The following is a 72089-nucleotide window of genomic DNA, read 5'->3' on the forward strand; positions in this document are numbered from 1 at the left end:
ATTACATCAGTAGTGCCCTCAGAAATATATTTCAAGTGCTGCCATTACAGGGAACCTGATTATTGGTGATCAAGGGAAAACTCCACACACATAAAATATATACTCACATATAACAGAAGACTCCACCAGGGTGTGTAGGGAGGGGGAAGAAGGCAAAACAGGGAAGGATAAGGAATTTCCAAGGGTATGAACCAAACAACAGTCGCTAATAAACTCCTCCAGCTCTCCTTCTCCCACGCCAATGTGATGCAGCAAGAGCTAACTCTGACAAGAACTTGGTAATCAAGCAAAGATTTTATAGGGAGAAAGTATTGGCTAACCGAGCACAGCTGAATGTAGGAGTTTCCAATATGGTGGATTAATCCCTGTTATCATTATATTAATAATGTAGCGGTGGCAAGTGGGGTTCATATTTGTGGGGTTGATGTCACCTTTAGCTAACAGAAAAATTAAAAAAAACAACAACATGAAGAGCAAACTCACCAAAGAGAGTAGGACTCGCAAGTTTATGAGGACCCTTGACGTTGGGTTGCGGGCTTATCCATTTTGGCCAAAATTGTATCTAATACCTCATCTAATGTGTTAAATGCATTATTTAATTTTTCATCTTTTTTGCACTTTTTATCATCTTTTTGCAGGGTGCAGCAGGGCCCCTTTGTGTTGCCCGCCTGCTAATACTATGGGTGTGATCAATAGGTTGTCCAGACACTGTGCCTCACATTTATCTGTGTGAATAGTGTCTTATGCAGCCTTACCTATGGGCATTATTGCTACTAGGCAGCCAACCCCTCTGATGTTTGGGCGAGTGGGTTATTGCTCTCATCAGTAGCTTGCACCTGTGCTGCTGTAGCATGTATTATCGGGGGCCTGAGCCACCCTGCGAGTGAATTTGTCATCTGAGAAGGTTGTGGTGAGTCTGCTCTTCATGTTGTGTTTTGTTGATGTCACCTTTGTATTGTCAGGTCACCTCAACCCCACAAATATGAACCCCACTTTCCACAGCTACAAGGCAAGTGGGAAGAGCCGAGCAAAATCAGAGCGTCTAATAGATGCGCCTTATCTGGGCTGCGGTTTTTAGGCTGGGGGGGTATATACATGGCCCCTTACCAGCCGGAGCTTACCCCCCCCCCCAAGCTGTCTGCTTTAGCTAGGCTGGTTGTCACAAATAAGGGGGACGTTATGCTGGTTTTTTTTCAGTATTTATTTAAATACCTACAAAGTACAGCGCGGGGACCCCTCAATCCTGGACGACCAGCCCTGCAGGAGCCGACAGCTGAGGGTTTTTTCCTGACTGGTTATTATTATTATTTATTATTATAGGGCCTTTTATTCCATGGCGCTTTACATGTGTGGAGGGGTATACATAATAAAAACAGGTACAATTATCTTGAACAATACAAGTCACAACTGGTACAGGAGGAGAGAGGACCCTGCCCGCGAGGGCTCACAATCTACAAGGGATGGGTGAGGATACAGGAGGAGAGAGGACCCTGCCCGCGAGGGCTCACAATCTACAAGGGATGGGTGAGGATACAGGAGAGAGCGAACCCTGCCCGCGAGGGCTCACAATCTACAAGGCATGGGTGAGGATACAGGAGAGAGAGAACCGTGCCCGCGAGGGCTCACAATCTACAAGGGATGGGTGAGGATACAGGGGAGAGAGGACCCTGCCCGTGAGGGCTCACAATCTACAAGGGATGGGTGAGGATACAGGAGAGAGAGAACCCTGCCCGCGAGGGCTCACAATCTACAAGGGATGGGTGAGGATACAGGAGAGAGAGGACCCTGCCCACGAGGGCTCACAATCTACAAGGCATGGGTGAGGATACAGGAGAGAGAGGACCCTGCCCGCGTGGGTTCACAGTCTACAAGGGAGGGCGAGGATACAGGAGGAGAGAGGACCCTGCCCGCGAGGGCTCACAATCTACAAGGGATGGGTGAGGATACAGGGGAGAGCGAACCCTGCCCGCGAGGGCTCACAATCTACAAGGCATGGGTGAGGATACAGGAGAGAGAGAACCCTGCCCGCGAGGGCTCACAATCTACAAGGCATGGGTGAGGATACAGGAGAGAGAGAACCCTGCCCGCGAGGGCTCACAATCTACAAGGGATGGGTGAGGATACAGGAGGAGAGAGGACCCTGCCCGCGAGGGCTCACAATCTACAAGGGATGGGTGAGGATACAGGAGGAGAGAGGACCCTGCCCGCGAGGGCTCACAATCTACAAGGGATGGGTGAGGATACAGGAGAGAGGACCCTGCCCGCGTGGGCTCACAATCTACAAGGGATGGGTGAGGATACAGGAGGAGAGAGGACCCTGTCCGCGAGGGCTCACAATCTACAAGGGATGGGTGAGGATACAGGAGAGAGGACCCTGCCCGCGAGGGCTCACAGTCTACAAGGGATGGGTGAGGATACAGGAGGAGAGAGGACCCTGCCCGCGAGGGCTCACAATCTACAAGGGATGGGTGAGGATACAGGAGAGAGGACCCTGCCCGCGTGGGCTCACAATCTACAAGGGATGGGTGAGGATACAGGAGGAGAGGGGACCCTGCCCGCGAGGGCTCACAGTCTACAAGGGATGGGTGAGGATACAGGAGGAGAGAGGACCCTGCCCGCGAGGGCTCACAATCTACAAGGGATGGGTGAGGATACAGGAGGAGAGAGGACCCTGCCCGCGAGGGCTCACAATCTACAAGGGATGGGTGAGGATACAGGAGGAGAGAGGACCCTGCCCGCGAGGGCTCACAATCTACAAGGGATGGGTGAGGATACAGGAGGAGAGAGGACCCTGCCCGCGAGGGTTCACAGTCTACAAGGGATGGGTGAGGATACAGGAGGAGAGAGGACCCTGCCCGCGAGGGCTCACAATCTACAAGGGATGGGTGAGGATACAGGAGGAGAGAGGACCCTGCCCGCGAGGGCTCACAATCTACAAGGGATGGGTGAGGATACAGGAGGAGAGAGGACCCTGCCCGCGAGGGCTCACAATCTACAAGGGATGGGTGAGGATACAGGAGGAGAGAGGACCCTGCCCGCGAGGGTTCACAGTCTACAAGGGATGGGTGAGGATACAGGAGGAGAGAGGACCCTGCCCGTGAGGGCTCACAATATACAAGGGATGGGTGAGGATACAGGAGGAGAGAGGACCCTGCCCGCGAGGGCTCACAATCTACAAGGGATGGGTGAGGATACAGGAGGTGAGGGTAGAGCTGGTCGTGCAGCGGTTTGGTGGATCGGTGGTTACTGCAGGCTGTAGGCTTGTCGGAAGAGGTGGGTCTTCAGGCTCTTTTTGAAGGTACAGTGAATTATACTATTATTTACAGCACAGACGTCAGCTGATGAGTCTCCCATCCTCCGCTCCCCGTTATTAGCGGCAGCAGGCGTCCCTCCATCTGACCGGTGACCGGAGGTGATCTGTACACCTCCATCCCAGTGGCCGGCTCTTCAGTGTGTGATCCGCGGCGCTCTGACCGGCGGGAGGATCTCACCAGTGATCAGCAGCAGCGGTGTTTGCTGCACTGTGATGTATATGACAAACCCCTGGTGTTGGGAGGGTCCGAACCCGAACAATAACTAACCCCGCCCACCTCTAAGGAACCACCAATCACCGTATGTCTCGCCGGCAGATTCGGATATCACATGGTGCATGACGTCATTATAGTTCAACCCACTACATCTGCATCGCGCCTATCACAGCAGACCCCGCCTATGGGAACCCTTTAGCCCCTCCCACTAGGCCTCTCCCCGCCTTTTCTCGTCGTACCTCCCTATTAGGCTATCACTTTTCCGGCTCCGCCCCGTCTCCTCAGTGGTAGTGGTTGGCTCCTCCCACAGTCAGTCACCTATCACCTTGCAGTGTTGCCGGAGGTGCGCTCTGACGTCAGCCGGGTGCGCCTCTCTGATTGGTGGGAGCGGTTGCAGGGCTTGATTGCACGGCCGCCATCTTTGTTGATGTGTCAGTCAGAGGAACCGAGGATGGTGCAGAGCTGAGGAGAAGCGCGGAACCGGCGGTGAGAGAGTGCGGGGACACCGGGGGACGGGGATACCGAGGGACCGGGACACCCGGGGGACGGAGATACCGAGGGACTGGGACACCGGGGACGGGGATACCGAGGGACTGGGACACCGGGGGACGGAGATACCGAGAGACTGGGACACCGGGGGACGGAGATACCGAGGGATCGGGACACCCGGGGGACGGAGATATCGAGGGACTGGGACACCGGGGGACGGAGATACCGAGGGACTGGGACACCGGGGGACGGAGATACCGAGAGACTGGGACACCGGGGGACGGAGATACCGAGGGACCGGGACACCGGGGGACTGGGACACCGGGGGACGGAGATACCGAGGGACCGGGACACCCGGGGGACGGAGATACCGAGGGACTGGGACACCCGGGGGACGGAGATACCGAGGGACTGGGACACCGGGGGACGGAGATACCGAGAGACTGGGACACCGGGGGACGGAGATACCGAGGGACTGGGACACCCGGGGGACGGAGATACCGAGGGACCGGGACACCCGGGGGACGGAGATACCGAGGGACTGGGACACCCGGGGGACGGAGATACCGAGGGACTGGGACACCCGGGGGACGGAGATACCGAGGGACCGGGACACCGGGGGACGGAGATACCGAGGGACTGGGACACTCGGGAGACGGAGATACCGAGGGACTGGGACACCCGGGGGACGGAGATACCGAGGGACCGGGACACCGGGGGACGGAGATACCGAGGGACTGGGACACCGGGGGACGGGGATACCGAGGGCCTGGGACACCCGGGGGACGGAGATACCGAGGGACCGGGACACCTGGGGGACAGAGATACCGAGGGACCGGGACACCCGGGGGACGGGGATACCGAGGGCCTGGGACACCCGGGGGACGGAGATACCGAGGGACTGGGACACTCAGGAGACGGAGATACCGAGGGACTGGGACACCCGGGGGACGGAGATACCGAGGGACTGGGACACCCGGGGGACGGAGATACCGAGGGACTGGGACACCCGGGGGACGGAGATACCGAGGGACTGGGACACCCGGGGGACGGAGATACCGAGGGACTGGGACACCCGGGGGACGGAGATACCGAGTGACCGGTACACCCGGGGGACGGAGATACCGAGGGACCGGGACACCCGGGGGACGGAGATACCGAGGGACCGGGACACCGGGGGACTGGGACACCGGGGGACGGAGATACCGAGGGACCGGGACACCCGGGAGACGGAGATACCGAGGGACCGGGACACCCGGGGGACGGAGATACCGAGGGACCGGGGGACCGGGACACCCGGGGGACGGAGATACCGAGGGACCGGGACACCCGGGGGACGGAGATACCGAGGGACCGGGACACCTGGGGGACGGAGATACCGAGGGACCGGGGGATGGGGATACCGAGGGACCGGGACACCTGGGGGACAGAGATACCGAGGGACCGGGACACCGGGGGACGGGGATACCGAGGGCCTGGGACACCCGGGGGACGGAGATACCGAGGGACTGGGACACTCAGGAGACGGAGATACCGAGGGACTGGGACACCCGGGGGACGGAGATACCGAGGGACTGGGACACCCGGGGGACGGAGATACCGAGGGACTGGGACACCCGGGGGACGGAGATACCGAGGGACTGGGACACCCGGGGGACGGAGATACCGAGTGACCGGTACACCCAGGGGACGGAGATACCGAGGGACCGGGACACCCGGGGGACGGAGATACCGAGGGACCGGGACACCGGGGGACTGGGACACCGGGGGACGGAGATACCGAGGGACCGGGACACCCGGGAGACGGAGATACCGAGGGACCGGGACACCCGGGGGACGGAGATACCGAGGGACCGGGACACCCGGGGGACGGAGATACCGAGGGACCGGGACACCCGGGGGACGGAGATACCGAGGGACCGGGACACCCGGGGGACGGAGATACCGAGGGACCGGGACACCCGGGGGACGGAGATACCGAGGGACCGGGACACCCAGGGGACGGAGATATCGAGGGACCGGGACACCTGGGGGACGGAGATACCGAGGGACCGGGGGACGGGGATACCGAGGGACCGGGACACCCGGGGGACGGAGACACCTGGGGGACGGAGATACCGAGGGACCGGGACACCTGGGGGACGGAGATACCGAGGGACCGGGGGACGGGGATACCGAGGGACCGGGACACCCGGGGGACGGAGACACCCGGGAGACGGAGATACCGAGGGACCGGGACACCCGGGGGACGGAGACACCTGGGGGACGGAGATACCGAGGGACTGGGACACCCGGGAGACGGAGATACCGAGGGACCGGGACACCCGGGGGACAGAGATACCGAGGGACCGGGACACCCGGGGGACGGAGATACCGAGGGACCGGGACACCTGGGGGACGGAGATACCGAGGGACCGGGACACCTGGGGGACGGAGATACCGAGGGACCGGGACACCTGGGGGACAGAGATACCGAGGGACCGGGACACCTGGGGGACAGAGATACCGAGGGACCGGGACACCTGGGGGACAGAGATACCGAGGGACCGGGACACCTGGGGGACAGAGATACCGAGGGACCGGGACACCCGGGGGACGGGGATACCGAGGGACCGGGACACCCGGGGGACGGAGATACAGAGGGACCGGGACACCTGGGGGACAGAGATACCGAGGGACCGGGACACCCGGGGGACGGGGATACCGAGGGCCTGGGACACCGGGGGACGGGGATACCGAGGGCCTGAGACACCGGGGGACGGAGATACCGAGGGCCTGGGACACCGGGGGACGGGGATACCGGGGGACTGGGACACTGGGGGACGGAGATACCGAGGGACTGGGACACTGGGGGACGGAGATACCGAGGGCCTGGGACACCCGGGGGACGGAGATACCGAGGGACGGAGATACCGAGGGACCGGGACACCTGGGGGACAGAGATACCGAGGGACCGGGACACCCGGGGGACGGGGATACCGAGGGACCGGGACACCCGGGGGACGGGGATACCGAGGGACCGGGACACCCGGGGGACGGGGATACCGAGGGACCGGGACACCCGGGGGACAGAGATACCGAGGGACCGGGACACCTGGGGGACAGAGATACCGAGGGACCGGGACACCCGGGGGACGGGGATACCGAGGGACCGGGACACCCGGGGGACGGAGATACCGAGGGACCGGGACACCTGGGGGACAGAGATACCGAGGGACCGGGACACCCGGGGGACGGGGATACCGAGGGCCTGGGACACCGGGGGACGGGGATACCGAGGGCCTGGGACACCGGGGGATGGAGATATCGAGGGCCTGGGACACCGGGGGACGGGGATATCGGGGGACTGGGACACTGGGGGACGGGGATATCGGGGGACTGGGACACTGGGGGACGGAGATACCGAGGGACTGGGACACTGGGGGACGGAGATACCGAGGGCCTGGGACACCGGGGGACGGGGATACCGAGGGCCTGGGACACCGGGGGACGGAGATACCGAGGGCCTGGGACACCGGGGGACGGGGATATCGGGGGACTGGGACACTGGGGGACGGAGATACCGAGGGACTGGGACACTGGGGGACGGAGATACCGAGGGCCTGGGACACCGGGGGACGGGGATACCGAGGGCCTGGGACACCGGGGGATGGAGATATCGAGGGCCTGGGACACCGGGGGACGGGGATATCGGGGGACTGGGACACTGGGGGACGGGGATATCGGGGGACTGGGACACTGGGGGACGGAGATACCGAGGGACTGGGACACTGGGGGACGGAGATACCGAGGGCCTGGGACACCGGGGGACGGGGATACCGAGGGCCTGGGACACCGGGGGACGGAGATACCGAGGGCCTGGGACACCGGGGGACGGGGATATCGGGGGACTGGGACACTGGGGGACGGAGATACCGAGGGACTGGGACACTGGGGGACGGAGATACCGAGGGCCTGGGACACCGGGGGACGGAGGTACCGAGGGACTAGGGGACGGAGATACCGAGGGCCTGGGACACCGGGGGACGGAGATACCGAGGGACGGGGATACCGGGGGACTGGGACACCGGGGGACAAGACCGGGACACCCGGGGGACGGAGATACCGGGGGACGGAGATACCAAGGGACCGGGACACCCGGGGGACGGAGATACCAAGTGACCGGGACACCCGGGGGACGGAGGTTCCAAGGGACCGGGACACCCGGGGGACGGCGATACCGAGGGACCGGGACACCCGGGGGGACGGAGATACCGAGGGACCGGGACACCCGGGGGGACGGAGATACCGAGGGACCGGGACACCCGGGGGGACGGAGATACCGAGGGACCGGGACACCCGGGGGGACGGAGATACCGGGGGACGGAGATACCGAGGGACCGGGACACCCGGGGGACGGAGATACCGAGGGACCGGGACACCCGGGGGACGGAGATACCGAGGGACCGGTCATCTCTGAGGAGACGGCTGCAGACTCGTGTCCCGGGAAAAGAGGACAACTGGTGGGGAAAGATAGTAGTTGGGAGGACGGAGGTGCCCGTCTCCTTACTGTAGGGGGGGGACGGAGGTGCCCGTCTCCTTACTGTAGGGAGGGAGGACGGAGGTGCCCGTCTCCTTATTGTGGGAGGGAGGACGGAGGTGCCCGTCTCCTTATTGTAGGAGGGAGGACGGAGGTGCCCGTCTCCTTATTGGAGGGAGGACGGAGGTGCCCGTCTCCTTATTGTAGGAGGGAGGACGGAGGTGCCCGTCTCCTTATTGGAGGGAGGACGGAGGTGCCCGTCTCCTTATTGTAGGAGGGAGGACGGAGGTGCCCGTCTCCTTATTGTAGGAGGGAGGACGGAGGTGCCCGTCGCCGTGTGGTAGGTGGGAGGACGGAGGTGCCAGTTTGCCATTTCTTGGGAGTCTGGGGCACTAGTTGGGGGCATGAGGGGCACTGGTCACTTCTGTGAGAAGTGCCGCTCCCTGGTTCTGTTTGGGGTCTTGGATTGCAGTGCGGAGGATGCAGAGTGGGGGGCGTTTGGTGGAGCGTTGTTGTTGTGGGGTACACATTGGCACAGCAGCTGTGAGCTGAATATGAGGGGTCTCTTATGTTCTTACATGGGGTCTGGCCTCATTCTCGCTGTACACAGTGTCTTGTCATTGGATTTGCCGGGATCTCTGCATTTTTGTGCTTCCCTGTGTCAGGTGTGGACCTTCACCCTCCCCCCACTCATCTGTAGCAGGTGATGATCTCGGCATTCAGACGGCCTCCTGATCTCACAGGACGGAGTCTGGTCTTCTCCGGGCCTTGCATATACTTGTCCTGTACCCAGCTGTATACTCTGCTCTCCTCTATACAGCGCCCGTTGGAATAGCAGAGCCGGATTGTGTGTGCCGCTCAGTCTACATATATAGCACAGATCCAGGACTGGCTCCGATCTCTGCAGATTATGTGCTGGAGAAATACACAGGCTGTAATAATGGAAGCCAGCGAGCTTACAGTCTAAGAGCCGGATCCCATGAGTCTGTGATGACACTGCCCGGAGGATCCCCGGAGCAGACACCGAACATGCAGGGAATGCTGAGAGATCTTGGCTGCAGAATGGTGACTTCAGCCCCAGAACGGCACAAGTAATGTGAGCGCCTGTTCCCGTCATGGCTCATGCAGAGCAGGTTCCCGTCCCAGATACTTTCCGGTCTCCACTTCTCATATGGAAATTCAGTGTTTTGTTTGTGGATGAGTTGCAATCCGGCAGCTGCTCTTTCTGCAATTGCTGGGGTCTGTGAGTGGCGTCGGACCCCTGCACGGGTTCTGTAGATTCTGTGCAGCCGGCGCGGCTTCTGGTTACTGCTTTATATGATTTGCTCATTGGGACTTTTAGTTCCCTTCTGGCTCCGCGGCCTCATGGAGCTGATTGTTCAGTTGTCCATCTGCCGCGTTCACCTGATAGTGGTCACAGGCGACCTCTGCACTCGTAATTTAAAGGGGCTGTCCTCTTTCAGAAAACTTTGGGCTATCAGTTGCAAGCAGAGATCTTGAAAATGATGAAGAAATTATTGCAAATTTGTAGTTTTTTATGCTTCATTGGCCAAAAATAAGATCTGAGAGGATAAATGTCCTGATGCGATGATGATCCGTCAGGGTATGTGCACACGATCAGGCTCATGTCTGCTGCATTCAAGGCACTGCCAGCTCTTCAACACAAGTGAATCCGCATGTGATGACTGAAGCGTGCAGATTCACCGTGTCCAATACATTGCACGGGTGAAATTTCTCTTGTGGAGACATGGTGCTGTCTGGAGAGACGCGCTGCATGTCGGTCTCCACGGGTGTGCTGCGGGCATCTTTGGAAATCTAGAAATCCCATCCACTATGCTGTAACATCTAGACGCTGCACATGTACGCAGCATCCAACCCACAGTTTTTACTGATCGTGTGCATAGACCCTCAGAATGCTCGTTGTCGCAGGCCTGTCCTGTATTCGTCACAGTGTGGCGGCTTTGCTGTGGCTCAGACACAAGTGCCCTGTTGTTTTGAGCCGCCGCTGGTTCTGCTGCTCAGATAATCGCTGTCGTCTTGGCGGCCACTTATTGTGCTGGGTCCACAATAGCCCAGTGTTCCCCGTGTCCCGACTGAAGACGCTGAGCGGCTCATACCTCGTCATGAAACATTTTGCAACTTTCTACTAGACTTGGCTTCAGTCTTGTGTAAGATCTCTGCTTGCTGTGACTGGTGCACTTCTTGTTATGGCTCAGAGCGCTCGCTGTTCATCTCCGCACACAGGGTCAGGGCAGACAAGGTCAATGGTCTTCAGCCTCTGGGCTTCAAAAATGAATTATTTCTGTTCTGTGCTCCCTTGTTTACATCCTCCGGCTAAACATGCTATCTGAGCCTAGTCCTGCTCACACAGCAGAGGGGCTTATCACACCGGTCCTTTACATATCTACCCCGAAATGCTGGTTTCCAGGGAACCTGCCTAGTGAAGAGGCGTTAGCGGAGCTGATGGCTGCGGCCTTAACCGTCCTGTCCAGCTTCTTCTCTAGTGCCCTTGTATTCAGTACAGACAGTAAATGGTATTCTTATCTGGCTTTAAAGGGTTACTCATATCCAAAGCAGAGGTAATAACTTGTGGAGTGGTGGGGGTGCGAGTCCTCCTCTGATCCTTTAAAGGACTGCAACCATGGTGCAGCGTTCAGCTGTCTCTGCCCCATATACATTCGGTGGAGCAGCGGCGTGCGGTCACGTCCTCCATTCCAATGGGGCACTTCAGAGCCTCGCTCAGTGGCTGAGCTTCTACCAATACCCAAGTAATCGCCAGTCCTTTGGAGTGTTTGGAATTGCCCATTAAAGGGGTCCTTATCAATTTTAGTCCCTTTAAATATGCAGTCTTTAGTGCAATCAGTCGATAACTGAGCATCTTAGTTTCCCTGGAAAGAAGCTGATTTTGCTGAGCAATGTCATAGTCAGCCATAAAGTAACCCTACTACAGCCGCATAAGGGGAAATGTTACCCACTTGGCCATCCATGTACTGAAAGGATTGCTCTGGTCCACTAGATCTGGGGCTGCTTGTAGAGGGGGTCCCGTCCATGATGGTTCTATGGCCAACAAGGCTTATGGACGGGTTATTTTCATGGGAAAGTCCATTTAAAGGGAATCTGTCACCAGTCTTGACCGATATAAGATGCGGCCATCACCTTTCAGAGCTGATGTATAGCATTCTATAATGCTGTATATCTGCACCCAACCCGACCTGTAAGGCTATTTTCACACTAGCGTCGTGCCGACGCAACGACGCTAGCGTTGAAAGCGCCGCACAATGGGGGCAGCGGATGCTGTTTTTCAACGCATCCGCTGCCCCATTGTGATGTGTGGGGAGGCGGGGGCGTAGTTCCGGCCGCGCATGCGCGGTCGGAAAAGACGGTATCGACGCACCAAAAAATTTACAAGCAACATTTTTTGGTAGCGACGGACCGACGCAACCGTCGCATGACGGTTGCGACGTGTGGCACTGCGTCGCTAATGCAAGTCAGTGGAGAAAAAACACATCCTGCAAGCACTTTTGCAGGATGCGTTTTTTCTACAAAACGACGCATAGCGACGCAGTGCACGACGCTAGTGTGAAAGTAGCCTTAGAAAAGAAAAATAACTCGCCTGCGGGGCGGTCCGGTCCGATGGGTGTCGCTCTTCTTGGTCCGGCGCCTCCCATCTCTTTGCGATGCCACCCTCCTGTTTGGTTCGTGCGGATGACGTGTTGCAGCATCATCCACACAGTCCCCTCGGCACCGCGCTCCTGCGCAGGCGTACTGATTTGCCCTTTTTAGGGCAGAGCAAAGTACTGCAGTGCGCAGGTGCCTGGGCTCTTTGACCTTTTCTGGTACCTGCACACTGCAGTAGTTTGCTCTGCCCTTAAAAGGGCAAATCAGTACGCCTGCACTGGAGCAAGAAGATGGGAGGCGCCGGACCGAGAAGAGGGACACCCATCGGACCAGACCGCCCCGCAGGTGAGAAGTTATTTTTCTTCTCTTACTTGCCAGGTTGGGGGCAGATACACAGCATTATAAAATACCATACAGTACAGGCCAAAAGTTTGGACACACCTTCTCATTTAAAGATTTTTCTGTATTTTCATGACTATGAAAATTGTACATTCACACTGAAGGCATCAAAACTATGAATTAACACATGTGGAATTATATACTTAACAAAAAAGTGTGAAACAACTGAAAATATGTCTTATATTCTAGGTTCTTCAAAGTAGCCACTTTTTGCTTTGATGACTGCTTTGCACACTCTTGGCATTCTCTTGATGAGCTTCAAGAGGTAGTCACCGGGAATTGTTTTCACTTCACACGTGTGCCCTGTCAGGTTTAATAAGTGGGATATCTATAAATGGGGTTGGGACCATCAGTTGTGTTGAGCAGAAGTCTGGTGGATACACAGCTGATAGTCCTACTGAATAGACTGTTATAACTTGTATTATGGCAAGAAAAAAGCAGCTAAGTAAAGAAAAACGAGTAGCCATCATTATTTTAAGAAATGAAGGTCAGTCAGTCCGAAAAATTGGGAAAACTTTGAAAGTTTCTCCAAGTGCAGTGGGAAAAACCATCAAGCGCTACAGAGAAACTGGCTCACATGAGGACCGCCCCAGGAAAGGAAGACCAAGAGTCACCTCTGCTTCTGAGGGTAAGTTTATCCGAGTCGCCAGCCTCAGAAATCACAGGTTAACAGCAGCTCAGATTAGAGACCAGGTCAATGCCACACAGAGTTCTAGCAGCAGACACATCTCTACAACAACTGTTAGGGCACACGTCCGTATCTCGCATGTGGAAACCAAGCTGTGGAGCCGGCACTCCAGAGCGGAGCGTGCGGCCGCATAGGAACACATGGAGCTGCACAGCTCCGCTCCAAAGTGCCGGTGCCAGAGCTTGGTTTCCACATGCGAGATACGGACGTGTGCCTCGCATGTGGAAATGAGCCCTTAAGAGGAGACTTTGTGCAGCAGGTCTTCATGGTAAAATAGCTGCTAGGAAACCACTGCTAAGGACAGGCAACAAGCAGAAGAGACTTGTTTGGGCTAAAGAACACAAGGAATGGACATTAGACCAGTGGAAATCTGTGCTTTGGTCTGATGAGTCCAAATTTGAGATCTTTGGTTCCAACCACCGTGTCTTTGTGCGACCCAGAGAAGGTGAACGGATGGACTCTACATGCCTGGTTCCCACCGTGAAGCATGGAGGAGGTGTGATGGTGTGGGGGGCTTTGCTGGTGACACTGTGGGGGATTTATTCAAAATTGGAGGCATACTGAACCAGCATGGCTACCACAGCATCTTGCAGCGGCATGCTATTCCATCCAGTTTGCGTTTAGTTGGACCATCATTTATTTTTCAACAGGACAATGACCCCAAACACCTCCAGGCTGTGTAAGGGCTATTTGACCAAGAAGGAGAGTGATGGGGAGCTACGCCAGATGACCTGATGGTTTGGGGAGAGCTGGACCGCAGAGTGAAGGCAAAAGGGCCAACAAGTGCTAAGCATCTCTGGGAACTCCTTCAAGATTGTTGGAAGACCATTCCCGGTGACTTTCTCTTGAAGCTCATCAAGAGAATGCCAAGAGTGTGCAAAGCAGTCATCAAAGCAAAAGGTGGCTACTGTGAAGAACCTAGAATATAAGACATAATTTCTTGTTGTGTCACACTTTTTTGTTAAGTATATAATTCCACATGTGTTAATTCATAGTTTTGATGCCTTAAGTGTAAATGTACAATTTTCATAGTCATGAAAATACAGAACAATCTTTAAATGAGGAGGTGTGTCCAAACTTTTGGTCTGTACTGTATATCAGCCCTGAAAGGTGATGGCCGTATCTCTTATCGACCAAACCTGGTGACAGGTTCCCTTTAACTTCAGAGTTTAATGTAACATTTTCTGCATAAAGCTGCTGTAAAATTCTTAAATCATGAATTGAATACAAAGAAGTGACGCATTCTAATTAACGCTCCTGTGTGCATATTAATGAGCAAATCCAGTGCAGTAATTCCTGAGTGAGGTATTGTTGGCATCTAGGATTTATAACTACGGTAGCTTTACTGGATGACAATGAACTGACAGGTTGTATCGCCGGCTTCTGGCACATTGGACTGACAGGTTGTATCTCCAGCTCCGGGCACATTGGACTGATACTTTGTATCGCCGGCTCCGGGCACAATGGACTGATACTTTGTATCACCGGCTCCAGGCACAATGGACTGATACTTTGTATCGCCGGCTCTGGGCACATTGGACTGACAGGTTGTATTGCTGGATCCGGGCACATTGGACTGACAGGTTGTATCGCCGGCTCCGGGCACATTGGACTGATACTTTGTATCGCCGGCTCCGGGCACATTGGACTGATACTTTGTATCGCCGGCTCCGGGCACATTGGACTGATACTTTGTATCGCCGGCTCCGGGCACATTGGACTGATACTTTGTATCGCCGGCTCAGGGCACAATGGACTGATACTTTGTATCGCCGGCTCCGGGCACAATGGACTGACAGGTTGTATTGCCGGATCCGGGCACATTGGACTGATACTTTGTATCGCCAGCTCCGGGCACAATGGACTGATACTTTGTATCGCCGGCTCCGGGCACAATGGACTGACAGGTTGTATTGCCGGATCCGGGCACATTGGACTGACAGGTTGTATTGCCGGCTTTGGGCACATTGGGCTGATACTTTGTATCGCCGGCTCCGGGCACAATGGACCGAAGAGTTGTATCGCCGGCTCTGGGCGCATTGGGCTGATACTTTGTATCACCGGCTTCGGGCACATTGTATTAATGTGTTGTATCACTGGGTCCTACAGAAGGAGCAGCAGATGTTGGCTGGAGTAGTGCTCCGTCTGTGGCCCTTGTTGCAGATCTGAGGTTTCAGCCTCCCTTCAGTCCCGAGATGATGCATTTACTTTATGACCCCCATGAATATTATACGTTTTGGACTTTGGCAAATGCTGAGCAGCGCAGAGATGAAGCGGAGCATGCACTTTGTACCTGACTGTAATAAGCCTTTCCGGGACCATTGTATTCTGAGATATCAGAGCTTTGATTGAATTTATTGGGGGAGGGGAGGTAAATCACAAGTCAGCCGCCACATTGGACACTATATAAGCTGCCCTGGAGCTTTCCGTGTGTACCTGATTGCTGGCGAGGGTCCCGGTAGTATCGCCCAAGCTCCCTCACCACGGTGGTCTGTATTGGGGGATGCGGGCGGTGCGGGAATTTTCTGACAGTTTTGTTCTTCCTCATCGTATTATCATTGTGGTTAATAATTGTGTATTAAATGACCGGACTAGAACCGTCACCATGCTCGCTGAATGCATCACTCCCATCATCATTGATTTTCAGATCCCTCTAGCTAAGCTTGCAGTTTCACACACAAGATATCACTCCCATCATCCTTGTGATCTAAGCCCCCCATCTCGCACACTGGGAGTGGTATGACATGTATTGACTGATCGCTGTGTTTTTGGGGGCACCCATGGGAGAAAAGGGAATTAATTCAAGGGATATTGAGCTGCGGCCCCCTGGTCTGGTCGGGGCCCAGTGTTGTGTAGGTATTTTTTGTATTTTGTGCTTTTCTTTCTGCACTTTATTCATTGCTGCTTTTTCTTACCTTTACAGCTGTACATATGACAGAGTGATGGAGGACCCCGATGGTCATTCTCTGGACAGGCCGCCCCCCACTGCAGATGAACAGCCGCCTCCCCAGGACTATGAAGGAAATAATGGTGAATCAGAAGTGCAGTCAGCAGTGGAGAGGACACTGGGAAATGAGGAGATGACACCGCCAGACATGGCGACCCCTCCGTCACCACAGGACACTTCTGACTGTGACCCCCAGCAGTTAATTCAGTCTGACCCTGACACCCCCGATTCTACAACTCCCCCAGAGCACGTAGCTTCTGTAACTCAAACCTCAGAAACAGATGAACCCCGAACTGTCTCCCCAGAAATCCCCCTCGAGACCCCGCATGTGAAGGACGATCTGGACGAAAACATGGAGACCGAGATCTCAGTAGACACAATCAGCACCAAAGATCTTCTGTCCAAAATTCACCTCCCAGCATCCCATGAAACGTTACTGGACGAGATCGAGACGGAACTGAGCAGCTCTGAGGGGGACTACAAGTTACACAATGGAAGAAACAAAGCCGGCTTAACCCTCAGTATGCTGGAACAGTGTGTCCATGAGAAGTATGTACAGCAGGAAAACGCCATGAAAAGGTAAAGATCGTCCACTTGTAGCTGCAGAGTGTGTGATCAATGGCTGCACATGGAGAACCAGGGGAGGACATGCTAATGTAATCCTGTCTTGTATGTCCCCGTAAATGCCGGCTAAGGCTGCGTTCCCACCATGAGCTTTTGGTGAGTTTTTGATCCTGTGTGTTTTACAGTTCTAGCAAAGCGGATGGGATTTACACAAGTCTCCTGCCCACTGTGCTTCTTTATTACTCTGCTAAACTCGCCTGTGATGCGTTTTTCACATCAGCCGCATGTCAATATTTTGCGGGTACGCTGAGCTTCCTGTGCGGAATTTCCCCATAGACCTGCATTAGGCGCGGAAATTCTGTAGGTAAAAAAACGCACATGTGGTCTTAGTGCATTTCTGTGGCAGAAACGCATCAAAGATGTAATTCCCACCTAAGTCAATAAAGTTTTGTCACAGCAAAAAGAAAACAGGAAGTATCAAAAACAAAGCAGCTTTATTTACAGCATGACCCCAAGCGGAGACAAAAAACACAGATTCAAACGATAAAAACGCATGTTAAAAATTACAACTAACACAATCTAAATAATAGATGCAGAAATTCTGCAACATAAAGCGCACGAAAAACTCACCATGGGAACATAGCATAAGAGTTAATATAATTTATTTTGAACTGATGCTGCTTTCTACCCCAGAGCTGCACTCACTATTCTGCTGTTGCACTTACTGTGTACATACATTACATTACTGATCCTGAGTTGCCTCCTGTATTATACTCCAGAGCTGCACTCACTATTCTGCTGGTGCAGTCACTGTGTACATACATTACTGATCCTGAGTTACATCCTGTATTATACTCCAGAGCTGCACTCACTATTCTGCTGGTGCAGTCACTGTGTACATACATTACATTACTGATCCTGAGTTACATCCTGTATTATACTCCAGAGCTGCACTCACTATTCTGCTGGTGCAGTCACTGTGTACATACATTACTGATCCTGAGCTACCTCCTGTATTATACTCCAGAGCTGCACTCACTATTCTGCTGGTGCAGTCACTATGTACATACATTACATTACTGATCCAGAGTTACATCCTGTATTACACTCCAGAGCTGCACTCACTATTCTGCTGGTGCAGTCACTGTGTACATACATTACATTACTGATCCTGAGTTACATCCTGTATTATACCCCAGAGCTGCACTCACTATTCTGCTGGTGCAGTCACTCTGTACATACATTACATTACTGATCCTGAGTTACCCCCTGTATTACACTCCAGAGCTGCACTCACTATTCTGCTGGTGCAGTCACTGTGTACATACATTACAATACTGATCCTGAGTTACATCCTGTATTATACTCCAGAGCTGCACTCACTATTCTGCTGGTGCAGTCACTGTGTACATACATTACATTACTGATCCTGAGTTACCTCCTGTATTACACTCCAGAGCTGCACTCACTATTCTGCTGGTGCAGTCACTGTGTACATACATTACATTACTGATCCTGAGTTACCTCCTGTATTACACTCCAGAGCTGCACTCACTATTCTGCTGGTGCAGTCACTCTGTACATACATTACATTACTGATCCTGAGTTACCTCCTGTATTACACTCCAGAGCTGCACTCACTATTCTGCTGGTGCAGTCACTGTGCACATACATTACATTACTGATCCTGAGTTACATCCTGTATTATACCCCAGAGCTGCACTCACTATTCTGCTGGTGCAGTCACTGTGCACATACATTACATTACTGATCCTGAGTTACATCCTGTATTATACTCCAGAGCTGCACTCACTATTCTGCTGGTGCAGTCACTGTGTACATACATTACATTACTGATCCTGAGTTACATCCTGTATTATACCCCAGAGCTGCACTCACTATTCTGCTGGTGCAGTCACTGTGCACATACATTACATTACTGATCCTGAGTTACATCCTGTATTATACTCCAGAGCTGCACTCACTATTCTGCTGGTGCAGTCACTGTGTACATACATTACATTACTGATCCTGAGTTACATCCTGTATTATACTCCAGAGCTGCACTCACTATTCTGCTGGTGCAGTCACTGTGTACATACATTACATTACTGATCCTGAGTTACATCCTGTATTATACCCCAGAGCTGCACTCACTATTCTGCTGGTGCAGTCACTGTGCACATACATTACATTACTGATCCTGAGTTACATCCTGTATTATACTCCAGAGCTGCACTCACTATTCTGCTGGTGCAGTCACTGTGTACATACATTACATTACTGATCCTGAGTTACATCCTGTATTATACTCCAGAGCTGCACTCACTATTCTGCTGGTGCAGTCACTGTGTACATATATTACATTACTGATCCTGAGTTACACCCTGTATTATGCCCCAGAGCTGCACTCACTATTCTGCTGGTGCAGTCACTGTGTACATATATTACATTACTGATCCTGAGTTACATCCTGTATTATACTCCAGAGCTGCACTCACTATTCTGCTGGTGCAGTCACTGTGTACATACATTACATTACTGATCCTGAGTTACCTCCTGTATTATACCCCAGAGCTGCACTCACTATTCTGCTGGTGCAGTCACTGTGTACATACATTACATTACTGATCCTGAGTTACACCCTGTATTATGCCCCAGAGCTGCACTCACTATTCTGCTGGTGCAGTCACTGTGTACATACATTACATTACTGATTCTGAGTTACCTCCTGTATTATACTCCAGAGCTGCACTCACTATTCTGCTGGTGCAGTCACTGTGTACATACATTACATTACTGATCCTGAGTTACATCCTGTATTATACTCCAGAGCTGCACTCACTATTCTGCTGGTGCAGTCACTGTGTACATACATTACATTACTGATCCTGAGTTACACCCTTATCCTCCTCTGTGATGGACCGGTTTGCTGATGTATGCCCCGGTTGTGGCGGTGTGCCTCCGGTTGCGTACAGCTGAGATCTGCTGCAATGTATCGGTGCGGGCAATCCCCTGAGTTATGTACAGCAGCAGCACAAATCGCTCTCCTGCTTAATACCGACACATTGTAACAGCTGTTCTGGGCAGGAGCGAACACTGCAGATATTTGTGTGAGTTTTCGGATTTTCTCCAAGCAGACTCGCTCCATTTCTCTATTTGCGCCTCTTTCCTCCTGTCACATAGACATGTCTGCCCTGCTACATTGTAACAGCCCCACCGCCCATTATCAGTGGGGTTTTTTTCAGACTCTACCTGTAAACTGTAATTCTTTGACAGCAAAAGATGACAAATGTAAATGCAAAGTGTATTTGAAATATGCAAAATGTTTTATTAAAGTCGTCTCAGATCAATAATGGGCTGAAAGGTCCTGGTAATAACGAGCAACTCTGCAGTTTATTTACCTCTTGTAAAATCCTTTCTGTTCAGAAGAATGAAGGATTTTTATTCTCATTGTTTGCTACTTGTTGTCCAGGTTGCCGTCCACCTCTGCGTCTTGTCAGCAGGCCGGTCTCCTGGGCAGAGAGTTCAGCTTGTAAGCTCCGCTCCGGAGGCTGGCCGATGGCTGGTGCAGCTCCTCTCCTCCGCTGCGGCATAGGCCAGGCTTCCTCCTATAACCGCAGCAGAGAGCGCAGGGTTTGGGCCGGCAGCGCCACTGTATCTCGGGTCCGAGCGATCAGTCAGGAGCCTCCTACCCCTTAGTAACTCGTCTTTTCTGACCCCTTAGTATGTGCTGCTCACGTGTAGGACGAGTACAGGTCAGACCTGTTCAGTATGAATGGCCGCCGTGTCATACTATATTACCGCTGCTGTGGCTACACATTGTCGTATGCAGCGGGATCGCCAGCAATCATCTGATCACATCACTGTAGGGTGTGTGCGGCGAGACAGTGGCCCCAAGTGCAGCCTTAATCTGCATTTCTGGGCTTTGTTTAGTATTTGATCGGATTATGAAGCTTTATGCAGCAGAAAATCCCCGACTGCTGCACTGTGCGGCCGGGAGACAGAGTGAAGGCAGCGACAAACGTCCTCGCACCAAGGATCAGGATATTACTGCACAGGAAGCTTTTGTTGAGACCTAAAGGGAGAGACCAATAGGGATGGACGGAGCCTACATCATGTTTGTATGATTTAGAACTACTTTCTATACTTCATTTTCCACATCGTATTTTTCATATAAAAATAACTGAAATCTTATCATTTTCACTGTTAATGCTAGAGCCATACTGCCTATCCTGGATTGAAGACCTTTCAGCGGTCTCATTATCACCACAGACAGGGTTATAGTGAGTGCGATTACCTCTAGATGCTGTGAATAGCAGAGTTTCTTCATTCACAGTCGGTGATGTCACAGCTCACCTCCTCCCCTCCTGTACAATGGTGTTTTGGCCTGAGGCGAGCGTGCTGGAAAGTAACCCGGCAGCTGGCTGCGTTATTGTAACTGCAGGGCTGTGGAGTCGGTAAGCCGAACCTCCGACTCCTCATTTTCCAGGACCCTGACTCCACCAAAATGGGCTCCGACTCCACAGCCCGGAGTGGAGCGTGCAGCTCCATGTATTGCTGTGCGGCTGCACGCTTTGCTCCAGAGTGCCGGCGCTAGAGCTGTGTTTTCACCTGCGAGACTCGGCCGTATCTCGCGTATGTGTGATCCCGGCCTAACTGTGTACATTTCGCTGTGGTAACGCCCCGGCAGCACAAATCAAAGACCTTTTCACTTAAAATACGTCAATACAGTTTAGTAGCATCGGAGCAGCCATCATCGTTACCGCTAATCGCTGCTGCTAACCCTCTTTATATGCTGCTGTCAATCACCAATCGAAGAACTGAAGCATCGCGATCCAGCCTGAGTGTTCATTCGAGATCCCATCGGCCTCCTCAGACGTGACTGCGGGGAGCGCATGGGTCAGAATGACAACCCGTCATGGGAACTCTCCTGTGCTGTCCGGCCTGTCCATCACCTTCACTGTATACAGCAATACTGGTGTATATAGGACTAGTGGTGAAACTATCGCAGGTTAAAGTTCCCTACGGGGACTAAATAGAAAAGTGAAAAAGAAAACAAAACATAATAATCCAAAACCACCACACACCCCTTATTTTTCTGATGTAAAAAAGAAGAGATATAAAATAACATAACTATTTGATGTTTAAGCATTTATAAAAGTCCGATTTATCAAAATATAAAATGAATTCACCCAATCAGTAGATGCTGTAAAGAGGAAAAATACATTGAAATGCCAAAATCGTGGATTATGTCGCCAAAAATGTTAAATACAGTAAGAAGCCATAAAAATGTCACATTTAACTTAAAAATAGTAGAAATTAAAACAATATAACTCACAACACAACAAGCAAGCCACCACTCAACTCCAATAATGTAAAAATAAAAACGAATATAACTACTATAATACTGCTCCTATGTACAAGAATATAACTACTATAATACTGCTCCTATGTACAAGAATATAACTACTAGAATACTGCCCCTATGTACAAGAATATAACTACTATAATACTGCCCCCTATGTACAAGAATATAACTACTAGAATACTGCCCCTATGTACAAGAATATAACTACTATAATACTGCCCCCTATGTACAAGAATATAACTACTATAATACTGCTCCTATGTACAAGAATATAACTACTATAATACTGCCCCCTATGTACAAGAATATAACTACTATAATACTGCTCCTATGTACAAGAATATAACTACTATAATACTGCCCCTATGTACAAGAATATAACTTCTATAATACTGCCCCCTATGTACAAGAATATAACTACTATAATACTGCCCCTATGTACAAGAATATAACTACTATAATACTGCCCCTATGTACAAGAATATAACTTCTATAATACTGCCCCCTATGTACAAGAATATAACTACTATAATACTGCTCCTATGTACAAGAATATAACTACTATAATACTGCTCCTATGTACAAGAATATAACTACTATAATACTGCTCCTATGTACAAGAATATAACTACTATAATACTGCTCCTATATACAAGAATATAACTACTATAATACTGCCCCTTTGTACAAGAATATAACTACTATAATACTGCCCCCTATGTACAAGAATATAACTACTATAATACTGCCCCTTTGTACAAGAATATAACTACTATAATACTGCTCCTATATACAAGAATATAACTACTATAATACTGCTCCTATATACAAGAATATAACTACTATAATACTGCCCCTTTGTACAAGAATATAACTACTATAATACTGCCCCCTATGTACAAGAATATAACTACTATAATACTGTCCCTTTGTACAAGAATATAACTACTATAATACTGCTCCTATGTACAAGAATATAACTACTATAATACTGCTCCTATGTACAAGAATATAACTACTATAATACTGCTCCTATGTACAAGAATATAACTACTATAATACTGCTCCATGTACAAGAATATAACTACTATAATACTGCTCCTATGTACAAGAATATAACTACTATAATACTGCCCCTATGTACAAGAATATAACTACTATAATACTGCCCCCTATGTACAAGAATATAACTACTATAATACTGCTCCTATATACAAGAATATAACTACTATAATACTGCCCCCTATGTACAAGAATATAACTACTATAATACTGCTCCTATATACAAGAATATAACTACTATAATACTGCTCCTATGTACAAGAATATAACTACTATAATACTGCCCCTTTGTACAAGAATATAACTACTATAATACTGCCCCCTATGTACAAGAATATAACTACTATAATACTGCCCCTATGTACAAGAATATAACTACTATAATACTGCTCCTATGTACAAGAATATAACTACTATAATACTGCCTCTATGTACAAGAATATAACTACAATAATACTGCTCCTATATACAAGAATATAACTACTATAACACTGCCCCTATGTACAAGAATATAACTATTATAATACTGCTATGTACAAGAATATCTTTAACCAGGAGGACACTGAGTCAATAAAGTATACCAACCATATTAAATAATTTTAACAATTATTTTATTAAGTAACATCAAATATATTAACTACTATAATACTGCTCCTATGTACAAGAATATAACTACTATAATACTGCTCCTATGTACAAGAATATAATTACTATAATACTGCCCCTATGTACAAGAATATAACTACTATAATACTGCTCCTATGTACAAGAATATAACTACTATAATACTGCCCCCTATGTACAAGAATATAACTACTATAATACTGCTCCTATGTACAAGAATATAACTACTATAATACTGCTCCTATGTACAAGAATATAACTACTATAATACTGCCCCATGTACAAGAATATAACTACTATGATACTGAAAGGAAAAAGCAACGAAGATCAGCTCACCTCTTAGTCCCAGCGCACGGATCATGCAGTGCTGCAAGTAGTGTGAAGGTGAAGCAGAAGTCCAGCGTGGGTGATGTCCATAAAAAATACCTTATATTCCATTTTCATTAAAAGCACATAAGTCCAGAATCCATCTTTATATCCGGAGACACAATCGGGTGATTCCTACCAGTGGCAGTCACAGGCTTACAGTGCATTTACAATCATACGCGGTCAGCGGTCGTGCCGCCTTAGTCATTGTGATGTTTTTGCTCCAGTTCTGGTCAGTGTAATGTACGGTTTTAATTTCCTTTGTTTTCCAGGTTAAAAGGTGAGAATAAGAAGCATCAGCAGCTGATCTTGGATATTTGTTCTGAGAAAGATCATCTAAGAGAAGAACTGAAGAAAAGAGGGGAGACCGAGGTCCTGCACCTCCAATCCATCAAAAAGGTAGAACTGTCCTGTTATAAACATCAGCATGAAGTAAAAATAAGAATTCCTCCAATGATCTGCAATGGAAACCCGCACTAAGTCTGGTTTCATATTTGCGGTTGTGTCTGCATGCGTCTTAATTTCTTATCTTTATCATTGTAGACGCAGGTGCATGCGTTCGCCCACGTTTGCTTATTCATGTGTTTTTTTGGTGATGTGCGGCTAAAGCACCATGTTAAAAAAATTTTGGCATCAAATTTCCGTCGCCATACGCATGCGGACGCTTGCAGAAGGAGTGCATCAAAACAACGCATTAAATTCTATGGGAACGCATAGGAACTCAAGGACATGCATTGATCTGCGTTCGCACAAGGCTCTATATACATAAATCCCATGCTTGTCAATGAAATTCTTGAAAAATGTTTTCATAACAAACGCATGCACATAAACAACTGGAATGCGTGCAAACGTTGCGTTTTTTTATCCGTCATGCATAAGTTGATGGTGATGAACGCAGCATTATCATGTGTTTGCATTCATTTTGCCATGCGTTTGCGGTTGTGTGCGAAACGCTGTGGACTGAACGGCAAAAGTGAACTTAGCCTAAGCTAGGATAGAAGCTAGTAGTATAATAGTTATTCTTGTCAGTATTATTATTGTACTTTTTTTGTACATAGGAGCAGTATTATAGTAGTTATATTCTTGTACATAGGGGCAGTATTATAGTAGTTATATTCTTGTACATAGGGGGCAGTATTATAGTAGTTATATTCTTGTACATAGGAGCAGTATTATAGTAGTTATATTCTTGTACATAGGGAGCAGTATTATAGTAGTTATATTCTTGTACATAGGGAGCAGTATTATAGTAGTTATATTCTTGTATATAGGAGCAGTATTATAGTAGTTATATTCTTGTACATAGGAGCAGTATTATAGTAGTTATATTCTTGTACATAGGAGCAGTATTATTGTAGTTATATTCTTGTACATAGGAGCAGTATTATAGTAGTTATATTCCTGTATATAGGGGCAGTATTATAGTAGTTATATTCTTGTACATAGGAGCAGTATTATAGTAGTTATATTCTTGTACATAGGGGCAGTATTATAGTAGTTATATTCCTGTACATAGGAGCAGTATTATAGTAGTTATATTCTTGTACAGAGGAGCAGTATTATAGTAGTTATATTCTTGTATATAGGAGCAGTATTATAGTAGTTATATTCTTGTACATAGGAGCAGTATTATAGTAGTTATATTCCTGTACATAGGGGCAGTATTATAGTAGTTATATTCCTGTATATAGGGGCAGTATTATAGTAGTTATATTCTTGTACATAGGAGCAGTATTATAGTAGTTATATTCTTGTACATAGGAGCAGTATTATAGTAGTTATATTCTTGTATATAGGAGCAGTATTATAGTAGTTATATTCTTGTACATAGGAGCAGTATTATAGTAGTTATATTCTTGTACATAGGAGCAGTATTATTGTAGTTATATTCTTGTACATAGGAGCAGTATTATAGTAGTTATATTCCTGTATATAGGGGCAGTATTATAGTAGTTATATTCTTGTACATAGGAGCAGTATTATAGTAGTTATATTCTTGTACATAGGGGCAGTATTATAGTAGTTATATTCCTGTACATAGGAGCAGTATTATAGTAGTTATATTCTTGTACAGAGGAGCAGTATTATAGTAGTTATATTCTTGTATATAGGAGCAGTATTATAGTAGTTATATTCTTGTACATAGGAGCATTATTATAGTAGTTATATTCTTGTATATAGGAGCAGTATTATAGTAGTTATATTCTTGTACATAGGAGCAGTATTATAGTAGTTATATTCTTGTACATAGGGGCAGTATTATAGTAGTTATATTCCTGTACATAGGAGCAGTATTATAGTAGTTATATTCTTGTACATAGGGGCAGTATTATAGTAGTTATATTCGTGTACATAGGGGGCAGTATTATAGTAGTTATATTCTTGTACAGAGGAGCATTATTATAGTAGTTATATTCTTGTACATAGGAGCAGTATTATAGTAGTTATATTCTTGTACATAGGGGCAGTATTATAGTAGTTATATTCCTGTACATAGGAGCAGTATTATAGTAGTTATATTCTTGTACAGAGGAGCAGTATTATAGTAGTTATATTCTTGTATATAGGAGCAGTATTATAGTAGTTATATTCTTGTACATAGGAGCAGTATTATAGTAGTTATATTCTTGTACAGAGGAGCAGTATTATAGTAGTTATATTCTTGTACATAGGGGCAGTATTATAGTAGTTATATTCTTGTACATAGGAGCAGTATTATAGTAGTTATATTCTTGTACATAGGAGCAGTATTATAGTAGTTATATTCTTGTACATAGGGGCAGTATCATAGTAGTTATATTCTTGTACATAGGAGCAGTATTATAGTAGTTATATTCTTGTACATAGGAGCAGTATTATAGTAGTTATATTCTTGTACAGAGGAGCAGTATTATAGTAGTTATATTCTTGTATATAGGAGCAGTATTATAGTAGTTATATTCTTGTACATAGGAGCAGTATTATAGTAGTTATATTCTTGTACATAGGAGCAGTATTATAGTAATTATATTCTTGTACATAGGAGCAGTATTATAGTAGTTATATTCTTGTACATAGGAGCAGTATTATAGTAGTTATATTCTTGTACATAGGGGCAGTATTATAGTAGTTATAGTCTTGTACATAGGAGCAGTATTATAGTAGTTATATTCTTGTACAGAGGAGCAGTATTATAGTAGTTATATTCTTGTATATAGGAGCAGTATTATAGTAGTTATATTCTTGTACATAGGAGCAGTATTATAGTAGTTATATTCTTGTATATAGGAGCAGTATTATAGTAGTTATATTCTTGTACATAGGAGCAGTATTATAGTAGTTATATTCTTGTACATAGGGGCAGTATTATAGTAGTTATATTCCTGTACATAGGATCAGTATTATAGTAGTTATATTCTTGTACATAGGAGCAGTATTATAGTAGTTATATTCTTGTACATAGGAGCAGTATTATAGTAGTTATATTCTTGTACATAGGAGCAGTATTATAGTAGTTATATTCTTGTATATAGGAGCAGTATTATAGTAGTTATATTCTTGTACATAGGAGCAGTATTATAGTAGTTATATTCTTGTACATAGGAGCAGTATTATAGTAGTTATATTCGTGTACATAGGGGGCAGTATTATAGTAGTTATATTCTTGTATATAGGAGCAGTATTATAGTAGTTATATTCGTGTACATAGGGGGCAGTATTATAGTAGTTATATTCTTGTACAGAGGAGCATTATTATAGTAGTTATATTCTTGTACATAGGAGCAGTATTATAGTAGTTATATTCTTGTACATAGGGGCAGTATTATAGTAGTTATATTCCTGTACATAGGAGCAGTATTATAGTAGTTATATTCTTGTACAGAGGAGCAGTATTATAGTAGTTATATTCTTGTATATAGGAGCAGTATTATAGTAGTTATATTCTTGTACATAGGAGCAGTATTATAGTAGTTATATTCTTGTACATAAGGGCAGTATTATAGTAGTTATATTCTTGTACATAGGGGCAGTATTATAGTAGTTATATTCTTGTATATAGGAGCAGTATTATAGTAGTTATATTCGTGTACATAGGGGGCAGTATTATAGTAGTTATATTCTTGTACATAGGAGCAGTATTATAGTAGTTATATTCTTGTACATAAGGGCAGTATTATAGTAGTTATATTCCTGTACATAGGAGCAGTATTATAGTAGTTATATTCTTGTACAGAGGAGCAGTATTATAGTAGTTATATTCTTGTACATAGGGGCAGTATAATAGTAGTTATATTCTTGTACATAGGGGCAGTGTTATAGTAGTTATATCCTTGTACATAGGGGCAGTGTTATAGTAGTTATATCCTTGTATATAGGAGCAGTATTGTAGTAGTTATATCCTTGTATATAGGAGCAGTATTGTAGTAGTTATATACTTGTACATAGGAGCAGTATTATAGTAGTTATATTCTTGTACATAGAGGCAGTATTATAGTAGTTATATTCTTGTACATAGGAGCAGTATTATAGTAGTTATATTCTTGTACATAGGGGCAGTATTATAGTAGTTATATTCTTGTACATAGGAGCAGTATTATAGTAGTTATATTCTTGTACATAGGGGCAGTATTATAGTAGTTATATTCTTGTATATAGGGGGCAGTATTATAGTAGTTATATTCTTGTACATAGGAGCAGTATTATAGTAGTTATATTCTTGTATATAGGAGCAGTATTATAGTAGTTATATCCTTGTACATAGGGGCAGTATTATAGTAGTTATATCCTTGTGCATAGGATCAGTATTATAGTAGTTATATCCTTGTACATAGGAGCAGTATTATAGTAGTTATATCCTTGTATATAGGAGCAGTATTGTAGTAGTTATATCCTTGTATATAGGGGCGGTATTATGGTGGTTGCACGTTTGTATTGTTAGCTGTTGTGTATTGTCGCTCCTCTGATATTTGGTGACTCCTCTCTTCCGGGGTCAGGCTCTTTGCTAGTTGCGGGCTGTGTTCGCCTGTTGGTTGGTGACGTCTCGCTCCGTGTGATTCACGGTGTAGTCGGATGTGTAGGAGATGCTTTTACGTTGTGTCATCGGCCTCACGTGTAGTAATGAGATTCGTCGCCCCCAGTTCACTCCTCTCACCTGCAGAGTCAGAGTTTTGCCTTATTAGAAAACTTGTTTGGCGACCTACTTCATGTCTTATAGTCTTGGAGCAGCGGTGTTGTTACAGTGTATCAGTGTCAGGGAGCTGATGACAGAAGACACTTTTTGCCTATAATTACCTATTGTGTACAATGTTGTATGAAAAGTCCAGAAGCTTTTTTTAGCCCAGACCTGAATGCTCATGAGGCGGCTCCTTACCAGGGGTGCAGGCCTCCCCTCCCTAATATCGATGAGGTGGGGCTTTACAATGAATTAACCCCGTAGTCACCAGCCGACTGCACTTCACAGTCCGCATAGTAAGACCTGTATATGGCTGCCGTCACGCCGCCAGACTCTGACTCCGCCGTCCGTGGTTTTTGCAGCATAAATTTATGACAGGTTCTTTTTAATGCTCAATTTGTTTATCTAGCAGTTACTTCCATTTTTTTTCTATCATTTTTGGATAAAAAAAAATCAGAAATAAGACGATTCCGTACAGAAAGGGAACAGAAATGTCATCAAATGTGTCCCTTTTTGCCTCTTTTTCGGCCACTTTTCATTTCTTAACAGGAAGAAAACAAATGTTTTCATCCAGCCAAGAAAGTGAAGAAGAAAGTGATCAATGTACAGTACAGACCAAAAGATTGTTCTGTATTTTCATGACTATGAACATTGTACATTCACACTGAAGGCATCAAAACTATGAAGTAACACATGTGGAATTATATACTTAACAAAAAAGTGTGAAACAACTGAAATTATGTCTTATATTCTAGGTTCTTCACAGTAGCCACCTTTTGCTTTGAAGACTGCTTTGCACACTCTTGGCATTCTCTTGATGACCTGGCCTCCACAGTCACCAGACCTGAACCCAATCGAGATGGTTTGGGGTGAGCTGGACCTCAGAGTGAAGGCAAAAGGGCCAACGAGTGCTAAGCATCTCTGGGAACTCCTTCAGGATTGTTGGAAAACTATTCCCGGTGACTACCTCTTGAAGCTCATCAAGAGAATGCCAAGAGTGTGCAAAGCAGTCATCAAAGCAAAAGGTGGCTACTGTGAAGAACCTAGAATATAAGACATATTTTCAGTTGTTTCACACTCTTTTGCTAAGTATATAATTCCACATGTGTTAATTCATAGTTTTGATGCCTTCAGTGTGAATGTACAATTTTCATAGTCATGAAAATACAGAAAAATCTTTAAATGAGAAGGTGTGTCCAGACTCAGGATCAGTAATGTATGTACACAGTGACTGCACCAGCAGAATAGTGAGTGCAGCTCTGGAGTATAATACAGGAGGTAACTCGGGATCAGTAATGTATGTACGCAGTGACTGCACCAGCAGAATAGTGAGTGCAGCTCTGGAGTATAATACAGGAGGTAACTCAGGATCAGTAATGTATGTACACAGTGACTGCAGCAGCAGAATAGTGAGTGCAGCTCTGGGGTATAATACAGGATGTAACTCAGGATCAGTAATGTAATGTATGTACACAGTGACTGCACCAGCAGAATAGTGAGTGCAGCTCTGGGGTATAATACAGGATGTAACTCAGGATCAGTAATGTAATGTATGTACACAGTGACTGCACCAGCAGAATAGTGAGTGCAGCTCTGGAGTATAATACAGGGTGTAACTCAGGATCAGTAATGTAATGTATGTACACAGTGACTGCACCAGCAGAATAGTGAGTGCAGCTCTGGTGTATAATACAGGATGTAACTCAGGATCAGTAATGTATGTACACAGTGACTGCACCAGCAGAATAGTGAGTGCAGCTCTGGAGTATAATACAGGAGGTAACTCAGGATCAGTAATGTATGTACACAGTGACTGCACCAGCAGAATAGTGAGTGCAGCTCTGGAGTATAATACAGGAGGTAACTCAGGATCAGTAATGTATGTACACAGTGACTGCACCAGCAGAATAGTGAGTGCAGCTCTGGAGTATAATACAGGATGTAACTCAGGATCAGTAATGTATGTACACAGTGACTGCACCAGCAGAATAGTGAGTGCAGCTCTGGGGTATAATACAGGATGTAACTCAGGATCAGTAATGTAATGTATGTGCACAGTGACTGCACCAGCAGAATAGTGAGTGCAGCTCTGGAGTATAATACAGGATGTAACTCAGGATCAGTAATGTATGTACACAGTGACTGCACCAGCAGAATAGTGAGTGCAGCTCTGGGGTATAATACAGGAGGTAACTCAGGATCAGTAATGTAATGTATGTACACAGTGACTGCACCAGCAGAATAGTGAGTGCAGCTCTGGGGTATAATACAGGATGTAACTCAGGATCAGTAATGTAATGTATGTACACAGTGACTGCACCAGCAGAATAGTGAGTGCAGCTCTGGAGTATAATACAGGATGTAACTCAGGATCAGTAATGTAATGTATGTACACAGTGACTGCACCAGCAGAATAGTGAGTGCAGCTCTGGGGTATAATACAGGATGTAACTCAGGATCAGTAATGTAATGTATGTACACAGTGACTGCACCAGCAGAATAGTGAGTGCAGCTCTGGGGTATAATACAGGATGTAACTCAGGATCAGTAATGTAATGTATGTACACAGTGACTGCACCAGCAGAATAGTGAGTGCAGCTCTGGGGTTTAGTGCCATCTGGGTTGGTAGATTTTTAGCGAATATTGTGGATGTTGGACATTTCTTCTTTTTTTGCAGCTTGAGGGGAGGATTGAAGAACTCGGCCGAGAGGTGAAATTCACAAAAGACCGGCTGCTTTCACAAGATGCGTCTTCTAAAAACACCATCCAGCAGCTGCATAAGGAGATGGCGCTTAGGACGGAGCAGGTATCGGCCGCAGGATTAACTCCCTGTGCTTACGTGTACATGTTGTATCGGCAGTGATGTTTGCACCGTGTGGCGGTATTAGACATTGCGACGGTGTGTGATTTGCAGGTGAAGGCCCGTCCGATTTTACACCCCATAACGATATTAATCCGTATTTACAGATCGATGGAGTTCTGTGTTATAAAGGCTGCAGCATGGATACTTAAAAGTGTAACCCCCCTGCTGGTTATGCTCTTTCCTTCCAGTGTGTAACCAGCATTTTTTTAATGGGCCGGTATGAACCTCCGGCATTCCTCAGTCCTGTCCTATGTCACTGCTCCCACTTGTGGTGAAACGTGTAATCTGCAGGCGTTTGTTCTCTCAGTTAGTTCTCTCCTTTCTCTAAACTCCAGGCCAATAAAAAATGTGAGGAGGCGCGACAGGAGAAGGAGGCGATGGTCATGAAGTATGTGAGAGGCGAGAAAGAGTCTCTGGATCTCCGGAAAGAGAAGGAGGCTCTGGAGCGGAAACTGCGAGAGGCCAACAAGGAGATGGAGAAGAACAGCGCCAGGATCAAGATCCTAACTCAGGAAAAAGGGCGACTGCACCAGCTGCATGAGGCCAAGGTACCAGGCGGTGACACGAGCGATGCCCCGGCAGTGACGGCCATCAGCCGCTCGGCATGTCCACCCCTCACTCTATTTACTCCAGGGGGCAAAAAAGCGAAGGATTCAGATCATTATCGGTGGTAGTTGGGGACTCATTACCCCTATGGGTGGGGTGTATAGTGCCCTTCCCTCCCGTAACATCGCCCCTTTCTGGTCCTATTACGTGGTGGGAATTCTCTGACTCTCCGGCCTCCTGACAGATTTCTTCTATTTCCCTCTAATCCAGGAGAACGAGACGAGTCGGCAGAGCCGCGACATCGAGAAGCTGAAGGAAGAGGTGAACTCCTACGCCATCAAAGTGAAGTGGGCCCAGAACAAGCTAAAATCGGAGCTGGACTCGCACAAGGTGAGTCCCGGGCATGGAGCAGGAATGTGGCAGGTGCAGGACACACCAGGGGCTTCCTAGGCGCGGTTCACACCAGTTTCCTCCTCCCGCCTGCAGTTATGGGTGAGGGTAAGACTGATTACTAAAAGGGGTGGTCTTCACAGCTTTCCATCAAAGCACTTTTCTGGAAGACCCCTATAAAGAGTTATTAATGTCTTTGGCCTCTCTTGATCGTCTCCTTCACACACTTCAGGTCGCTGGAGAAAATAGTGACTTGTTTCCAATCCGTCAATATGAAAGGTCTGATCTTTGTCTCATTTTTAATCATCAGGAAACCAAAGACAAACTGCGAGATACGGCGGCCAAACTGAACCAAGCCAAGGAGGAGTCCGAGCAGATCCGCAGGAACTGCCAGGAAATGATAAAAACCTATCAGGTATGGACTTAGTGGTGTGTGTGGGGCGGCTTGCGTAGTGTGGGGCGTTGTGCGGGGCGGCCTGTATACAGTACGTAGTGTGTGACATCCAGCATAGGGCTGGGCGGCCTGCGTAGTGTGGGGCGGCCTGCGTAGTGTGGGGCGGCCTGCGTAGTGTGGGGCGGCCTGCGTAGTGTGGGGCGGCCTGCGTAGTGTGGGGCGGCCTGCGTAGTGTGGGGCGGCCTGCGTAGTGTGGGGCGTTGTATGGGGCAGCCTGCGTAGTGTGGGGTGTTGTATGGGGCAGCCTGCATAGTGTGGGGTGTTGTATGGGGCAGCCTGCATAGTGTGGGGTGTTGTATGGGACAGCCTGCATAGTGTGGGGCGTTGTATGGGGCGGCCTGCATAGTGTGGAGCGTTGTGTGGGGCGGCCTGCATAGTGTGGGGCGTTGTGTGGGGCGGCCTGCATAGTGTGGGGCGTTGTGTGGGAGCGGCCTGCATAGTGTGGGGCGTAGTGTGGGGCGGCCTGCATAGTGTGGGGCGTAGTGTGGGGCGGCCTGCGTAGTGTGGGGCGGCCTGCGTAGTGTGGGGCGGCCTGCGTAGTGTGGGGCGGCCTGCGTAGTGTGGGGCGGCCTGAGTAGTGTGGGGCGGCCTGCGTAGTGTGGGGCGGCCTGCGTAGTGTGGGGCGGCCTGCGTAGTGTGGGGCGGCCTGCGTAGTGTGGGGCGGCCTGCGTAGTGTGGGGCGTTGTATGGGGCAGCCTGTATACAGCACATAGTGCAGGGCGGCCTGTATACACTACGTAGTGCGTGGCGGCCTGTTTAGTGTGTGACATCCAGCATAGGGCTGGGCGGCCTGCGTTGCGGGGGGGCATCCTGCATAGTGCGGGGCGGCCTGTATTCAGCACGTAGTATGGGGGCATCCAGTGCAGTGAGGGACCGCCTGTATATATCACGTAGTATGGAGCCGCCTGTATACATCAGGTATTGTAAGCCATCTGGACTCTGGGGGGGATATTGTGAGTCCTATGGGGGGGGGGGTTGTGAGCCCTCTGGAGTCTAGGGCTGCCAGTAGCCCCTCTTCAGCTCTTCCTATGATGTCCTGCTTTCTGATATTCGGTGATTTTCCGTCTCGTGACGTCCCTTGCAATCGGTCTCCTTTGTTTCTTACTAGGAGTCTGAAGAAATCAAGTCCAATGAGCTGGACGCGAAGCTGCGAGTCACCAAGGTGGAGCTGGAGAAGCAGAGGCAGGAGAAATCCGACAACCTGGAGGTAACTGGATTCAGGAACTTGGATTCACTATTTGACTATTTTTTCAGTTTTTCTTGCTGTCAGTGAATGTGAACATCAGTTACATTCAGGCCGATGTCCTGTCCGTGTCCGGCTGACACAGCTGCTGGGCTTGTTACGAGCAGCCGGTGACACACTGTAACGAACCGCTGTGTATCTGTGCCAGCCGGACATGATCGGGGCGAGTGATCAGCCTTACTAACTAATGTTATCGTGTATTGATTTGGGCTCGTTTCCCTATGTGTTCCGTACAGTGATTGTACATATTATTGTAGCAACAAGAATCAAAATTGCTCGTTACTGGAAAAACTCCAAATGCCCCTCACTGTCCGAGGTCGTGTCACTGATCAACGAGAATTGCCTATCAGAAAAGATAATTGCTACATCTAATAATAATATAGCTCAGTTTCATAAAAAATGGAACAATTGGTTATCTTTCCATTTACATAACGTTATTAAATAACTTCGCAGATTCGCACATAGAGAATGTGATTGGATAGTTGTTGTAATGTCACCATTTCCCCTGTCCTCTTCCCGTCCCTAACCCCCATAACATTGTGTTAATCATTAAGAATTTACTGTCAATAAGATGTAATGCTCAACACAATTTGTAAATAAATAAAAATGTACGTTTAAAAAAAAAAAAGGATAAGAAACTACAACTCCCAGCATGCACTGACCTCCTCATCTGATTACATTGTGTCTGACTTTATTTTTCGTCTTTATGTTACATGATCCTAAGGTTCATCAAGCCAAAATGAAGGAGTTGGACGACCTGAAACGAACGTTCACGGAGGGCATGGACGAGCTGCGCACACTGCGGACCAAGGTACGAGCGCGAGAGCCGCCAGAGTATTGGATGCTTATAGATCCTGCACTCATTGCAAATGTCTGATCGGTGGGTTCCGGCCCCTGGCCACGTACCCGTGTGGCCGCACCCTACTGGATATTTTGGGGATGGTCTGACTGGTACTTTGGTGGGATACCCCCTTTATCCCATTGGCTTCTCCTGTCGCACGTGTACAGTGGGTGGGCGCACTGCGTGGTTGGGGGGGCTTAGTGTCACTATCTCCGATCACAATACTTAACCACTAAGATGCCGCTGACAAGTGACAGCTGCATTTAAACGGTTAGAAAAAATTGTGAATTGTGACTTCACTTGCTAAAATTTATTAAAAAAAAAATTATAAATATTTATTTAGCTGTTTAGTTCCCCCTTATGCTGAATGAAAAAAAGCTAAAATCTAAAAAATTAATCTTATCTATCTGTTGTTATCTCTTCTGAAATTGTGCTAATTAGAGGGGCTGTCTGGGTGTGAGACGAACGTCTGCAGTCGCTGTGACTGTCGGCTGCCCGATCGCCCACTGTCGCTATTCCCGTGCGAATAGGTGGCCATGTGACCTGATGTCTGCGATTTGCATATTTTCGGCTAGACTTGTCTGTTTCTTCTTAGCTGACTTCTATGGAGAGAAGCCAACCGCGTCTAGAGTGCATGTGACCGAGTATGCGAATCGCAGGCGTACAGTCACATGACCGCCCGCGCCGGCAATATTGGGCAATCGTCACAGCGTGCGCCGCACACTCACACCATCGCGTTAGACAAACCCTGATCTTCATATGGCGATGGGTAAAGTGACGCATCCCTACAATGGCCGCGTCTCCGAGGGGTGCATGCGGGGTAGTGACGGACGCCGGGGTCTCCGGGGCTCGCGCCTCATCTCCTCTGTCACACAGGTGAAATGTCTGGAAGCCGAGCGGCTGAGGACGGAGGAAGAATTGTCCAAATACAAAGAGCTGATTAACCGGCAGAAGACGGAGATCCAGACCCTCCTGGAGAAGGTGAAGGTGGTGGAGGAGCAGGAGCAGCGGCACCACAGGTACCAGCACACCTTTCTGCTTCGTGTCTGCAGCCACAGCTACCACATAACGGTGCGCTTCATACACTGATTTTTGCTGTTATTTTCAGAGACCTGCAGGAGATTCAGAGCCTTCGGGATGAAGCCGGCGGCCTGAACGCGCTCATCGCTGACCTGCAGCGGGATATAGAGGGCAGCAGGACGCGGGAGGCCGAGCTGCTGGGATTCACCGAGAAGCTGACCAGTAAGAACGCCCAGATCCAGTCCGAGAGCAACGCCTTACAGGCCCAGCTGGACAAGCTGCTGTGCAGTGAGAGCGAGCAGCGCACCCACCTGGAGGAGCTCCGGCACCGCAGCACTGAGCTGGTAGGGGGCGCTCCGCTGTGTCATGCACCCGATTCCTTCCCTCCTATAACCCACACTGGGGGATTAACCCATAACCAGTGACCGTTTCCATGATCCCTGCTTGCTGTCAGTGCCATCACATTCACAAACTTTTTGAAGACTTCACGTTTTTTATTGGTTTGCTTTCTATCCAGCCCTTCCATCGTAATTTACAGACATGTCTCCAGTCCTGAAAGTTTGTTACAATGTATCAGTCTGAAGTGTGAGGCTGAGTGCCCAAGATCCGGAATATCAGCGAAATAGCTCGCCTGCGCTGCGTTCTACATTACACGCACAGTGGATGGATCTCTATAAGTCCTGTGCCCGCTGTGCTTCTATCTGACGCTGCGTACACTTCCCGCGGTGTGGGACTTCAAGCAGCAGCATGTCCATTATCTGCAGCGCAGTTGCTGGTCTCACCCATAGCCGTTCATTAGACGCAGTAAATCCGCATGCTTCACTGTACACGTCCGGATTTACCTTTCGTGATTACAATGTAGAGAAAAAACAGCGCATCAAAAACGCTGCTGTATCTGATCGTGGGGACATGCCTATGTCGTTTAGCTCCTGAACATTGTCCATTCTGAATACACTGTGACAAACCTTCATCTGTGAAGCAGGTCAGACTGTGCTTTATACTGGAGCGTGTAAACTTATATTCAGTGATGGTGGATATATTGCAGAGCTCATCATTGCAGGACAGTAAAGCATCTTCACCAGCTAGTTTTCAGCTGTTGTTTCTGTACTTGTGCCGTGGCGCTCCCCCTGCTGTTTCTGTAGGTGTGCTGTGGCTGTACGTGTGCCGTGGAGCTCCCCCATGCTGTTGCTGTACGTGTGCCGTGGCGCTCCCCCTGCTGTGGCTGTACGTGTGCTTTGGCTGTACGTGTGCCGTGGCGCTTCCCCTGCTGTGGCTGTACGTGTGCTGTTGCTGTACATGTGCCATGGCGCACCCCCTCCTGTTGCTGTACGTGTGCCGTGGCGCTCCCCCTGCTGTGGCTGTACGTATGCTGTGGCACACCCCCTGCTGTTGCTGTACGAGTGCCGCGGCGCTCCCCCCGCTGTTGCTGTACGAGTGCCGTGGCGCTCCCCCCGCTGTTGCTGTACGAGTGCCGTGGCGCTCCCCCCGCTGTTGCTGTACGAGTGCCGTGGCGCTCCCCCCGCTGTTGCTGTACGAGTGCCGTGGCGCTCCCCCCGCTGTTGCTGTACGAGTGCCGTGGCGCTCCCCCCGCTGTTGCTGTACGAGTGCCGTGGCGCTCCCCCCGCTGTTGCTGTACGAGTGCCGTGGCGCTCCCCCCGCTGTTGCTGTACGAGTGCCGTGGCGCTCCCCCCCGCTGTTGCTGTACGAGTGCCGTGGCGCTCCCCCCGCTGTTGCTGTACGAGTGCCGTGGCGCTCCCCCCGCTGTTGCTGTACGAGTGCCGTGGCGCTCCCCCCGCTGTTGCTGTACGAGTGCCGTGGCGCTCCCCCCGCTGTTGCTGTACGAGTGCCGTGGCGCTCCCCCCGCTGTTGCTGTACGAGTGCCGTAGCGCTCCCCCCGCTGTTGCTGTATGCGTGCTGTGGCGCACCCCCTCCTGTTTCTGTACTCATGCCTTGGTGCTCCCCCTGCTGTTTCACGTGTTCCATGGCGCTCCCCCTGCTGTGTGCTGTGGCTGTACGTGTGCTGTGGCACTCCCCCTGCTGTACGTGTGCTGTGGCGCTCCCCCTGCTGTACGCGTGCTGTGGCGCCCCCCCTGCTGTTTCTGTACTCATGCCGTGGCACTCCCCCTGCTGTTTCACGCGTTCCATGGCACTCCCCCTGCTGTGGCTGTACATGTGCTGTGGCTCCCCCTGCTGTACGTGTGCTGTGGCGCTCCCCCTGCTATACACGTGCTGTGGCGCTCCCCCTGCTGTACGTGTGCTGTGGCGCTCCCCCTGCTATACACGTGCTGTGGCGCTCCCCCTGCAGTTTCTGTACTCGTGCCGTGGTGCTCCCCTTGCTGTTTCTCACGTGCCGGGACACTCCCTCTGCTGTTTCACTCGTGCCGTGGCGCTCCCCCTGCTGTTTCACGCGTCCGGTGGCGCTCCCCCTGCTGTTGCACGTGTGCTATGCCGCAGGTAGTTCTGTCTGCACTCGCTGACATGCTATTGTGCTCGCTTACAGGAGCAGGCACTGTCCGTGGAGCAGACTCTGAGGAAGCAGGAGATGCAGGTGCTGCAGACAGAGGCAGACGGTCAGCGGCAGCTCGTGGCCTCTCTGAATACTCGGATAGAGGAGCTGAATGACGACCTGGTCACCCAGAAGAGGAAGCACGCCGTCAATCTGAAGGACCTCACCAAGCAGCTCCAGCAAGGTGAGGGGCCCGGCTTATAAGGAAAGCTCCAGCGGGGACACCGGGCCGGCTGCCCACTGCGTCCTGCGCAGCCGCAATCAGCAGGTCAGGAGCCGAGCAGTAACCGAGAGGAAAGCTGGGCCGGCATCGGCAGCTGTCAGGGACGCTTTCACTATAACCCCTTAGATGCTGCACTCAGTCACAACCGTGGCATCTACCCGGTTATACAGAGGCTGAGCATCTTCTCTCTCCCCATCCGTCGTCCTCTCCTGTCACCGCAGTGCGATTTACATAGGATGCCATTACCTAATGAACATCATCATCATGCATCATGGGGGCGTGCAAAATATATATGTGCTCTTGGAAGGCAGGTATGAAAACCGCACATCGGAGGGCCGTGATGGGCCCGGATCTGGCAGGTCACCTGTGGTGTAAAGCCATGAACACTCCATCCGATGGATCCTTTCCTTGGGAGAAGCCGTTCACGTTTATGGGCGCAGCAGAGGATCTGGTGTTTAGTCCCCACCTCGCTCAGAAGATGCCGATTGCATTTTTATAATTGTTTTCTTGCTTTTCTGCAGCACGGAAGAAGGTGGAGCAGATGGAGAACGGCAACTACGAGAAGGACGTGGGCAGCATGGGCAGCCGCTCCAGTTCTTCCGGTAAGTGGCGCATATCTGCAATGTCGCATATGATAGTTTTCCTTTTTCTCCAGAATCTGCTGCCGTCACGCTGTGGTTATGGGAAACTTTCCGAATTACTGGACTTTATGCACCATTTTTATTCCCGTCGTTATGCGCAGTATGTTTGTGACACTTATCTCTGGTGTTCTCCCTGCAGGATCTCTGAACACTCGGAACAACGAGGAGCGATCTCCGGAGAATATAGGGGGGATGACGACCACGGTGGATAATTTCCCAGAAGTGGACAAGGCCGTCCTGATCGAGAGGATAGTCCGTCTCCAGAAGGCGCACGCCCGGAAAAACGAGAAAATAGAGTTCATGGAGGACCACATAAAGCAACTGGTGGAGGAAATTAGGAAAAAAACAAAGTATGTATGACGCTTCCTGCAGACAGGAGGGCGACGCTGGTCTGCGGGCGATGCCTCCTGACCTCTCCGGTCACCGCTGTCACGTTCTGTTACTAATCTCGTGTCCCCGGAGGATCTCGGTGCACGATAATTATTGGGGTCTTCAGTTTCATGTCAATAAAGCTTAAAGGCTTAGACTGATAGCAATTATGCCAATCAAAAAAGTCCCGTACTCTGCCCTGTGCAGAGCTATATATCGCCATGGTGACAGACTACAAACAATCCTGGTAGTCAGATCCTACTGTGATTTCCCCTTCTTGCAGGATGTGTTTGTAGCCTGTCACTATGGAGACACATGAGTCTGCATCAGAGCTGTGGACACAAAACAGTGGTTTTTCAATAAAAAGGTTACTTCTGTTCTAGAAAGTTCTGTAACTTTCTTATGTTACTTGGAGAATCTCCTGGACCCTACACTGACACATTGTAGCGAACCATCAGTTCAGGAGCGGATCGTGTAACCTGGATCCATCTGTAACAATGGGGTAACACTCATTCTCTGGGGAACACAAACTGTAGAAAGTTCCTGAACCTTTCCTGTGCCGTGATGAAGCTTTATTGATATGGGACGGGCCCCGTACTAACCCTCTGACCTCTCCGGGCCCCCTTGGCCAGCCGCCTCCACCAGTTGCCTTCTGTGTCTTCTCTGGCTCATTCTCTGTGCGTCTCGTCTACGGATTCTGTTTTTCCACTCTGTGATTTGAAGCTTCACGTTCTGTTTGTTTCCGGTGACATAAACGTCCGTTCCTGGAGAGGGTCTCCGCTCTCCGTGGCCCGGAGAGGGTCGCCGCTCCGCTCCCCGTGGCCCGGAGAGGGTCGCCGCTCCGCTCCCCGTGGCCCGGAGAGGGTCGCCGCTCCGCTCCCCGTGGCCCGGAGAGGGTCGCCGCTCCGCTCCCCGTGGCCCGGAGAGGGTCGCCGCTCCGCTCCCCGTGGCCCGGAGAGGGTCGCCGCTCCGCTCCCCGTGGCCCGGAGAGGGTCATCGTCCTCATCATTTATTACCGTGTGCACCTACAGATAATGCACACTCCTCTGCTGAAATCTTCTGTGCTGCTCCGGGATCTGCTGTTTCCATGAAATTCTCAGTCTGTTACTGCTCGGCTCAGCATGCTTTTTTACTAAAATGCTGGGAAATTCTGCCCCATTTAATATGTAACAAAACCACCCTGATACTCTGCAGCTGGGAACCCTGCTCCTTTCACCATATAACTGTCTTTGGATCCTGCTTTCCCTCCCTCATTCCTGTCATTAAATACTCTGTGCTGCTGACCGATGCCACAATAAAATTGTGTATATAAAGGGTTACTCTCCCCTGGTCGGATACCGCTTGTAACTACGAGCAATGTTGCTATTTACTTCTTGTTAAAATGTTCAGATGTTCTTGAGATATTAAAGTTTTTAATTATGTTTACAGCTCGTTACCATGGAGACCGACCACTGCTGTTACCACTTCACCCGTTCTGCTTCTTACAAGATATTTTTTTTCGAACTTGTACTTTTTTAAGCCGTCCAGTATCGCTGGAGAGCGCGGCTATCTCCTAATCCTGCCCAAATTCAGTGCAGCGCTTATAAGCAACACAGCAGCGGTGGTCGGTCTCCAAGGCAACGAGTTGTAAGCAAAAGAAAATTGTTAATATCTCAAGATAGGCTGCAAATTTTAATAAGCAACAAATTGCAAAAATGCTCGACTTTACATGCAAAATTCGACATTATCTATGAAAAGGAGAAATATCCCTTTAATAGAGATATAAAAGGTGCAACATCGGCCGAGCGTGGCTCGGTATTGTATCCGGTATTTTATTTTTTAGTCTTCCATTGATACATTTGTGACATCCAGTGAGGTCCAGAAATATTTGGGCAGTGACACAAGTTTTGGCATTAGAACCGTTTACCAAAACCTATTCCAGATCCATCCCTATAATCAGTCTGGGCGTAAAGTGCCGACTCCCATCTGTAATCTGAAGGGTTCAAGAATTGAAGCTCTGTAAGGCTACTTTCACACTAGCGTTTTTTTGCATACGTCGCAATGCGTCGTTTTGGCGAAAAAACGCATCCTGCAAAGTTGGCTGCAGGATGCGTTTTTTCCCCATTGACTAACATTAGCGACGCATTGCGACTCATTGACACACGTCGCAACCGTCGTGCGATGGATGCGTCGTGCTTTGGCGGACCGTCGGAACAAAAAAACGCTACATGTAACGTTTTTTTGTGCCGACAGTCCGCTATTTCCGACCGCGCATGAGCGGCCGGAACTCTGCCCCCACCTCCCCGCAACTCACAATGGGGCAGCGGATGCGTTGAAAAACTGCATCCGCTGCCCCCGTTGTGCGGCGCTTGCACAGTATGCATCGGTATGTCGGGCCGACGCAGCGCGACGGTTCCGTACCGACGCTAGTGTGAAAGTAGCCTAATATGGAGCTGCCTCTTATTAAAGGGACCAAAAGTAATTGGACAATAATCTAAGACGCTCTTTAATGGCTGCATGGGCTCTTTCTTCATTAATGCATCATTAATTAAGTAGGTAAAAGGTCTGGAGCTCATTCCAGGTGCGGCATTTGCATTTGGAAGCTGTTGCTGTGAACCCACAACATGCAAAGGAGCTCTCAATGGAAGAGCAACAGACTATCATTACAATGAAAAAAGAAGGAATCCCTCAAGGAGAGCAGAAATATTAGGAGAGGCTAAATCAACAGTTTGTGCATTCTGCAAAAATAAAGAGCTCTCCGGTGAGCTGGGAACTGAAAGGTCTGGACGTCCCAGGAAGATAACAGCGGTGGATGATCACAGAATCCTTCCCATGGTGTAGAAAAACCCCTTCATGACATCCCCCAAGTGAAGACCACTATTCGGGAAGTCAATGTCTCAGTATCTAAGTCCACCATAAAGAGAAGACGTCATGAGAGCAAATACCGAGGGGTCACCACAAGGTGCAAACCACTAATCAGCCGGAAAATAGAAAGGTCAGATTAGACTTTACCAAAAAAAAAAATCTTAAGGCGCCCAATGCTGAAAAAACAAAACAAAGATCTAGTTGTACGAGAATTATGGTGAGAAGAAAGTCTGGAGAAGGCTTGGAGCGGCTCCTGATCCTCGGCACATCCTGTGTAATACATGGAGGAGGTGGTGTGATGGCGCGGCCATGCATGGCAGCCAATGGCACCGAGTCACTAGTGGTTATTGATGATGTGACAGAAGCAGCCGGATGAATCCTGTGTGCACAGGGCGAGACCTTCTGCTCACATTCAACCACATGCAGGGAGGTTGATTGGACGACGCTTCAGAAACTGACGGACAATGACCCAAAACATCTTGTGAAAGCAAAGAATAGTCTGCAATGGCCGAGTCCTCACCAGATCTCTCCCCATCGAGCCGCATTTCACCGGCTGGAGACAAAAGTGAAGGCAGAAAGAGTCACTGCAGTAAAGGCGGCAAAGCCTCACACCGGAGGAGACCAGCGATGGTGGCATTCATGGCCTCCAGGCTTCAGGCCGTCATTGTTGCAAAGCCTCACACTGGAGGAAACCAGCGATGGTGACATTCATGGCCTCCAGACTTCAGGCCGTCATTGCTGCAAAGCCTCACACCGGAGGAGACCAGCAATGGTGGCATTCATGGCCTCCAGACTTCAGGCCTTCATTGCTGTAAAGCCTCACACCGGAGGAGACCAGCGATGGTGACGTCCATGGCCTCCAGACTTCAGGCCGTCATTGCTGCAAAGCCTCACACCGGAGGAGACCAGCGATGGTGACGTCCATGGTCTCCAGACTTCAGGCTGTCATTGCTGTAAAGCCTCACACCGGAGGAGACCAGCGATGGTGACGTCCATGGTCTCCAGACTTCAGGCTGTCATTGCTGTAAAGCCTCACACCGGAGACCAGCAATGGTGACATCCACGGCCTTCAGACTTCAGGCCGTCATTGCTGTAAAGCCTCACACCGGAGGAGACCAGCGATGGTGACGTCCATGGTCTCCAGACTTCAGGCTGTCATTGCTGTAAAGCCTCACACCGGAGGAGACCAGCGATGGTGACGTCCATGGTCTCCAGACTTCAGGCTGTCATTGCTGTAAAGCCTCACACCGGAGGAGACCAGCGATGGTGACGTCCATGGTCTCCAGACTTCAGGCTGTCATTGCTGTAAAGCCTCACACCGGAGACCAGCAATGGTGACATCCACGGCCTTCAGACTTCAGGCCGTCATTGCTGCAAAGCCTCACACCGGAGGAGACCAGCGATGGTGACGTCCATGGTCTCCAGACTTCAGGCTGTCATTGCTGTAAAGCCTCACACCGGAGGAGACCAGCGATGGTGACGTCCATGGTCTCCAGACTTCAGGCTGTCATTGCTGTAAAGCCTCACACCGGAGACCAGCAATGGTGACATCCACGGCCTTCAGACTTCAGGCCGTCATTGCTGTAAAGCCTCACACTGGAGGAGACCAGCGATGGTGGCATTCATGGCCTCCAGACTTCAGGCTGTCATTGCTGTAAAGCCTCACACCGGAGGATACCAGCGATGGTGATGTCCACAGCCTTCAGACTTCAGGCCGTCATTGCTGTAAAGCCTCACACCGGAGGAGACCAGCGATGGTGGCATTCATGGCCTCCAGACTTCAGGCTGTCATTGCTGTAAAGCCTCACACCGGAGGAGACCAGCGATGGTGACATCCACAGCCTTCAGACTTCAGGCTGTCATTGCTGTAAAGCCTCACACCGGAGGAGACCAGCGATGGTGACGTCCATGGCCTCCAGACTTCAGGCCGTCATTGCTGTAAAGCCTCACACCGGAGGAGACCAGCGATGGTGGCATTCATGGCCTCCAGACTTCAGGCCGTCATTGCTGTAAAGCCTCACACCGGAGACCAGCGATGGTGATGTCCATGGCCTCCAGACTTCAGGCCGTCATTGCTGCAAAGCCTCACACCGGAGGAGACCAGCAATGGGGACAGCCATGGCCTCCTGACTTCAGGCCGTCATTGTTGCAAAGGATTCTCTACAAAGGGTTAAACAAGAACATTTTATTTGTGGGAAAGTGAATTTGTCCAATTACTTCTGAGCCCTGAAATGAGGATTTGTCGAAAAATGGCCGCAATTCCCGAAGGTTCCACAGGAGATTTCTGTTCAACCCCTTTAATTAAACCGGAACATCTCCACTTCAATTGCACATCCAAGATGGCAAAATAGCGACCTGCAGAGCTGAAATCACGAAGGTCCGGTCACTGTCCACATATTTCTGGCCAGAGCCGTGTATTATGGGATGTTGCTGGGGGGTAAGCACTAAGCCCCTGCAATCTGTGCAATGTCGTCTGCTGCTGACTGCTCCTGCACAAGGATGTGCCTCCATGTCACCATCTCTGCTTGCAGTCAGTGAATGGACAAATGAAGCGCTCACATTTCCCTTTTTTGTCTTGGTTCTGTTCACACGGCTCAGGTTGTGAGAGGAGTTGTTTCTGGTGGACTGGAATTTTCTTATATTTGCAAGGTGACATGAATGGACCCTAAAAGGGGCTCATCCACCCGGTGCACATATATCCGTGTGATTGGCTAGAAGTGTCCGCGCCGGGACCCCTCAATCACCACATTACCTGATTTCCTCCTGATTTTGTCTCTTCTGTTACAGGACGCTGCATTAAATATAAATATAAAATAAAAACATGAAAACCAATCTCCTTTTTCCTGGATAAAATCCCAATTCAGCCATTTATTTTATAAGCTTACACCTGTTTCTGGGAAAGCTGGGTGACTGGCAGCACGGCCTCCATGAGGTTCGTCACTCAGCTTTTTCAGCCTCCCTTGTGACGTCTCTAACCCTGTAACTACAGTCGCCATTCAGGCATCTGGAGAAGCTGGGTGACGTATCGATATCCAGATACTTTCGCTCCTGTGAGGAGACCAGACCTCGTTGCAGCCGTGCACAGGCTATAGATATAAGCAGGAAATGGCAGAGGCACCCAGCTTTCCCAGATTCCCAAACTAAAACTAGTGAAGCATGAAGCACGACATAACAAATATGAGGCGCCTGGTAGGGCTGTCACCCAGCTTTCCCAAAATGAAAGATGTAAATATAATCATAATAAAGATAAAATCCGTGCTGTCGGTGAGATGGGGCTGCGCCATTCCCCTAATGAAGCTGTAGTCACCGGACATGTCAGGTCGCCCAGTGGAGATGCGGGGTCTCCGTGCCCCCAGTGACGTCTGTGATGCTCTTAGGCGGCGTGATATTCTGGACACTTGTTCCTCTGGGTGATACAATGTGGCGTCTCCTGATGCAGCCACGGAATGCGGAAATTACAATTCCCCAATATAGGGTTATTCTCTGTCGCTCATCGCCTAGGAAAGCCGTGAGACCTGACCTGGTGCTGCGGTCATGGCGGCCATGTTGGTTGTCACCCAGCTTTTCCTGGATCAGATAAATATGAGACGGGCATCAGAAGACTGAAGAATCTGAGCTCACACGTCTGTTTTGCCAATTTAAGAACAGAAAAATGACAGCGCTCGCCGTCTGCGAAAAAGGCTGTGTATTTATACCTTTATATATTTACACCTGGCACGGGCCGCGAGGCTGCGGCGACAATGGCCGCGATGTGAAGTTCTCCAGATGTGGCTGCTACATGGCCGCACAATACACGTGGATGGGGTCGCGGTAACATTGGAGTCACAGTGTGACCTCATTCACTTCTATGGTGCCGCCATGTAGTCACAGGACGGGGGTTGTGGTCGCCGTGGCCCCAACAAGGTCGACGCGTTGCTTGTTTTTGTGTGGAAGAGTAAAGCGTCCGTTCTCGCTTGTCCCGCAGCCCCGGTGAGCGCAGTTATTTTTCTCTAGATTGCTTACGCCCGGTTTTCCTCCCCCAAGTCTTTGTCGCCTCCATCACAGGGACCGCCATGGACTCTTCTACATTTGTGGTGACGGCGGTTTTTCCGAGTTTTCTGTGTCGCTGCATTCTCTCCGGGTTTTTAGCTAATAACTGCTGATTGTTCCTGCAGAATCATCCAGAGCTACGTGTTACGGGAGGAGGCGGGGACGCTGTCATCAGAGGCCTCCGACTTCAACAAGGCTCATCTGAGCCGGCGTGGTGGGATCATGGCCTCCCTGTACACCTCCCACCCAGTGGACAGCGGCCTGACCCTGGAGCTGTCCCTAGAAATCAACAAGAAGCTGCAGGCGGTGCTGGAAGACACTTTACTGAAGAACATAACCCTCAAGGTGAGCGCCCCCCGATCTCCACCAGGACCCAGCCCTTATCACACTGGTTGTCGCCATAGCCGGGTACTGTCATACTGGTTGTCGCAAGAGCCAGCTTCATCACAACTACTAGGCACTGGAGGGAGCTCACTACATACAGATTTATACAGTCACCACTAGGGGGAGCTCACTACATGCAGATTTATACAGCTACCACTAAAGGGAGCTCACTACATACAGATTACACAGCCACCACTAGAGGGAGCTCACTACATACAGATTTATACAGCCACCACTAGAGGGAGCTCACTACATACAGATTTATACAGTCACCACTAGAGGGAGCTCACGACATACAGATTTATACATACACCACTAGAGGGAGCTCACTACATACAGATTTATACAGTCACCACTAGGGGGAGGTCACTGCATGCAGATTTATACAGCTACCACTAGAGGGAGCTCACTACATACAGATTTATACAGCCACCACTAGAGGGAGCTCACTACATACAGATTTATACAGCCACCACTAGAGGGAGCTCACTACATACAGATTTATACAGTCACCACTAGGGGGAGCTCACTGCATGCAGATTTATACAGCTACCACTAGAGGGAGCTCACTACATACAGATTTATACAGTCACCACTAGGGGGAGCTCACTACATACAGATTACACAGCCACCACTAGAGGGAGCTCACTACATACAGATTTATACAGCCACCACTAGAGGGAGCTCACTACATACAGATTTATACAGCCACCACTAGAGGGAGCTCACTACATACAGATTTATACAGTCACCACTAGGGGGAGCTCACTGCATGCAGATTTATACAGCTACCACTAGAGGGAGCTCACTACATACAGATTTATACAGCCACCACTAGAGGGAGCTCACTACATACAGATTTATACAGCCACCACTAGGGGGAGCTCACTACATACAGATTTATACAGCTACCACTAGAGGGAGCTCACTACATACAGATTTATACAGTCACCACTAGGGGGAGCTCACTACATACAGATTTATACAGTCACCACTAGGGGGAGCTCACTGCATGCAGATTTATATAGCTACCACTAAAGGGAGCTCACTACATACAGATTACACAGCCACCACTAGAGGGAGCTCACTACATACAGATTTATACAGCCACCACTAGAGGGAGCTCACTACATACAGATTTATACAGCCACCACTAGAGGGAGCTCACTACATACAGATTTATACAGTCACCACTAGGGGGAGCTCACTGCATGCAGATTTATACAGCTACCACTAGAGGGAGCTCACTACATACAGATTTATACAGCCACCACTAGAGGGAGCTCACTACATACAGATTTATACAGCCACCACTAGAGGGAGCTCACTGCATGCAGATTTATACAGCTACCACTAGAGGGAGCTCACTACATACAGATTACACAGCCACCACTAGAGGGAGCTCACTACATACAGATTTATACAGCCACCACTAGAGGGAGCTCACTACATACAGATTTATACAGTCACCACTAGGGGGAGCTCACTGCATGCAGATTTATACAGCTACCACTAGAGGGAGCTCACTACATACAGATTTATACAGCCACCACTAGAGGGAGCTCACTACATACAGATTTATACAGCCACCACTAGGGGAAGCTCACTACATACAGATTTATACAGTCACCACTAGAGGGAGCTCACTACATACAGATTTATACAGTCACCACTAGGGGGAGCTCACTGCATGCAGATTTATACAGCCACCACAAGGGGGAGCTCACTACATACAGATATATACAGCTACCACTAGAGGGAGCTCACTACATACAGATATATACAGCTACCACTAGGGGGAGCTCACTTCATGCAGATTTCTACAGCCACCACAAGGGGGAGCTCACTACATACAGATTTATACAGCCACCACTAGAGGGAGCTCACTACATACAGATTTATACAGCCACCACAAGGGGGAGCTCACTACATACAGATTTATACAGCCACCACAAGGGGGAGCTCACTACATACAGATTTATACAGCCACCACTAGAGGGAGCTTACTTCATGCAGATTTATACAGCCACCACTAGGGGGAGCTCACTACATACAGATTTATACATCCTTCACTAGGAGAAGCTCACTACATACAGATTTATACAGCCACCACTAGATGGAGCTCACTACATACAGATTTATACAGTCACCACTAGGGGGAGCTCACTACATACAGATTTATACAGTCACCGCTAGGGGGAGCTCACTACATACAGATTTATACAGTCACCACTAGGGGGAGCTCACTACATACAGATTTATACAGCCACCAATAGGGGGAGCTCACTACATACAGATTTATACAGCCACCACTAGAGGGAGCTCACTACATACAGATTTATACAGCCACCACTAGGGGGAGCTCACTACATACAGATTTATACAGTCACCACTAGAGGGAGCTCACTTCATGCAGATTTATACAGCCACCACAAGGGGGAGCTCACTACATACAGATTTATACAGCCACCACTAGAGGGAGCTCACTACATACAGATTTACACAGCCACCACTAGAGGGAGCTCACTACATACAGATTTATACAGCCACCACTAGAGGGAGCTCACTACATACAGATTTATACAGCTACCACTAGAAGGAGGTCACTACATGCAGATTTATACAGCCACCACTAGGGGGAGCTCACTACATACAGATTTATACAGCCACCACTAGGGGGAGCTCACTGCATATAGATTTATACAGTCACCACTAGAGGGAGCTCACTACATACAGAATTATACAGCCACCACTAGGGGGAGCTCACTACATACAGATTTATACATCCTTCACTAGGAGAAGCTCACTACATACAGATTTATACAGCCACCACTAGAGGGAGCTCACTACATACAGATTTATACAGCCACCACTAGAGGGAGCTCACTACATACAGATTTATACAGTCACTACTAGGGGGAGCTCATTACATATTCATTTATGCATACATCACTTGAAGGAGCTCATTACATACAGATTTATACATTCACCACTAGGAGGAGCTCAGTATATACAGATTTATACAGCCACCACTAGAGGGAGCTCATTACATACAGATTTATACAGCCACCACTAGAGGGAGCTCACTACATACAGATTTATACAGCCCCCACTAGGGGGAGCTCATTACATACAGATTTATACAGCCACCACTAGAGGGAGCTCACTACATACAGATTTATACAGCCACCACTAGAGGGAGTTCACTTCATGCAGATTTATACAGCCACCAGTAGGGGGAGCTCACTACATAGAGATTATGCATACATCACCAGAAGGAGCTCATTACATACTCATTTATACATTCACCACTAGGAGGAGCTCACTACGTACAGTTTTTTTTTTCAATTTTCATTCATGTGAAATATTGAAAATCATTTTCTCAGTGAAGCTTCGTATTTTCGGTTTCTCACACAGTCGATCTTTCTTCACTTTAAGTTGTTTTTTTTTTTAATCCTCAGGAAAATCTGCAAACTCTGGGATTGGAAATTGAGCGTCTGATTAAGAAGAAGAATGATGGTGAGCGCAGGCTGTAGCCGCCCCTGGCAGCGCAGGATGTAGCCACCGTCGGCAGCGCAACACGTGGGGCTCCTGGATGTTCAGGATCCCGTCCGGTTGTGCGATATCTTAGAAACATTAATTTATCGGAAGAAGCTTTTGCACTAGACACGAGGAGGACCGGCGAGACGATCGCTCCTGACTCCGCCATCAGCGTCGCTTCCATTCAGGTTATTCAAATGGGTTTATTACGATTTTCCTCTGGGAATTGTCTGTGGCTGTGGAAGATGAGCTGGCCGCTCCCTACACTACAAGTCCCAGCAAGCCGGAGAGCCCTGACCGCTCATTCTCTCTTCTCCACTCTTCATTATTCTCCTTGGTGGTCACGTGTTCTTGACGTCGGGGCAAATGTAGCGGCCTAATGGCGACTCAGACCTTCTCTAGTGTCGGACTGTCACCGGGAAAGAGAAGACTTTTCTTCTTTGTCTCTGGGAAAGCTGGGTGACGGGCTAATATCTCCAAACAGGTGGCCACTCGGCATTCCTAGATCTGCCTGTACAGCAGGGAGTGGGTGCCAAGCTGTCCATCAGGATCCTGGGAAAGCTGGGTGACTGCTCATGAGTCTGCCATTAGGAACACTTTGGTTATCGCTCATCTTTCTTAGACACATTGATGTCAGTAGTGAGATCATGACTTAAAAACCTGCCATTCAGGAATCTGGAAAAGCTGGCTGACCATTAGGTGATCGACATTACAGCTTCCCCCGTGTCCTCAATCTCTTTAATTACAGACTGAAGTGAGGGCAGATATAGTCAGTCTGCAGAAAAGATGTCATTCAGGAGCCAGGGAAAGCTGGGTACCAGCCTACATGGCCGCTACTAGATCTCCAGCAGGGGGTTCTTGTGACCCAACTTTCCGTGGATCTATCACTGAAATCTGACATTCAGGAGTCTGGGAAAGCTGGAGTCTCGGTAAGACTGAAAGTACGAAATGGCTGAGTATGAAGCTGCAGATAATAAAGCGGTCACTGAAGATGGCGGGTGGTGATCGCAGGGGTCACTCTCTGCTCAATTTTATCTGCCACTTTAAATAAAAAGGTGTAATTTACCTCTGCTCCAATCACAGCCAAAGCTGCAAAGTTTTCCATAGACTCGGCAGGTTTCCTCTGCTGCTTTTTTACACAGCTGGGGCTAGAAATCCAATGTAATCTGATAGTCTGTGCCCCTCTGACAACTCTTCCTGTCAGCTGGGTTCAGACACCAGATCCCTGTGATTGATGCCGTCATCATGAATGAAGTCGTTAATTAGCGCTCGGCTGTAATTGATGGGACAGATGTGCGCTGATACGTGCCCGGCCGCTCGCAGCCCTCGCTGTAACCACATTACCCACCCGACGGAGACTCGCCGGCACCAGCCCTCAGCGGCCAATCATGTCTGTACTCCCAATTATCACAGTGTGAACGTGCGCCAGTCGTGATCTCGCTGGTGACTACAACTCCCAGACTGCTCAGCGCGGTGCCGAGACACTTGTGACTACAACTCCCAGACTGCTCAGCGCGGAGCCGAGACGCTTGTGACTACAACTCCCAGACTGCTCAGCGCCGTGCCGAGACGCTTGTGACTACAACTCCCAGACTGCTCAGCACGGTGCCGAGACGCTTGTGACTACAACTCCCAGACTGCTCATCGTGGTGCCGAGACGCTTGTGACTACAACTCCCAGACTGCTCAGCGCGGTGCCGAGACACTTGTGACTACAACTCCCAGACTGCTCAGCGCCGTGCCGAGACCCTTGTGACTACAACTCCCAGACTGCTCAGCGCCGTGCCGAGACCCTTGTGACTACAACTCCCAGACTGCTCAGCGCGGTGCCAAGACGCTTGTGACTACAACTCCCAGACTGCTCAGCGCGGTGCCGAGACACTTGTGACTACAACTCCCAGACTGCTCAGCGCCGTGCCGAGACGCTTGTGACTACAACTCCCAGACTGCTCAGCGCCGTGCCGAGACGCTTGTGACTACAACTCCCAGACTGCTCAGCGCTGTGCTGAGACGCTTGTGACTACAACTCCCAGACTGCTCAGCGCGGTGCCGAGACGCTTGTGACTACAACTCCCAGACTGCTCAGCGTGGTGCCGAGACGCTTGTGACTACAACTCCCAGACTGCTCAGCGCTGTGCCGAGACGCTTGTGACTACAACTCCCAGACTGCTCAGCGCGGTGCCGAGACGCTTGTGACTACAACTCCCAGACTGCTCAGCGCGGTGCCGAGACACTTGTGACTACAACTCCCAGACTGCTCAGCGCGGTGCCGAGACGCTTGTGACTACAACTCCCAGACTGCTCAGCGCCGTGCCGAGACGCTTGTGACTACAACTCCCAGACTGCTCAGCGCCGTGCCGAGACGCTTGTGACTACAACTCCCAGACTGCTCAGCGCTGTGCCGAGACGCTTGTGACTACAACTCCCAGACTGCTCATCGTGGTGCCGAGATGCTTGTGACTACAACTCCCAGACTGCTCAGCGCGGTGCCGAGACGCTTGTGACTACAACTCCCAGACTGCTCAGCGCGGTGCCGAGACACTTGTGACTACAACTCCCAGACCGCTCAGCGCGGTGCCGAGACGCTTGTGACTACAACTCCCAGACTGCTCAGCGCCGTGCCGAGATGCTTGTGACTACAACTCCCAGACTGCTCAGCGCGGAGCCGAGACACTTGTGACTACAACTCCCAGACTGCTCAGCGCTGTGCTGAGACGCTTGTGACTACAACTCCCAGACTGCTCAGCGCTGTGCTGAGACGCTTGTGACTACAACTCCCAGACTGCTCAGCGCGGAGCCGAGACACTTGTGACTACAACTCCCAGACTGCTCAGCGCTGTGCCGAGATGCTTGTGACTACAACTCCCAGACTGCTCAGCGCCGTGCCGAGATGCTTGTGACTACAACCCCCAGCGAAAACGATGAGTGTGCGTAACGCTGGAGAGCCGGGAACACGACGCTCCGTCACCCTCACACGCCCGCCCGCTGGATGACAGCCGCTCCTGCCCTGCAGTGGTAAGAAGGGCGGTCACCCATCTTTCTGCTCACTCTGAATGGTGTCTATATCTGCGGCGGCGTTCTACACATCCAGCTAAGAATGGTGACACTAAAGTCCACTCCACCTGCACACCTCCCAGTGTGCCACCAGAGCTGCGTCCTCTTCACCTCCCGCCATGCTCCCCAACCCCAGTCCCGTCACTGACATCGCCCTGGCCCGCGGCCATCTTTGTCTCGCCATGATCGCGGGTGCAGTCTGTATTGTCAGTGCCGTTCTCGGCGCGTCTGTAAGTCTCCTCTCAGCCCATAAATAAGACGTCTCCGTGTATAATTCCGCCATCGCTGGCGCTTATGGTTACCACTGAGCAGAGGTGACATGTGGGCCGGGCGGCAAGATAATGACTGCCTGCAGCGGTTTACGCCAAGTTCACACATTTCCATGTGTCTGAGCTGTAATACCTCACACGGCCTGTAGACACTGGGTGGCGCTGTTAAAAAAAAAAAAAAAAAAATCCTATTCCCAGGCAATCCCTTTTAAGGTGCTGTGACTCAACTTTCCCAGCATCCAGAATGACTGACTCCTCTGACCTCCATGCAGGGCATTCCTTGCTGGGAAGACTTACCGTTCAGGGCTCTAGGTTAGCGGGGTGCACAGCCGCATGGGAGCAGTCATCATGGCGCACGTACAGCAGTTTTTCCAGATCCCTAAACGTCATTACTTCAGCCAAAGAAAACGTTCAGGACACCTGGGAAAGCTGGGTGACAAGTCCTGAGGACTAGAGCAGCAGCCATACTAGTTGTCACCCAGCTTTTCTGGGTGCAGACTCCATGGAGAGTGGAGAAGTTTGATGTCTAAAATTGTCCACACCCTGCTGTGCCTGCTGGGAATTGTAGTCTCCCCTGGTCGCAGAGCCTGCTGGGATTTGTAGTCTCCCCCAGTCGGAGAGCATGCTGGGATTTGTAGTCTCCCCCGGTTGCAGAGACACCGGTCTGTGAGTTTTTATTTTCTCCAAGATTCTATCACGATTCACTCCAAGATCTGAAACCGCTGATTTATCCCCAAATTCCGCCCCCGCCCAATGCCAGACGTCTCCCGCAGCCGCGCATAAATCAGCGACTGCACGGAAACCTCTCCGCGTGACCCCGCCAGATTTATCCTCCTCTTTTATCTCCTGAAATCAGATAAAATCTTAGCCAGGTTTTTTTTTTTTCCTTATGTGTCGAAATCTTTTTATCAGAATTATGTAAAAAAAAATTGTAAATTAAATCTGTATTTTTTCATAATTTTGTGTGCTCGTTTTATAAATTGATTTGTTCTGTGCAGATGAGGCGCCACAGGGGGCAAAGACTGGGACGGTAACATTTTTACCAAGCCTGAAAGGGACATTTCTTAAAGGGATAATACAGAAGAAAAATATGGCAGCTTTGTTCCAAAAAGAAAGTGCCACAAGTTGTGTCTGGTGTTGTATCTAAGCCCCGATCAGTTTAATAGCGCTGTAATACCAGATACGACCTGTGGACCAGGGAGGGGCTCTTCTTTTTTTGATTAAGAAAGCGGTTAAGTTGTTTGTTTGTTTTTTTATTCTTTTTCACTTGGGATCCGCCCACTTGTCACATTTGGTGGTCTGATGTAAGCGGCTGTGTGTAGAGGTAATGTGGCGGATGGTAAAGGTCCGTCATTATCTGTTATTCCAGCTCCGCTGCGTTTTGGGTGATCATGTGACCGCGAGAACATAACTGAATGTAAAGGGATATTTATTCTATGAACAATTAAATTGTTTCTAAATGTATCCAGGGTCGTAAAAGGGACAATTGTATCCATAAAAACCGGGCAGCGCTGGTTCTGCTCCACTTACAGGGGCGATCCATCCACAGAATCTGGGGCCCCAAAAAGAACCCCTTAACTGTCTGCAGAGCATTGCTCCCCATTCTTTAGGGGTCTCGGTCTATGACAAGTCATAAAAGGCATGAAATCCCCCTTTAAATTAAAGGTTGGGGCCTCGCGGTTCCACTAATCATCATTGACTATTGATATCTGAACAGTCAGATTGGATGGCCGGTCTGGTGGCTGTTTTATGCCATTAATGTGACCACAAGTAATCAGGACGGCATACTATCACCTATCTGGAAATTTCCAGAATTGTTTAACTCTTTAATTGTCTGCCTCAATGTCTTCTTCAAGGGGCCCTGCACTAGTGCCGCATGTGGCAGTAATGGTGAGATGCGTCCTCTGCGGTGATGGCCAGCACTCCCCTCACTATACAGCGGACCCTGTGCAGGGCGAGGTGTGATCGGCACAATCACACGATTACGTGGTAGGGTCACTCCTGTATCTGTATGTATGTGACCCCCAAACCTGGACTGTAGCACTCCCAGGAATCACCCCTCATGTATATGGTGTAATGTACAATGGATCCTGCTGATCTGTAAATATTTGTATAAATTATTCCTGGATTCTGTATATCTGCACATTTTAAATAAATTGTACAGCGAAACCCGATGTTGTGTCCTTCTATTATCGCTATATGTTCTGTGACGTGTCTGTGACTAATATACACAATGTGCAGTCTCTGGTAAGTCTTCTGTTCCTCCTGCGCAGTCGCTCTGTCGCAGTCTCCGTCCTCCTCCTGTGCAGTTGCTCTGTCGCAGTCTCCGTCCTCCTCCTGTGCAGTTGCTCTGTCGCAGTCTCCATCCTCCTCCTGTGCAGTTGCTCTGTCGCAGTCTCCGTCCTCCTCCTGTGCAGTTGCTCTGTCGCAGTCTCCGTCCTCCTCCTGTGCAGTTGCTCTGTCGCAGTCTCCGTCCTCCTCCTGTGCAGTTGCTCTGTCGCAGTCTCCGTCCTCCTCCTGTGCAGTCGCTCTGTCGCAGTTTCCGTCCTCCTCCTGTGCAGTTGCTCTGTCGCAGTCTCCGTCGTCCTCCTGTGCAGTTGCTCTGTCGCAGTCTCCGTCCTCCTCCTGTGCAGTCGCTCTGTCGCAGTCTCCGTCCTCCTCCTGTGCAGTTGCTCTGTCGCAGTCTCCGTCCTCCTCCTGTGCAGTCGCTCTGTCGCAGTTTCCGTCCTCCTCCTGTGCAGTTGCTCTGTCGCAGTCTCCGTCCTCCTCCTGTGCAGTTGCTCTGTCGTAGTCTCCGACCTCCTGTGCAGTCGCTCTGTCGCAGTCTCCGTCGTCCTCCTGTGCCGTTGCTCTTTCTGTCCTCTTCCTGTGCAGTCGCTCGTTCTCCGTCGTCCTCCTCCTGTGCAGATGCTCTTTCTCCGTCGTCCTCCTCCTGTGCAGTCGCTCTTTCTCTGTCCTCCTCCTCCTGTGCAGTTGCTCTGTCGCAGTCTCCGTCCTCCTCCTGTGCAGTCGCTCTTTCTCCGTCCTCCTCCTCCTGTGCAGTCGCTCTTTCTCCGTCCTCCTCCTCCTGTGCAGTCGCTCTTTCTCCGTCCTCTTCCTGTGCAGTCGCTCTTTCCCCGTCCTCCTCCTCCTGTGCAGTCGCTCTTTCCCCGTCCTCCTACTTCTCCTCTGCAGGGGTTTTTCCAATCTCTACTACAAAAGTCCCCCTGTATAAATAAAAGAAAAAAACAAAGCACAAACCTTCCAAACTTCTCCAACCGCATCAAAACAGTTTCTGATATGTTACTTCAGCACTGCAGCTGATCAGTGGCTGATGACTGGCTGCAGCGGTAATGTGACATAGCAATGACACGTGTTCACCAGGAGGATCGGCGCTGGTCTGGGAGGTTTGTGTTATTTTTTTTTTTTCTTAGTTTGGGGCATTTCAGCAGTTTGATAAGTCAGGAAGGTGCAGCCGCATCCTCCCTCGTTGAGCGGCTTTCTTTGGCCCGGGTCACCCGATCACTTTCCCTCTCCCTGCAGACGGTCGGTGTCGGACGCTTCATACCCTCTTTCTTTGCAGAGACATACAGTACCTCATTGATTGTTGTGAAGAACAACGTTATCTGTCACTAGAGATCGATGAATCCTTCCTGCATCAGACAGAGGAAGTAGCTGCAGGCGAGACCTGGGGCATAACGGCAGGAACGTAAAGGTAAAATCTGCTCTTCATTACATTCAGGAGTGTGGGAAAGCTGGGTGAAAAAGTGCTGTGCAAGAATAGTTTACCTTCCCATTACATCAGACAGCGGTGTTGTTATATCCCGACCGACCGCGGCCGAGAAACAGCGAGATATTATCCCGTTATTACATCACAGAGCAGTGATTGTTTCTGTAGTTTATCCTCAATTAACCGCATCTATAATTACTGTAGATTGTCACCTTCGATCCACAATGTAATCTATTATAGCCGTGTATTGTTCTCCAGAGCTGCGCTCACCATTCTGCTGCTTCTTCTTGGAAGCAGTCAGCAAGATTGTAGTCAAATACTGCAGAATTGTGCATCCCCCATATTAATGTCTATGGATGTAGCTGAGGACAGAGAAGCCCCCGGAGGAGGATGTGGGGGGCACATACTATATTAATGTCTATGGATGTGGATGAGGACAGAGAAGCCCCCGGAGGTGGATGTGGGGGGCACATACTTTTCTCCATATTAATGTCTATGGATGTACCTGAGGACAGAGAAGCCCCCGGAGGAGGATGTGGGGGGCACATACTTTCTCCATATTAATGTCTATGGATGAAGATGAGGACAGAGAAGCCCCCGGAGGTGGATGTGGGGGCACATACTTTCTCCATATTAATGTCTATGGATGTAGTTAGGACAGAGAAGCCCCCGGAGGAGGATGTGGGGGGCACATACTTTCTCCATATTAATGTCTATGGATGTAGATGAGGACAGAGAAGCCCCCGGAGGAGGATGTGGGGGGCACATACTATATTAATGTCTATGGATGTGGATGAGGACAGAGAAGCCCCCGGAGGTGGATGTGGGGGGCACATACTTTTCTCCATATTAATGTCTATGGATGTAGCTGAGGACAGAGAAGCCCCCGGAGGAGGATGTGGGGGGCACATACTTTCTCCATATTAATGTCTATGGATGAAGATGAGGACAGAGAAGCCCCCGGAGGAGGATGTGGGGGCACATACTTTCTCCATATTAATGTCTATGGATATAGATGAGGACAGAGAAGCCCCCGGAGGAGGATGTGGGGGGCACATACTTTCTCCATATTAATGTCTATGGATGTAGCTGAGGACAGAGAAGCCCCCGGAGGAGGATGTGGGGGGCACATACTATATTAATGTCTATGGATGTGGATGAGGACAGAGAAGCCCCCGGAGGAGGATGTGGGGGGCACATACTTTTCTCCATATTAATGTCTATGGATGTAGCTGAGGACAGAGAAGCCCCCGGAGGAGGATGTGGGGGGCACATACTTTCTCCATATTAATGTCTATGGATGAAGATGAGGACAGAGAAGCCCCCGGAGGTGGATGTGGGGGCACATACTTTCTCCATATTAATGTGTATGGATGTAGTTAGGACAGAGAAGCCCCCGGAGGAGGATGTGGGGGGCACATACTTTCTCCATATTAATGTGAATGGATGTAGATGAGGACAGAGAAGACCCCGGAGGTGGATGTGGGGGGCACATACTTTCTCCATATTAATGTGTATGGATGTAGATGAGGACAGAGAAGCCCCCGGAGGAGGATGTGGGGGGCACATACTTTTCTCCATATTAATGTCTATGGATGTAGATGAGGACAGAGAAGCCCCCGGAGGTGGATGTGGGGGGCACATACTGTCTCCATATTAATGTCTATGGATGTAGATGAGGACAGAGAAGCCCCCGGAGAAGGATGTGGGGGGCACATACTTTCTCCATATTAATGTCTATGGATGTAGATGAGGACACAGAAGCCCCCGGAGGTGGATGTGGGGGGCACATACTGTCTCCATATTAATGTCTATGGATGTAGATGAGGACAGAGAAGCCCCCGGAGGAGGATGTGGGGGGCACATACTTTCTCCATATTAATGTCTATGGATGTAGATGAGGACAGAGAAGCCCCCGGAGGTGGATGTGGGGGGCACATACTTTTTCCATATAAATGTCTATGGATATAGTGAGGACAGAGAAGCCCCCGGAGGTGGATGTGGGGGGCACATACTTTTTCCATATAAATGTCTATGGATATAGTGAGGACAGTGAAGCCCCCGGAGGTGGATGTGGGGGGCACATACTTTCTCCATATTAATGTCTATGGATATAGATGAGGACAGAGAAGCCCCCGGAGGAGGATGTGGGGGGCACATACTTTCTCCATATTAATGTCTATGGATGTAGATGAGGGCAGAGAAGCCCCCGGAGGTGGATGTGGGGGGCACATACTTTCTCCATATTAATGTCTATGGATGTAGATGAGGACAGAGAAGCCCCCGGAGGTGGATGTGGGGGGCACACACTTTCTCCATATTAATGTCTATGGATGTAGATGAGGACAGAGAAGCCCCCGGAGGAGGATGTGGGGGGCACATACTTTCTCCATATTAATGTCTATGGATGTAGATGAGGACAGAGAAGCCCCCGGAGGTGGATGTGGGGGGCACATACTTTCTCCATATTAATGTCTATGGATGTAGATGAGGACAGAGAAGCCCCCGGAGGTGGATGTGGGGGCACATACTTTCTCCATATTAATGTCTATGGATGTAGATGAGGACAGAGAAGCCCCCGGAGGAGGATGTGGGGGGCACATACTTTCTCCATATTAATGTCTATGGATGTAGATGAGGACAGAGAAGCCCTCGGAGGAGGATGTGGGGGGCACATACTTTCTCCATATTAATTTCTATGGATGTAGATGAGGACAGAGAAGCCCCCGGAGGTGGATGTGGGGGGCACATACTTTCTCCATATTAATGTCTATGGATGTAGATGAGGACACAGAAGCCCCCGGAGGAGGATGTGGGGGGCACATACTTTCTCCATATTAATGTCTATGGATGTAGATGAGGACAGAGAAGCCCCCGGAGGTGGATGTGGGGGCACATACTTTCTCCATATTAATGTCTATAGATGTAGATGAGGACAGAGAAGCCCCCGGAGGAGGATGTGGGGGGGGCACATACTTTCCTCCATATTAATGTCTATGGATGTAGAGGAGGACAGAGAAGCCCCCGGAGGTGGATGTGGGGGGCACATACTTTCTCCATATTAATGTCTATGGATGTAGATGAGGACAGAGAAGCCCCTGGAGGAGGATGTGGGGGGCACATACTTTCTCCATATTAATGTCTATGGATGTAGATGAGGACAGAGAAGCCCCTGGAGGAGGATGTGGGGGGCACATACTTTCTCCATATTAATGTCTATGGATGTAGATGAGGACAGAGAAGCCCCCGGAGGAGGATGTGGGGGCACATACTTTCTCCATATTAATGTCTATGGATGTAGATGAGGACAGAGAAGCCCCCGGAGGTGGATGTGGGGGGCACATACTTTCTCCATATTAATGTCTATGGATGTAGATGAGGACAGAGAAGCCCCCGGAGGTGGATGTGGGGGGCACCTACTTTCTCCATATTAATGTCTATGGATGTAGATGAGGACAGAGAAGCCCCTGGAGGAGGATGTGGGGGGCACATACTTTCTCCATATTAATGTCTATGGATGTAGATGAGGACAGAGAAGCCCCCGGAGGTGGATGTGGGGGGCACATACTTTTTCCATATAAATGTCTATGGATGTAGATGAGGACAGAGAAGCCCCCAGAGGAGGATGTGGGGGGCACATACTTTCTCCATATTAATGTCTATGGATGTAGATGAGGACAGAGAAGCCCCCGGAGGTGGATGTGGGGGGCACATACTTTCTCCATATAAATGTCTATGGATGTAGATGAGGACAGTGAAGCCCCCGGAGGAGGATGTGGGGGGCACATACTTTCTCCATATTAATGTCTATGTATGTAGATGAGGACAGAGAAGCCCCCGGAGGTGGATGTGGGGGGCACATACTTTCTCCATATTAATGTCTATGTATGTAGATGAGGACAGAGAAGCCCCCGGAGGTGGATGTGGGGGGCACATACTTTCTCCATATTAATGTCTATAGATGTAGATGAGGACAGAGAAGCCCCCGGAGGTGGATGTGGGGGGCACATACTTTCTCCATATTAATGTCTATAGATGTAGATGAGGACAGAGAAGCCCCTGGAGGAGGATGTGGGGGGCACATACTTTCTCCATATTAATGTCTATGGATGTAGATGAGGACAGAGAAGCCCCTGGAGGAGGATGTGGGGGGCACATACTTTCTCCATATTAATGTCTATGGATGTAGATGAGGACAGAGAAGCCCCCGGAGGTGGATGTGGGGGGCACATACTTTCTCCATATTAATGTCTATGGATGTAGATGAGGACAGAGAAGCCCCCGGAGGAGGATGTGGGGGGCACATACTTTCTCCATATTAATGTCTATGGATGTAGAGAGGACAGAGAAGCCCCCGGAGGTGGATGTGGGGGGCACATACTTTCTCCATATTAATGTCTATGGATGTAGATGAGGACAGAGAAGCCCCCGGAGGTGGATGTGGGGGGCACATACTTTCTCCATATAAATGTCTATGGATGTAGATGAGGACAGTGAAGCCCCCGGAGGAGGATGTGGGGGGCACATACTTTCTCCATATTAATGTCTATGTATGTAGATGAGGACAGAGAAGCCCCCGAGGAGGATGTGGGGGGCACATACTTTCTCCATATTAATGTCTATGTATGTAGATGAGGACAGAGAAGCCCCCGGAGGTGGATGTGGGGGGCACATACTTTCTCCATATTAATGTCTATGTATGTAGATGAGGACAGAGAAGCCCCCGGAGGTGGATGTGGGGGGCACATACTTTCTCCATATTAATGTCTATGTATGTAGATGAGGACAGAGAAGCCCCCGGAGGTGGATGTGGGGGGCACATACTTTCTCCATATTAATGTCTATAGATGTAGATGAGGACAGAGAAGCCCCCGGAGGTGGATGTGGGGGGCACATACTTTCTCCATATTAATGTCTATAGATGTAGATGAGGACAGAGAAGCCCCTGGAGGAGGATGTGGGGGGCACATACTTTCTCCATATTAATGTCTATGGATGTAGATGAGGACAGAGAAGCCCCTGGAGGAGGATGTGGGGGGCACATACTTTCTCCATATTAATGTCTATGGATGTAGATGAGGACAGAGAAGCCCCCGGAGGTGGATGTGGGGGGCACATACTTTCTCCATATTAATGTCTATGGATGTAGATGAGGACAGAGAAGCCCCCGGAGGAGGATGTGGGGGGCACATACTTTCTCCATATTAATGTCTATGGATGTAGAGAGGACAGAGAAGCCCCCGGAGGTGGATGTGGGGGGCACATACTTTCTCCATATTAATGTCTATGGATGTAGATGAGGACAGAGAAGCCCCCGGAGGTGGATGTGGGGGGCACATACTTTCTCCATATAAATGTCTATGGATGTAGATGAGGACAGTGAAGCCCCCGGAGGAGGATGTGGGGGGCACATACTTTCTCCATATTAATGTCTATGTATGTAGATGAGGACAGAGAAGCCCCCGAGGAGGATGTGGGGGGCACATACTTTCTCCATATTAATGTCTATGTATGTAGATGAGGACAGAGAAGCCCCCGGAGGTGGATGTGGGGGGCACATACTTTCTCCATATTAATGTCTATAGATGTAGATGAGGACAGAGAAGCCCCCGGAGGTGGATGTGGGGGGCACATACTTTCTCCATATTAATGTCTATAGATGTAGATGAGGACAGAGAAGCCCCCGGAGGTGGATGTGGGGGGCACATACTTTCTCCATATTAATGTCTATAGATGTAGATGAGGACAGAGAAGCCCCCGGAGGTGGATGTGGGGGGCACATACTTTCTCCATATAAATGTCTATGGATGTAGATGAGGACAGTGAAGCCCCCGGAGGAGGATGTGGGGGGCACATACTTTCTCCATATTAATGTCTATGTATGTAGATGAGGACAGAGAAGCCCCCGAGGAGGATGTGGGGGGCACATACTTTCTCCATATTAATGTCTATGTATGTAGATGAGGACAGAGAAGCCCCCGGAGGTGGATGTGGGGGGCACATACTTTCTCCATATTAATGTCTATAGATGTAGATGAGGACAGAGAAGCCCCCGGAGGTGGATGTGGGGGGCACATACTTTCTCCATATTAATGTCTATGGATGTAGATGAGGACACAGAAGCCCCCGGAGGTGGATGTGGGGGGCACATACTTTCTCCATATTAATGTCTATAGATGTAGATGAGGACAGAGAAGCCCCCGGAGGTGGATGTGGGGGGCACATACTTTCTCCATATTAATGTCTATGGATGTAGATGAGGACAGAGAAGCCCCCGGAGGAGGATGTTGGGGGCATATACTTCCCAGACTCCAGACTGTTTCCTGCACAGATACATTGTAACAATCTATCAGGACTGAACTGTGTTTTGGCCACAGAGGATTTCACAGTTTGGATTTTCTTTCTTCTTTCTGCTCTACTGGTTGTCCCTGGAAACGTAATGAAGACTTGTGAATGCAGCTCTGGATGTGAATGGAGAATTAATACCGCCACAAATGAGGTGAAGGTTTAGTGATGTTACTTGGTTTCGGGCCGGGTTCAGGCGGTCCTATGAAAGATTGGCCAGTGCCATCCACAATTAATGGTTACGAGTCTGCGCTCGGGTGGGTGCCCTGGTGGTGGATACGTTGCGGTGGGGTGGGTGCCCGGGTGGTGGGTACGCTGGGGTGGGGTGGGTGCCCGGGTGGTGGGTACGCTGGGGTGGGGTGGGTGCCCAGGTGGTGGGTACTCCGGGGTGGGTGCTTTGGTGGTGGGTACGCTGGGGTGGGTGCCCTCGTTTCTGTGTGCTGTCATGTGAGAATCGAGGAATTACCACATAGAAAGACTAAATGAAACTTAGTAATATTTCAATAAAAAGACAAGAATAAAAATAAATGAGAATGTAATGTGAGGAGGGGTAAACTCAGTAGGGGCAAATAATAGACCCCGGTGAGACCCTCACTCGTTATTGATACCAGCTCCACACTTCACTCATCAATTGCAAAACTTTCATAGAAAACTTTTTCCCAGTGATCGGACACGTAGACGTGAGAGTGGCGCATACTGAACTCCATTGTCTGTGTGTTGGGAGGTTTTTTAGGATGTAAAACCCACTTTGTTTTTTTTCAGGTGTGTGTGACATCGGCCGTACAGGATTTGTCCTCTCTGTGACATCTATGCCATGCTGACAGCCGGCGATGTGAGTACCCCGTCCTCTGTACGGGACTTGTCCTGCACTTATTAGAGACCCCTGAATAGAGCAGCGCTGGGGGCCACATCATTGTCACGTTGTCAAGGTTACCATATAGGTTACCCCCCTCCATATAGGTTATGTTCTCCATATAGGTTATGTTCTCCATATAGGTTATGTTCTCCATATAGGTTATGTTCTCCAGATAGGTTATGTTCTCCATATAGGTTATGTTCTCTATATAGGTTATGTTCTCCATATAGGTTATGTTCTCCATATAGGTTATGTTCTCTATATAGGTTATGTTCTCCATATAGGTTATTTTCTCCATATAGGTTATGTTCCCCGGACGCCAGCGGAGGAAGTGACAGCTTCCTAAAATATCTTGGGAAAAGTAATATCAGCGCTGCGACACATTCCGAGCATTGCTCCCCACAGATGCCAGCGGCCGGCACGCTGTACAGATCCTGCACTGCCCACTAGGGGGCGACCTCAGTTACATGAGTTATATGCAAAATGGGAAAACTGCTCAAATGGCAACTCCCCAGTATGAGATTATCTGTCTTACAAGGTTGTAAAAGTGATCCCTCCAGTGCCCTACACCAGTCATTTATCCTGGCACAGGAGATGCGGGGCAGATACCATCTCGATTACACATTCAGTTTATGGTAAATTTGTTTTCTGTTCTCCGGTTATTACAGTACATGCGGTTCCAGGTTAACCCCGACCTTGTGTCCGCTTACAATCGGAATTGTGCGTGTTGTTGTGTCTTTTAAAGGAGAACGCCACCCTCCCCTCCCCCAATTTACTCATCCTCTGTGCTGCTCGATCCTTGATTTTACATTTCCAGTTGTCAGGCAGTGATGGGCACGAGCGCGGATACGAGCGCAGCTCCGGCTGCTTCCTCAGCGTTACATAATGTCCTGGCGGAATCTTTCATTGCTCTTATTATAGCAGGAGAACGTGCTCCGCACAGGACCGAAGCTGCAGGAGAACGTGCTGCACACAAGAGAACGTGCTCCGCACAGGACCGAAGCTGCAGGAGAACGTGCTGCACACAAGAGAACGTGCTCCGCACAGGACCGAAGCTGCAGCTGTGACGTACTCCACACAGGACTGAAGCTGCAGGAGAGCGTGCTCCACACAGGACCGAAGCTGCAGGAGAGCGTGCTCCACACAGGACCGAAGCTGCAGGAGAGCGTGCTCCACACAGGACCGAAGCTGCAGGAGAGCGTGCTCCACACAGGACCGAAGCTGCAGGAGAGCGTGCTCCACACAGGACCGAAGCTGCAGGAGAGCGTGCTCCACACAGGACCGAAGCTGCAGGAGAGCGTGCTCCACACAGGACCCAAGCTGCAGGAGAGCGTGCTCCACACAGGACCCAAGCTGCAGCTGGGATGTGGCGCTGATGCATCTGGAGCCGACGTTTTCTAAAGATACAGTTTTGCCTGGAATATGGATCCTATTTATATGACCGGGATGTGCGGTTGTCAGGAAAACCTCGTATTCCTCTGTCACGAAGCGTCTGGTGGTCTCCACATCAATGAGAGACGATGATAAAACCACGGTGACTTTAATTCTGATTAAAGGTCATTTTCAGCATCACAAGCGCTAAATGAGTCGAGAAGAGGAAATGAAGCAACTTCACAAACCCCAGTGAACACCTATTGTTTTGTGTATACAGCTCCTCTGCAGATCTATGCGGCTCGGTCCCTGTAATCTCATCCTGCAGCCCTGAGATATTTCATCTGCCTCCTCTTGTCTATAGGTTACAAGAAAGTCACATGACTGCAGGATCCGACTACACAGGGATTGTGGTCTGTTACCATGGCGACACAGAGATACAAATATAATACAGCACGCAGGGAGGCAGACCGTATCACACAGGATGGGATTAGATACCCTGCTCCGCAGACCGTATCACACATGATGGGATTAGATACACGGCTCCGCAGACCGTATCACACATGATGGGATTAGATACACGGCTCAGCAGTCAGTATCACACAGGAGAGGATTAGATACACGGCTCAGCAGTCAGTATCACACAGGAGAGGATTAGATACACGGCTCAGCAGTCAGTATCACACATGATAGGATTAGATACACAGCTCAGCAGTCAGTATCACACAGGATAGGATTAGATACACAGCTCAGCAGTCAGTATCACACAGGAGAGGATTAGATACACGGCTCAGCAGTCAGTATCGCACAGGAGAGGATTAGATACACGACGAGCTCACGTAGAACTCTATACTTATTTAAGGTTAAAATATAACTTTTAATACCAATAAAATATCAGAGACCTACAGAACGTGAAGCCAAACACCGTCACCAGGAAACTACAAGATACAAACACCACAGGGAGGCGCCGGCCCCTGTACAGTACTGACCACCCTACCTGCCGGCGCCCCCGACGGTAGGTAGGGTGGTCAGCATTGTACAGGGGCCGGCGCCCCCGACGGTAGGTAGGGTGGTCAGCATTGTACAGGGGCCGGCGCCCCCGACGGTAGGTAGGGTGGTCAGCATTGTACAGGGGCCGGCGCCCCCGACGGTAGGTAGGGTGGTCAGCATTGTACAGGGGCCGGCGCCCCCGACGGTAGGTAGGGTGGTCAGCATTGTACAGGGGCCGGCGCCCCCGACGGTAGGTAGGGTGGACAGCATTGTACAGGGGCCGGCGCCCCCGACGGTAGGTAGGGTGGTCAGCATTGTACAGGGGCCGGCGCCCCCGATGGTAGGTAGGGGGTGGTCAGTACTGTACGGGGGCCGGCGCCTCCCTGTGGGGTTTGTATCTTGTAGTTTCCTGGTGACGGTGTTTGGTTTCACGTTCTGTAGGTCTCTGATATTTTATTGATATTTAAGGTTAAAATATAACTTATTAATTAAAAGTATAAAGTTCTACGGTGAGTGAGCTAATTCCTACTAATACTGTCTGTCCTGGATGATGTGAATGCGATTAGATACACAGCTCATCAGTCAGTATCACACAGGAGAGGATAAAGGTACCGTCACATTTAGCGACGCTGCAGTGATCTAGACAATGATGCCGATCGCTGCAGCGTCGCTGTTTCGTCGTTGTGTGGGCACTAGAGAGCTGTCACACAGACGACTCTCCAGCGACCAACGATGCCGAAGTCCCCGGGTAACCAGGGTAAACATCGGGTTACTAAGTGCAGGGCCGCGCTTAGTAACCCGATGTTTACCCTGGTTACCAGTGTAAATGTAAAAAAAACCAAACACTACATACTTACATTCCGGTGTCTGTCGCGTCCCCCGGCGTTCTGCTTCCCTGCACTGTAAGCGCCGGACGTAAAGCAGAGCGGTGACGTCACCGCTGTGCCCTGCTTTACGGCCAGCCGGCGCTGACACAGTGCAGGGAAGCAGAACGCCGGGGGACGCGACAGACACTGGAATGTAAGTATGTAGTGTTTGGTTTTTTTTACATTTACACCATACCTCCCAACTTTAGGGGAAGGGAAAGAGGGACAAAGTCAGCGGCGCGCGTAGCGCGCCGCGGCAAATTTTAGGCCACACCCATTTCACAACTAGCCACGCCCCAACCACACCCATTTAGCACTTCTGATCACAATGTTTCGTTAACAATAATTATGAACAAAAAAATATGGCCACACACGACGCTCCATACTGTACAATGGCCTTTGGCCACATTATGCTCCATACTGTATAATGGCCCCACATGATGCTGCGTACAGTATACTTGCCCCACGTGATGGGGCACGTATAAAATGCCCCATAGCATAAAATACGCTGACACACCCTGACTACGGATCAATATTTTGGGGACATTTCTCCGTATTACGCCCGTAGTACGGCCGTATAATACGTGGCGTATTGTCTTACGCCGAGTGTGACGCCGGCCTTACTGGTATAATTATTATAGGGGCCAAGTCCCTTTTGTATATATCTCCCTGATATACACCGAGCACCATTTTGTGTTCATGTAATTTGTGTTATGGGTTCGACAGGGCTAAAAACATAGTAACACCCACGGAGCACATCTGCCCGGCACCAGGTCCTCCTGACCCCCGGAGTGCGCATACGTGAAGTGCGACCGAAGATTCCTGAGGCGGTGGAGTCAGAGGTGAGTAACGGGGTGAGGGGTCGGCATGCTGCTGCCGTATTTAGCATTTTGGGTGACAATACCCCTTTAACGATAACCATGGGGAGAGGGGTGCTGCACCAGGTTGGTGGAGAATCTGATGGATGGGTACCAGGGGGAGAGTGGGAGCGGGGTGCGCTGCATGGGGAGACAAAGTTTGTGTCAGTCCTCCTAATGCTGTCAGATCAGAGTCTCTGCTGTAACGGGCAGCGCTGCATGGAGAGGGGGAGAGACACATTCACTTACAGTCAGTCTGCAGATCCCCGCTCGCTGCTCCCGCGGTCACGAGAAACCAGTCCGGGTGCTGGCGCTGCCGCTCTAGTGTCCTCAGAGTCCGCCCACGTTGAGGAGGAAGCCGGAGGCGGGCGGTGAGGCAACTCAAGGGGGCGTGGCTACAACGCAGACAGTCCCAGGCAGGGAACGGAACGAACAGCTGCGGGTACAGAAATCGGGCTCTCTCTACGTCCCGGAAGTGGGCGGGGCTTCACTGGCGGCCGCAAATTCGGGATTTTAAATGCCCGAAGCGGGACAGCGGGACCCCGGTGCCAAAGCGGGACTGTCCCGCTGAAATCGGGACGGTTGGGAGGTATGGTAATTTACACTGGTAACCAGGGTAAACATCGGGTTACTAAGCGCGGCCCTGCGCTTAGTAACCCGATGTTTACCCTGGTTACTAGTGAAGACATCGCTGGATCGATGTCACACACACCGATCCAGCGATGTCAGCGGGAGATCAGCGACGAAATAAGGTGCTGGCCTTCTAGCTCCGACCAACGATATCACAGCAGGATCCAGATCGCTGCTGCGTGTCAAACACAACGATATCGCTATCCAGGACGCTGCAACGTCACGGATCGCTGTCGTTACCATTGTTAAGTTGTTCAGTGTGAAGGTACCTTTAGACACAACTCAGCAGAGACTATCACACAGGAGAGGATTAGATACACAGCTCAGCAGTCAGTATCACACAGGAGAGGATTAGATACACAGCTCAGCAGTCAGTATCACACAGGAGAGGATTAGATACACGGCTCAGCAGTCAGTATCACACAGGATAGGATTAGATACACAGCTCAGCAGTCAGTATCACACAGGATAGGATTAGATACACGGTTCAGCAGTCAGTATCACACAGGAGAGGATTAGATACACAGCTCAGCAGTCAGTATCACACAGGAGAGGATTAGATACACGGCTCAGCAGTCAGTATCACACAGGATAGGATTAGATACACAGCTCAGCAGTCAGTATCACACAGGATAGGATTAGATACACGGTTCAGCAGTCAGTATCACACAGGAGAGGATTAGATACACAGCTCAGCAGTCAGTATCACACAGGATAGGATTAGATACACGGCTCAGCAGACAGTATCACACAGGACAGGATTAGATACACAGCTCAGCAGTCAGTATCACACAGGAGAGGATTAGATACACAGCTCAGCAGTCAGTATCACACAGGAGAGGATTAGATACACGGCTCAGCAGTCAGTATCACACAGGATAGGATTAGATACACGGTTCAGCAGGCAGTATCACACAGGAGAGGATTAGATACACGGCTCAGCAGTCAGTATCACACAGGATAGGATTAGATACACAGCTCAGCAGTCAGTATCACACAGGATAGGATTAGATACACGGTTCAGCAGTCAGTATCACACAGGAGAGGATTAGATACACAGCTCAGCAGTCAGTATCACACAGGAGAGGATTAGATACACAGCTCAGCAGTCAGTATCACACAGGATAGGATTAGATACACGGCTCAGCAGACAGTATCACACAGGATAGGATTAGATACACGGCTCAGCAGTCAGTATCACACAGGAGAGGATTAGATACACGGCTCAGCAGACAGTATCACAGAGGATAGGATTAGATACACGGCTCAGCAGTCAGTATCACACAGGAGAGGATTAGATGCACTGCCCCCTGTGTATTGCTGGTCAATCCTGTGGTACCCGCTCTCGGTGAGCCCCCAGCGCAGTCGTCCTCAGCTCCCAGTGACTTCAGTAGGAGTTGATATTGACGTCCTGAGGATAAGTTGCGACTATCACGAGCCCGGGGAACCTATGGGATGTGTGAATAGAGTGTGAGCTCTTGGGGTGCGGGGAGGGTCGTCCTCATTACTGACACTTGTGCCCAGGGGTCACTCACTAGCAGTTGGTGCAGTCTCGGCCTGGCACATCACCAGGGCAGTTACACAAGCCGGCACTGGGCGTCGCTGGGATCAGTGGCACGAAGCTGCCGCCGATCAGCAGCACTGTCATCATTAGTGTGATTTATGGCCGCTTTCCCTGTGTCATCCGTACAATATCTGTCGAAATGAAGAATCAGGAGTCACAACGTGTCCCGAGAAGACTCCGCACCCGCAGCTTCTATTCTTAGTGCAGGAAACCAGGTTATCGCCAGCTCAGTACAGAGATCAGTTCTTCTGATCAGCTTCATGTCAGTGAATGGAGACAAATTTTATTACATCCAGAATCTGAAACTATGAAAAAGCAGAATGTTTGTTACAATGTATCAGTGCAGGTACAATATGTTCT

General features: G+C 49.6%; 1 protein-coding gene across 2 annotated transcripts; it reads left to right on the forward strand.

Annotated features, from left to right (window-relative positions):
- Positions 1-3874: 3874 nt before the first annotated feature.
- Positions 3875-54709, forward strand: CCDC186 (coiled-coil domain containing 186). 2 transcript variants are annotated; one of them, XR_013214395.1, is made up of 17 exons: positions 3875-4013; positions 16164-16766; positions 24447-24573; positions 32004-32132; positions 32525-32737; positions 33006-33125; positions 33436-33540; positions 34688-34786; positions 35547-35633; positions 36540-36682; positions 36772-37027; positions 39184-39373; positions 39934-40014; positions 40193-40403; positions 47421-47640; positions 51141-53305; positions 53525-54709. XR_013214395.1 is itself a non-coding variant. In XM_077257948.1 (16 exons), the coding sequence occupies exons 2-16, from the start codon at positions 16183-16185 to the stop codon at positions 51213-51215; spliced, it is 2649 nt and encodes an 882-aa protein (XP_077114063.1). In that variant the 5' UTR covers positions 3875-4013; positions 16164-16182; the 3' UTR covers positions 51216-51359. The 2 variants fall into 2 exon arrangements, 1 of the variants encoding a protein (XP_077114063.1); XM_077257948.1 differs by lacking the exon at positions 53525-54709 and having other exon boundaries at positions 35538-35633; positions 51141-51359.
- The last annotated feature ends 17380 nt before the right edge of the window (positions 54710-72089 follow it).

Source organism: Ranitomeya variabilis, chromosome 4 (assembly GCF_051348905.1).
Source record: "Ranitomeya variabilis isolate aRanVar5 chromosome 4, aRanVar5.hap1, whole genome shotgun sequence".
Lineage (NCBI taxonomy): Eukaryota > Metazoa > Chordata > Amphibia > Anura > Dendrobatidae > Ranitomeya > Ranitomeya variabilis.

Bases quoted from the DNA above. Each gene is read 5' to 3' on its own strand.
- CCDC186 (XM_077257948.1), top strand. From the start codon at position 16,183: ATGGAGGACCCCGATGGTCATTCTCTGGACAGGCCGCCCCCCACTGCA. The intron at 39,374-39,933 runs GTGAGGGGCCCG...GCTTTTCTGCAG, and splicing joins CACCAAGCAGCTCCAGCAAG to CACGGAAGAAGGTGGAGCAG. The intron at 47,641-51,140 runs GTGAGCGCCCCC...TTTAATCCTCAG, and splicing joins TGAAGAACATAACCCTCAAG to GAAAATCTGCAAACTCTGGG.